The sequence below is a fragment of the Crocuta crocuta genome, unplaced genomic scaffold (genome assembly GCF_008692635.1).
Source record: "Crocuta crocuta isolate KB4526 unplaced genomic scaffold, BGI_CrCroc_1.0 scaffold99, whole genome shotgun sequence".
Lineage (NCBI taxonomy): Eukaryota > Metazoa > Chordata > Mammalia > Carnivora > Hyaenidae > Crocuta > Crocuta crocuta.
The window spans coordinates 4,712,803-4,784,891 of NW_027551560.1; the positions used below are offsets into that span (position 1 = coordinate 4,712,803).

The window sequence follows — 72,089 nt, forward strand, 5'->3', positions numbered from 1 at the left end:
CTACAAGAAATCCTAAGGGGAACTCTATGAGAGAAATGTTGCAAGGAACACAAAGTACCAGAGACACCACTACAAGCATGAATCCTACAGAGAATACAATGACTCTAAACCCATATTTTTCAATAACACTGAATGTAAATGGACTAAATGTTCCAATCAAAAGACATAGTGTATCAGAATGGAGTAAAAACAACAACAACAACAAAATCCATCTATTTGCTGTCTACAAGAGATTCATTTTAGACGGAGGACACCTTCAGATTGAAAGTAAGGGGATGGAGAAATATGCTACTGGAAGTCAAAAGAAAGCTGGAATAGCCATACTTATATCGGACAAACTGGACTTTAAAGTAAAGGCAGTAACAAGCGATGAGAAGGGCATTCTATAATAATTACAGGGTCTATCCATCAGGAAGAGCTAACAATTATAAATATCTACACACCGAATTCAAAAGCACTCAAATACATAAAACAATGAATCACAAACAGAAACAATCTTATGGATAAGAATGTGCTAATAGCAGGGGACTTTAATACTCCACTTACAGCAATGGATAGATCAATTAGACATAAAATCATTAAAGAAACAATGGACCTGAATGACACTTACACCAGATGGATTTGACAGATGTATTTATAACTCTACATCCTGAGGCTATAAAATTCTTCTCAAGTGCACATGGGTCATAAAGCAGCCCTCAATAAATATAAAAGAATTAAGATCATACCATGCACACTATCAGATAACAATGCTATGAAACTTGAAATCAATCACAAGAAAGTCTGGAAAACCTCCAAAACCATGGAGGTTAAAGAACACCCTACTAAAGAACGAATGGGCCAATCAGGGTATTAGAGAAGTGATTCTTGACTTCAGCCCAGGTCATCACTCCAGAATTGTGAGATGGAGCCCCGCACCAGATTCTGCATTGAGTGAGGAACGTGCTTGAAATTCTTTTTCTCCCTCTCCCTCCACCCTTCTCCCCGGTTCATGCTGTATCTCAAAAATAAAATAAAATAAAAAAAAGACAACTCTGCAAAGAGCTATGCCCAGTGTAGACACTGTAGGTCAATATATTCCATGTTCCAGTAAAAAAAAAAAAAAATAGCCACCTCTCACCCAGACATGTCTTGGATCACATTTTTCTTAAGTTATATAAAGCTTATAAAAACAGGAAATAAAGCATATTGAAGACATCATAGAAAAAATGTCCCAAATAGACTAAAATGCAAATGGAGCCCATGAGAAAAGACAGAAGATCTTTTTTTTTTTTTTTAAGTTCCAAAATTATGCCGGCCAAAAGGCAGGAGAGGAGGAAATGAGAGCCGAGGATGGAATGGCAATCAAAGGCAAGGAAAACACAGAACATTCAAAGCATTGTGCATAAGGATGGAGAGGGAGAAGTGAAAAAAGTCTGCATATTAACTTACAGCCGGCAACCAGTTAATGGGAATTTAATGGCATAGGCTTATGTCTTACACATGAACAGGAATTGAATCAATGTTCGAGGCGGAATGCCATGAAAGTACTGAAGCAGATTTCACTTCTTCCTTCTTAGGTTTTAAGACATAAGCCTCAGTGCAGTAAAGACAATCAGTTATTCGTTAATAAACTTTGAGATTTCTTCTAATAGCTAACAGGAACTTAGTGCTGTGTGCCATTTGCACAATATTCAATAATTCCTTCTCAAAGATATTCAGATTCTAAAATAAGAACAATTATGTACATGTGGATAATGTCTTTGTACAAGTAAAATAAGTACACTAAAATTTCTGTATATGAATCATGCCCATTATGGTGTCTGACTCACTAATGTTTGCCAACATGAGTATGTGTTTATCGGTTTCTCTTAAAATCATTCAATTTTTTGGATATTTTAAGTCTACATTGTTAAGAACTAAAGATTCATCTTGATTATGAATCAAGAATTTACAGTTCTTTGTGAACTGTAAATTTTCCCAAACTGAAACAACTCTTTTTCTCATCTAATACTTCCCCCTGAGACATTTCTTTATCAGCCATCGTATTCCTGTGCTTGGCTTTTCTTTGGTCAGAAGTTGCCTGTTCTTTTTCCTCGTAATGTTCTTGGGTTGTTGTTTTTTTGTTTAATTTTATGCACATTCATATTAAACAGTATATGGCTGCATTTTAGGGGTGGTGGTGACAGACTTTTGCTGTGGTTTAGGTTTGGTCTGGTTTCTCTGGGGCTTTTTGCTTTGTTCAGCAGGACAGGGTGCCTGGTCCTCCATGCTTAACAGTGATATCTTCCTCTACCTGTCTGCAAACAGCGACTCTTGTGGCCCCATCCTGGATCTTATCATGACCTATAGCTATACCACCCTCAACAGCTCACATTTACACACCTTACTGTCTCTGACCACTACAGCCACTCCTGGTATCAATCATCAACTGGTCCTGACCTCTGGCTAGGACCCCCAGCCACCTGAACACACTCCTTTGTCACTTCTTATCCTTTCAAATGAGACTCCAGAGACTGTCACTCTCAACTCTGTGCACACAAGTCCCCACCTTCCTTTCAGGTGTCTCGGCACCAGAGGCCCTTGGCAAATACAACCCCAGTTAAAGCCAGCTATGCTCATCCTTCACCTACACCCAAGCAGCCAAGCTCAGATGCACTTGGAGCATCACTGACATCACTTTTACTTCTAACAGTGATGTTCCCCTGTGGCCACTTGGCACCTACATTTTCTGCCGTCTGGTTTCTCTGGAAATATAACCATGTGCTCTCTCACATTCCAGGACCAAAATTCCTGGTTCCCTGGGGATGGAATCTATCCTTGTATTAAAGGAGTTATTTTTTTAGCAGCTTTTCCTACCACTTTGAGAACTAGAAAGGTAGAAGATGGATATGTTCAACTCACTGCCTTAACAAGTCTTCTATAAAGTCATATAAAGATTAACACACACACTCAGGACAAACCAAATGCTTTTTCATTTTAGTTAAAGAGGATGGAAGAAATAGTGAGCAGGGAGGGCTGAACCAGATAGTAAGGGCTGGCTGGGGGATGTGCCTCATCCCCCATGACCCTTTTGGTGACAGAAGCGAAGAGAAGTCAGTCTAGAGAAAGAATCAGCAAGGGTCCTATATGTATTCCCATGAGCCAACAGACTATAATAGCAAAATTATTTTGCCCTCAGGGAAAAGAGAAAAGTAACTATGCCTCTGAAGAAAAAATAGAGCAGAAAAACATATTACCCAGCCACATTAAGAACAATTTTTTCTTTTAAATGATCAGTCCCCAGAATAAACATTAAATTTAAAAGGTTTTATTATTTTACTTGGTTTCACTACCTTAAAATATATCTACTAAATAGATCCACTACATCCTTTATTGCAGGCTTAATGGAATTTTGGCATCGAAAGCCTGATCCATTTTTGGTCCTTACCTTATAAAACTTCATGTCTATCAGATCCCTTAATGGACAGAAAAGGTCATTAAAACTCCAGGCATTTTGTAGGCCAACCCTGGAAAGTGGCAAAGCCCATTTTTGAAATTTAGTGATAGCCAGTGTGTTATAAGCCAACCCCAAAGACCTAATTGGATTGAGAACCCCATTTCTGCTTAAGGCCTTTTTGTCTTTTTTTTTTTTTTTTTTAATAGTTTATTGTCAAATTAGTTTCCACATAACACTCAGTGCTCATCCCCACAAGTGTCCTCCTCCATGCCCATCCCCCCCTCCCCCCACATCCATCAGTCCTCAGTTTTTGTCAGCATTCAAGAGTCTCTCATGGTTTGCCTCTCTCCCTTTCCCCCACCATTTCCGCCCTTCTTCTCCCCCTTGTTCCTCCGTCAAGTTCCTCCTAATCCTCCTATACGTGCAAACATATGATATTTGTCCTTCTCTGCCTGACTTATTTCGCTCAGCATAACACCCTCAAGGTCCATCCATGTTGCTACACATGGCCAGATTTCATTGTTTCTCATTGCCATGTAGTATTCCATGGTATAGATAAACCACATCTTCTTGATCCATTCATCTGTTGATGGACACTTAGGCTCTTTCCATGTTTTAGCTATTGTGGAGAGTGCTGCTATGAACATTGGGGTACATGTGCTCCTATGCATCAGCATTTCTGTATCCCTTGGGTAAATTCCTAGCAGTGCTATTGCTGGGTCATAGGGGAGTTCTATTGTTAGTTTCCTGAGGAACCTCCACACTGTTTTCCAGATGGGCTGTACCAGTTTACATGCCCACCAGCAGTGTAGGAGGGTGCCCGTTTCTCCACATCCTCGCTGCTTAAGGCCTTTTTGAACCTGCTTTTGTAATTCATGGTTCAAGAAGGCAAGTCCCACACTCTATGGACATTTTTAGCAGCAATGGGGAAAAATGATTCACCATTTTCCAGCCAAAAGAAGGCCAGTCTTCAGAGCAGGGTGGACCTAGTTAGAAAAATGGCTCCTGTAGCTCTTACATTCATGAAATTGGACTTTGGTCAGATGGGTGTCCTCAGAGAAACAGCCTGAACATTCTGCTCCATCATGACTGTCCTTCAGGTAGCTGGGATAAAGTTGGCCTAATCAGTATGACTGCAGAAATGCCACATAACAGCAGTAAAATAAAAAGATTGTTGTGTTTGGGATGAGTTGGTGTCTTCAAGGGTGGCCTTGCAGTGTATTTCCCAGACAAAATCTGGAGGAGAGATTCAGAATCAACACAGGATAACCAGCTTTGGAGTTAGAGATACTCACACCTCAGTACTGCTGCTCATTAGCCATTGGCCTCAGGCAAGACACCTTGCCTCTCTGAGCTTCAGTACAATGGAGATAATAGCACTTACATGCAGGTTCATTAGTGAGGTTACAATGGAAATTACATACTAAATAATGTGTTCAATCCATCAGTACTCTTCAACTGACATTTGACTCATTCCAAAGTCTCCAGAGTCCAAGAACTCTAAATTTCTCACTCTTTTTCCTGCATGTCAACAAGGAGACAAGAGTCAGGAACTTGTACACAGTACATTTCAGGAAATGCTAAATAGTTTGGTTTAATTTAACTGTATCCTCAACCCTAATTAAACTCTCATTATCACTCTCAGGTACAATAGACTGTGCAGCCTCCAGAGAAAGCAGACTGATCCTAGAGCTTCCAAAGCCAATCCAGACATGGGAAGTTTGGGCAGAGGGGCTCAGGAATGGAACAATAAATCAAGAGGAGCACTGTCTGGGGCTTAGGTGGGGGTCTAATAATTAGTCCTGGGTTCATGGATGACCCACTTTAATTCAGACTTTTCAGAACCCTCTAGATGGTCAAAAATTTCTAAAATAATCCCAGAATTTAGGAGTGAAACTTGATCACCCCACTGGTGAGCCAATCACCTAAAATGACCAAAGCCTTTTTGTCATCTACTGGTGAGCTGGACACCCTAACCTGCAGGGTCTCCTTTGTGCTGAGACTTAGGAGTAAATGGACCCACTTGAGGGAGAAATTTTTTCACATCCTGACCTATAACAGCAGACACATGGTATGATCACATCCGCCCATTCTAATTTAATGTTTATAACTGTATTATTGTGAAAGCCAAAGACCATTGCTATGGGAGTCATGGTAAAATCCAACCGAAGTCAGTTATTTCTTTTTCTAGTTGTGGTCAGCTGAGTTCAGCTTACACTGAAACCTAGAGACTTGATTTCTTGCAGAGCCCTGATCACAGAAGGTTAGACAATTAGTGGAGATATTTAATGTTCCCATAAACCTTTTGCTCCATTGCGTAGGTTTGGAATCCAAGTAAAAATAAAAAGGAAAGCCATCCCACAGATTCTCATCAGTCACTTTATTGGACCCAACAGTTAGTCAGGAACATAGGCCAGGTGGACACTGCACTCGTGGGATTTCAGACAACACTCCATGTGGCTTTCAGAACTGGCTGCAGCCCAAATTTGAGGGCTTAGCATTCAAGCATTAGAATTCACACCTGTTATTCAAATGATCAGAAAGCAGATCTCACTCTCACCCACATAGAGGATGGGGAGATGGAGAAAATGGATGAAAGGGAATGGGGCATATAGGCTTCCAATTATAAAGGGAGTAAGTTGGGGGGTGCCTACCTGACTCAGCTGGTACTGTATGTGACTCTTGATCTTGGGGTTGTGAGTTCAAGCCCCACGTTAGGTGTAGAGAATGCTTAAAAAGAAAATCTTTAAAAAAATTAAAATAAAATAAATAAGTCAGGGGAATAAAAGGCACAGCATTGGAAATACAGTCAATGATATTATATATTGTATGGTAGCTACCCTTGTTATGAGCAGAGCATAACATACAGAGAAATTGAATCACTGTGTCCCATCGTATACCTGAAACTAACTTAACATTGTGTCAACTCTAGGCAAATAAAAATAATTAAGATATTAGATGACTGATGGATTAAAAAAATAAGACTCATCTATATGCTGACTACAAGAGACTCACTTCAGACCCAAAGGCACAGAGCAAGAGTGAAGGAATTAAAAAGATATTTCATGCAAATAGAAGCAAATAAGAAGGTAGGTTAGCAATACTTCTATCAGACAAAGTAGACTTTAAGACAAAGACTGTAGCAAGAGACAAAGAAGAGCACTACAGAATGATGGAGGGATCAGCTCAATGAGAGAATAAAATAATTGTAAACCAAACAAAATATAAAGCAAGCAAATTTTAAAAAACCAGACTCTTAAATACAGGGAACAAACTGGTGGCTACTAGAAGGGATGTGGGTATTGGGTGGGCAAAATAGATGAGGAAGATTAACTGATGCAAACATTTAGCTATAAAATAAAGAAGTCAGCATAGGGAAGATAGTCAACGGTATTGTAATGACACTGTATGATGACAGATGATGACTTACCATGGTGAGTACTGCATAATGTTTAGAATTATTGAATCACTACATTTTACATCTGAAATGGAAACAAAACATGACATGGTATGGCAATTCTACTTCAATATACATTTTTTAAAAAGAAAAAATAATTGTATAGCTCATTAGCGGTCAAATATCAGCTTGGGGACAGAGAGTAGTTTTTGGCAAGATTTACCCCGACCTGCCTTCAAAAAAGGGAAGATAGAAAAATATCAAGTACTGCATAGAGCTAAATTTAAGGTTATTCTAAGGATTAAAATACACATAACTGTCCTTTTGTCTATGAGAAATGCTCACATCAAATAGTGGTTATAGCTTCTTAATGTCTTTACTTTCTAAAACAAAAAATTGGCAGTCTTATGTTCTATTCCTGCACACACACACACACACACACACACACACACACACACTTCCGTTAAAAAAAAACTTGCTGGTCCTTAAAATTCAGGAATGTAGAACATCTGGAGAAAAGAAAATAGTATGGTGTCCATGTTGTAAACCAGCTGTGGGATCTCAGGCAAACCACTGAGATTCTTTGGTCCTTAATTTCTTCATCAGGAAATTGGGGGTGAATGGGACCAGTGTATCCACCAAAGGAGAACTTGCTCCTGGCTTGCTAACATGAGTAAAGTCAAGGCTTGGAATCTCCCGTGGGTCACACACATAATAAGTAATAATTTTTTAAAGACTTTTTACTGATGGAAATTAATTAAGTAAAATTTCTGATATCCATAACATTGAGTAAGTCTAGTCAAGAATTTTTCACAATATACAACTGTTGGGGTTTTTTCTTTTCTTTTTTCTCATACTGCCTGTGACAACCTCTACCCCCACCTCACTTTGCTATAGCTAGTCCTATTTTGTTTCTTAAATGCCAAATGTGCAGACACTGGCACCAAAGTTTGCATGCGGAGGCGTAGCCCTGTCTGTAACCTTCCTGGCTGTCCCACTCTCTGCCCAAATTGTACTTGGGAGATGGTGATTAATCAGCCCCCACAGCAGCACTTATAGCACTGGCCAGTTCTCCCCTGCTGCAATCAAGAGCTCATAAATCTAACAAGGTAAAGGACAGAGGGCAGCCAACAAACCCCTTTCGGAAAGAGCTCGAAGTCTCAAGGTGAGATCTCTGGGAGTATTATGGAAGCAATCCTGGCTTCAGCTTTTTGTCTAGCTAAAGATTCATAATCCAAAATTGGCATCTAAAAGTGTGCTCGGCACATGCCTCAGATTTCCAGCTCTCCAGATCCCAGAGCAGGAGTTCACTGTGAAGTTTAATAGCCTTTGAATCTCTAAGGCTACAGTATCTTGAGAAAGAGCCCAGGAAACAAGATGCAGTAGGTTCAAATCGACTTACCAGTGGGTTCTGCTGCTTACCAACCATGTGACCTTCAGCAGTTTACTTAATCCGATTCAGGACCAGTTTTCTTACCATGAAAATGGGATACAACAACGGCTTCAATGTTATGATGCCTAGAAAGCTCTTAGCACAGTATTGGGCATATAGAAGGTATTCAAAACATGTTGTTATTGTTACCTCAAGATCTGTATGTTACAGAAGTTCTCAAATTTTTGGTCTCAGTACCCCTTTATGCTTTAAAAAACTTGGAAGACCTCAAAGAACTTTTGTTTGTAAGGGTTATATCTATTGATATTTACCATATTTCATCTTAAAACTAAAAAAAAGTCTAAAACACAAAAATTCAGAGCCCACATCCCATTAGCCACCAGGGGAATGACGTCATCATGTGTCATCTAGGTTCTGGAAAACGCCACTGTGCACTGTAAGACAATGACAATGGAAAAAGCAAAAAACAGCTTAAGATGATAGCTTTGACCTCATATCACACATTGAAAACCATGGGCGTATTATATTCTTCTCTTTTCTGGCAATAATATAATTTAAAACTCCCCACCCCGTGAGCTGTCCTGCTCATTCAAATGTCATCAGGCAAAGAAGCCAAGTCTTTTAATAAGCTATTCACAATTGGTGCCAAGAGTTCTCCTTTCTATTGTAATCTGCATAATTAGGTCTATCATCTGTCTCATTTCTTCTAATTCTCTTCTTAGCAGAAGTGGAAAACATCCAATAACAGTAATAACTGCTACTGTATATGGGGCACCAATATGTCAGGCACTGTACCAGGAGCATGAAAACCAAGTTACCTGATTTTATCCTCACAGTCACTCTACAATGTACCCACTGTTATTTCAACTTTACAGTTTTTTTTCTGAGGAAACAGAAAAGTTAAGTAACTTACACAAAATTCTATTAGTAATTGGAACACTCAGAAGGAACCCAGACCTCCTGGATTCTAAACATGCTCTATAATTTATGCTGCCTCCCTGGCTCACTACACAAACACTTCACAGTTGTTTTGTCTTCTTATTTTCTAAGATAAATGTAATAGCAGTGGTGGAGTCATAATCTCTTCTTTTTAAAACAAATGTAATTCACTATCAAGTTCTCAGCTGCCATTTTTGCAGAAATTGACAAGCTGATCTAAAATTCACATAGAAATACAATGAATTCACAACTACTGAAACTATTTTGAAAAAGAAGTTGAAGGACTTCATACTTCCCAATTTCAAAATTTACTACAAAACTACAATAATCAAGACATTGTGGCATTGGCCAAATGATAGACACAAAGGTCAGTGAAATAGAATTGAGAGTCTAAAAATAAAATTAGATTTTCAATACAAATACCAAGACAATTTAATGTGGAAAAAATAGTGTTTTCAACAAATGCTGCGGGAACAACTGAATATGGACTGCAAAAGACAGAAGGTGGACCCCTACTTCATACAATATTAAAAAAAATTAACTCAAAATGGACCAAGACTCAAATGTAAGAATTAAATAAACCACTGGAAGAAAACATAGGAGTAAATACACAGGAATTTGGATTGGGCAATGGTTTCTTAGCTATGACACCAAAAGCACAAGTGACAGGGCTGCCTGGTGGCTCAGTCAGTATAGAGTCCAACTTCCACTCAGGCCATGATCTCATGGTTTGTGAGTTTGAGCCCAGCATTGGGCTCCCTGCTGTCAGCCTGTCAGCCTGATTCTGAACCTTTGTCCTCCTCTCTTTCTGTTCCTCTCCTGCTCATGTTATCTCTCTCTCTCTCTCTCAAAAAAATGCACAAATGACAAAAGAAAAAATAGATAAATCTGGGTTCATCAAAATTAAACACTTCCATGTTTTAAAGGAAACCACTAAGAAAATGAAAAGACATCCCACAGGATGGGAGAAATGTTTGCAAATCATAAATAAAGGATTGTATCCAGAATATATAAAGAACTCTTGCAATTCAACAATAAAGAGACAAATGGCTCAATTTAAAAATGTGTAAAAGATGTGAATAGACATTCCTCCTAAGAAGATACCCAAAAGCAGGGATACCTGGGTGGCTCAATTTGTTAAGCAGCTGACCCTTAATTTCTGCTCAGGTCATAGTCTCATGGTTCATGAGATTGAGCCCCACATCAGGTTCTGCACCGACTGCGTGGAGCCTGCTTGGGATTCTCTCTCTCCCTCTTTCTCTGCCCCTCATGAGCTTTCTCTCTCACCCTCTTTCTCTCTCAATAAATAAAAATTTTAAATTAAAAAAAAGAAGACAGACAAACAAGACATGAAAAGATTCTCAACACCATTAGCTATCAAGGAAATACAAGTCAAAACCACCATGAAACACCACTCCACACCAACTAGAATGGCTAATATAAAAAATAAAGCTAATAACAAGGGTTGGTGAAGATGCAGAAAAATTAGAACTCTCTTATGAACTCCTGGTAGGAATATAGAAGGATGCAGCTACTCTGGAAAACAACTAGACAGTTGCTCAAAGGCTAGAGCTTTCTCATGACTCAGCAGTTCCACCCATAAGCATATACCCAAGAGAACTGAACACATGTTCACACTAAACTTGCACATGAATGCTTGTAGCAGAGTTATTCATAAACAAAATTGTCCACAAATATTCATCAACTGATAAATTGTTGTATGACTTCATTTATAGACTATGTCCATATTAGGCAAATCCATAGGGACAAAAATAGACTAGTGGTTGACAGGGGCTGGGGGGAGAGGTGATTGAGGGGTGTCTCCTAACGTGTACCAGGTTTCTTTTTGGGGTGCTGAAATGGGGTGATGAAAATGTTCTGAAATTAAATAGTGGTGATGGTTGCACAACTTTGTAAATATACTAAAAACTACTGAATTGTACACTGTTAAAAATTTTATGGTATGTGAAATATATCTCACTAAATCTGTTATTTAAAAGATATTAAATGCTATCCTTGAATTGGCTTTTATATAATTTCATTCCTTCTGTTTTTCTTGACCTTCTAGCCCACCCCAGGCAGTGAATCTGGAAACAAGTTATTAATTTTATTTAGTTGAAGTAATCTGTATTGCTAAAGGCTGAAGAAATACAGTTTAAACCCAAGAAAACCATATCATAAATTAAAGCTAGAAAGTACATGTAAATAAAACCAGTAATGACTCAAGATTTCAGCTCGGGAGTGTAGGCGTTATCCAGAGGAAATGTGTTCCATGGGTGGGGAAGAGATGGGCCTGCTTTCCACGGGCAGGGCTGAACCATTTTAAGCAAGCATAAATAAATGCCAAGTCCCCAATTTTTTGCCTTCATGTTGTTGTTTTACACAGACCCCAGTTTCCCCCTGAATTCACCCATTTTCTGTAAGCTCCCCGAGAAGTTGTTGAAGGCAGCTGATACCCAAGAGCCAGCGCCAGAGTCCTGCCTTCTGTTAGCAGCCTGGGACCTGCTGAAGAGCCACGGACCTGCCAGTCTCTCGGATACCAGCTGTTCCCCAGGACTTCCCGCTGAGGCCAGCTCTCCAAGCCAGCAGTCTGGGAGCCAAACACTTCCTGACACTGGTCAGAATCACAAAATCTGGGAAAGTTGAGCAAGTTCATTTGGGAAGGTAGAATAACAGGAGAATGAGATAAAATGAGACATTTGGAAAAATGAAGGAGGAAAAGTCCAATTGCCCAACAGACTCAAAAGTTGACAGGTCGTAAATACTCTTGGTATGCTTTCGCCCATAAAAAATACTGCAGATTCTTTAAACCTGTAACGTTGAAGCTAATCTTTTCAAAGCAATAGCAAGATCAAGTTTAGTGTTTGTGCAGGGGAGAGGTAATAAGGATGGGAGAGGGTGGTTAGTGGTGATGTTCTTGTGTCTTACCATTATTTCTAGTACAGAGGCACCCATATTTGCTCTAAGAACTACCAACAAAAAGGCAAGCCAAGAAATTAGAGAGTAGTAAAAGGTTTCCAAGCCCCACCTCTGGCTTCTAAACAGCCCCAGCATTCCTTATGGGAAAAGCATCATGTCCCACTTTGGGAATGTTGATGTTCTGACAAAATCTGAGCCTCTCAAAGTGCAAATATTTTATTGTCCATGAAAGGGACATTCGTTAAATGAAAGCCAAAGAAAGGAAATAGGCAAAAATTCATGAAGTGCAATGAGAATTAAAGAGATGGGGAAAAAATAAATAACTCTGACCAAACACCATTTTGCTGACTTAACATACAAATAATCAGAAACATACTGTGCAGATTAAATCTCCCTTTGATTTTGAATAGGCAAAGTGTTCAGCAAAACTAAACCCAAAACAGCAAACATGTATGGGATTTTGCCAGCCCTCAAAATAGCTTAAAAAATTTAAAAAGCTTAAGATTTTGTTTCTCCCAAAATATCTAGATGCCTTCAGGATAACAATTTCCCTTGCCAACGGTGACTAACATAAGCGAAACTGGGAAGCCAAACTTCTCTCCCTATCCAAATCTGGATCCATTTACTGTGAAAGTTTTCACTAACCTTATTTAAACTATTTTAACCCATTTGTTTATAAATGTAATGTTTTTTAAAAAAGATAGAGCTTCTTTTATGAACTAATACTATGTACAAGTCAATACCAAAAAAAAGATGATATAAGTTTCCTTCTGGAGAGGAGAAAATTTGTGAAAAAAGTTGACTAGAGCCCATATGAGTCTCTTTGGTCAAGATTCCACTTGCCCGCACTCCTTGAAAATTCCCTTGATCTAAGTCACAATGGTTCATGCCTGAGCATGCACAATCCAGTCCGTTCTGCCATAATGCATATTTTTGTAATATACTATTTCATATGTGATTAAGAAATAATGGAATAATGTATGTAGGAGTTTCATGGACTCATATGTGGTTTGTCCTAGCATGTTAAATCAAACACAACTGAACACTAAGTACATTGACAGTACTGAACGCTGTAGACCACAAAGGAGTACAAGATGTACAAGATGCTCACTCACCCTACATTCTTCCTCTTTGCTCAGTTTGACCACATGCTCCTTATAACAAAGGCATATTGCTCTATTCTCCCCAAGCTTTGTGCATGTTGCCCCTGTGTTCACAACTCAGCAGGCTTTCTTTGCCTTATAGCTCCTTCAATCAAGCCACCTTCATCTTTTCTTAGAGGTAAAGTCCCATATCCTAGTAGTATTTCTATTTTTTTTAGAAACAATGTCTTTAAGATATGTTAGTATTTTTATGACAATTATTTGTCTTGTCTAGTTGCAAAGGCACAAAGGTAAAAGTAAGCTCTGTTCTTTGAAGTGCTCAATTTTGCAGAACTCAACGTTCTTTGGAATGACATGACATGTCATGACTCACATGACAGCAAAAACCTCTGCACCGGTGAAATAGAATGATCATTTGCCTATTTATCTAGGATGATATCTAATTTTGTTGTAGAGAATCCATGGCATTTGTTGGATTGTTTAACTTGACACTTTGAATTTCTAAGTTAACTAAAGAAATCAGATTAGTGCCTTTCCCAAGTTTATTTTGTAGTGCACATTTGGTCAGGTGAAAGAAGACAAAACAAACAGATGAAATTTGCTCTCTCCCCCTTTTCTGCCAAGAGAATTGGTAAAGTGCTGGGGAAGAAAGGGCAGATAAAGAGCAATCCAACAATGTGTGTTGCAAATTATCCTGGTGAATTTGGAATATTCCTAAGTACAACATCTAGAATATTGATAGTTTTGCAGCCAAACCTCTAAACTGACTCAGCTATTAAAAGGCACTGGCAAGTTTTTTCCATGAGACCTAGTTTAGTCTAGTTTAGCTAATAATTTGGAATTCTGCCTAGTTGGGGGGTAAATACTGCCTCCAGCTCTTTCATTGACAACAGTCCAGAGTGGATTGGGAGTTTGCCAACAACAGTGGATCTGAGCTGAAAGGGCATCACCAAACACCCCTTGATATCCCATCATGACTCCTGACCCCCCAATGACCTTTTGTTTCAAGGGATCACAGCTAACACAAACTTGGAAGGCAAGGAAGGCAAAGCTACATTCATATCTAAGGAAGTCAGTGATCTAAAGCTAGTGGCACAACTGTCTTCAAAACATCAGTCCTTCTGAGGAGCGGAAGTGTGGTTCTGTCCCCCTATAAATGCAAATCACGTGCCTTACCCCTCGAGGGCCTATGCCCTCAAGGGAGATGAAGCAGACACAGCTCTGACCAGCAAGAAGTTTGCAATCTCCTGTTCAGGAAGTGGCAGATATTGACACATATGCATCCACCTGGCATGAGCCTGAGAATGGGCACTTCCTTACATCTTACCCTCCAGGGGCTTTGCTTGCCTCCCCTACAGAGTGGGTACACACTACACACACAGACACACACACAGACATACACACACACAATCTCAACCTGATAAGTAATGCATAACTTGCCCAGTTTCTCTTTTTCTCCAGCCAAAACTGGTCCCAGTTATTGTTCTTCATCTCAAAAATGAGGAAATAATGTCTCAAAAACACCAGGACAGAAACCAGGGTCTAACTCCAAAGCTTGTGCTTTTCCACAGCATAGTGTAACTTTTTGTTATCTGATGGCCCAATACGTGTATTGGTGTATAATAGATGTATATAAGATTCTATGCCTATTATATTAGATACATATAAGATACTATGCCTATTACATTAGATATGTAAGATATTATGCTTATTAAAATAGATACATATAAGGCACTATGCCTATTACATAGAGGCCTTATACATTATATAGGCCTAATATATTAATATATTATATATTGACTATTTTTGTATACTATATTATATATTGACTATATTGATATGTATAAATAATTGGTATTGTGTTATATAATATATATTATATATTAATATAATTATATATTACATATTAATTTATATAAAAAATGGCCTAATATATGTGTGTATGTCTATGTATACACATACAACTTATGTATGTATAATATATGTATATGTATATATGTATGTAATGTGTGTATATAGTTTGTATATAATATATGTACATAACATGTGTATATATATGTGTGCGTGTGTGTGTGTGTGTGTGTGTGTGTGTATTAGGGCCATTCTTCCAGGTAGCTGTCCTCCATGTGATGACTCAGTGTCATTACCCTGGACTGGTAGATGTTTCCATACTTGCTAAAGCAGGGAAAGAGGTTGGGGAGGTGAGCACCACCAATGAAAGGTCTTTTCTGGGAACTGACATATGTCACTCCCATTCATGTTTGTTGGTCAAGGCAAGTCACATGGCAGGTCTAACTTCAAGCAGGCAGAAATGACAGTCATCCTAGATGCCCATAAGCAGAGGGACACCAGACACTGATGAAGAATAGGAACATGTACCACACCACTCACCAGTGATAAGTGGAAGGATAGTGCAGTGACTCAGAAAGGGAAGTGGTAACTTGCCAACTCTACTCCTTTTCCTTTGTGTTAATAAATGAAAGCATCTGCCCTCCCCCCCAAATATTACAATTTGTCTCTAGGCTTAACCCACCATTTATTCAGGCAATAATGGCAAGCCATATACTGACAACACAATAAAAACCACAACTAATATTTAGAGAGTGTCTTACAATTTACATAACATTTTTATACATATTAGCTCTATCAGGCAACATGAGAAGTCTCCCAAAAAGCTTTGAAATGTTCCTTTCCTTCGGATTCTCACAATTTGCTATGAAATAAACACCAAGGGTTAGACTGAGTGCTAAATCTAAATACAAAGGGATTTGAGGAGAAAGTGGTTGGTGTGAGCCCAAAAGCACACAGAGGTTCACAAGAGGGCAACTTGAGACCACAGTACAAGCTGAGCCCCTGGTCTTCTACATTCTGAAGTTTGCCAATGGTATCTTATAAACCAGAAGTTGAACAGTGATGGTCTCGGAGATGATTCTGGCCCCAGGATATATTTAGTTTGTCCCACAATTTTAATAAATGAATTGCCATTGAATTTTCTTTTAGAATTATTGTGCTTTGTGCTTTATTTCTTGAAATGCATTTCCATTTTACAGAGACTTTGAAAGACGTTCACCCCTCTTACCAATTCTCTCACCTCCCTCCATAGTTCTCAATCTTTAAAAAAAATTGTGTAATACTAGGCTTTCATTGCAAGCTAGTGCAACTATTTTTTAAATTAAATCCTTGTATAATTTTATTTAAGTAAATAATTAAATAAAGATTCTTTATGGTTCCAGGAAGAAAATAAGCAGAGTTGACTGTCAGAAGAAAGCCTAAAATTTTTCAAAGGATCAGGGAAAGAAGTTGTGACCTAAGACCAACCATACTTTAAATCCTGATTGCATTAAGTAAACATGAGGCATTCTTAATTATTCCAACTTTCAGGAAACTTCACATGTATGAGACAGTCAGAAGTAAGCAAATAAGTAAATAAATAAATAACTAAAGTAAAACTATTTGAACATAAAATTCAGTCAGTCAAAAGATAAATGTAGGAGCGCCTGGACTTAGTTGGTTAAGCATCCAACTTCAGCTCAGGTCATGATCTCATGGTTCGTGAGTTCGAGCCCGCATCAGGTTATGTGCTGACAGCTCAGAGCCTGGAGACTCCTTCAGATTCTGTGTCTCCTTCTCTCTCTGTCCCTCCCCCACATATGCTCTTTCTCTGTCTCTCAAAAATAAATAAACATTAACAAAAATTTTTGGAAAAAGATAAATGTAAAAAAGAAAAGGCAAGGATTACGTTTAGAGTACAGAATGTGAATGTTACAAGATTTGACAGCAATTGACATTTTAAAATTGGAAAATTCCACAATTCCACATAAGAACTCAGGCTATCCAGCTTCTATCCTCTATAGCACTGGCCACCCAGCCCCATTGGTATACATTCCACAGAGCATGTGCCACTAGAGTGCACAGACTGTCCCGGTGGGTGAGACCCTCTCTGCGAGGACATGGCTTCAAGTCGCCTTCCCCAGGTCGACCTCACTGATGTGAATGGCCTCTGTAAGGCTTTTGCTCACAGTCCCTCAAACAGACCAGCAGCGGAACTGTGTCAAAAAACAAATTTGCAGTTTCATTTCCATTAACAATTTACTAAGTGTTCACCTCTGGCCCTCTACAATCATAGTCAACCTAAACCACTCTTCCACTCTTCCACCAGATGCCTGCAGGGCTCATGACTACCTCCTGCAACTCTGTCCAAATATCTCCATTTGATGGGCCTACCACCAAGCCCCTTGACCCTTGGTTCCTGCGTTCTTTACAGTAATTCATTGTCCCACTTCCCAATCACTCTGTAAGTTCTTTATTGTCACAATTACTGCTTATTCTCTGCCCCCTCCAGACCCCACTGATGTGCAATAGAACTTCCACAAAACCATAGATCTTTATTTACTTTATTTAACCAGTGAATCTCAAGTTCTTGGGATAGTCCTATCACATAGTACATGCTCAGTCAATATCTGTAGAATGAATGAATGCCCCAAATTTACTTCACATAAGATCTCTATTGTTAACATTTTACTGTTATGTTACTTTAATGTACATTCTGCTACAGAGACAGATATTGCCATTATTACTATAAAAAATCTTAATACATTTACCATCACTTAAAAAAGGATGCTTCGTACATTTGATTATTAAGCATTTTTGCATATATCATCTCTCCTGAGTGCCAAAACAAGTCCCTGAGGCTGACTAGAGTGGTAGGCTGAATAGTAGCCCCGAAAGATATCAGGTCTCAATCTCTGGAGCCTGTAAATATTCCCTTATACGGCAAAAACTTTGCAGATGTAAGTTAAAGGTCTTAAAGTAAGGAGAGTACCATGGGTTATTAGGTGGGCCCTAAATGTAATCACTGGGGTCCTTATTAAAGGGAGGCAGAGGAAACTTGACACATATGGAAAAGAAGAAGGCAATGTGACCACAGAGGCAGAAACCAGAGTGAAGGGTGACAGCCTTGGGAACTACTGTACATGACAGCAGAACTTCTTCCAGGAGACCCTGGGAAGCAACCCACCATGATTTACAACAGGAAAAACAAACCGAAATCCTTGCAACTCATGGGTAAAAGCAGTGTGGTGGGGTGGGAATGACTTGAAGGAGAAGCTTCTGGAAGAAACATGCCAGGCTGCTCCTGTCACTCATAGAGTGCTCTTGGGAAGACCTGGGCCTCATCCCTGGGCCTCAGTTTCCTCATGATTCACAGGAAAAAGTTGGGTCACATCCCTGGGTCTCAAAGACTCCCAACTTGGGGGTTTCATGAGGGCTGAGGGAGCCCCCCAGGAGGTGTCAGCCCTAGTGCCCCTTTGATGGCTTCAATCTGAAATGCCTCTTCCTCAGATTTCTGTCCTGCACTTCTGTCCCACCTTTCTTTTCAACAGTTGCCTCCACAGCTCAAGTTGAGTTTGAAAACCGCTGCACCCATCATCACTAAGGCTGCACCTTCCAGTCTCAAATCTCTGTGGTTCTAGGACTCCACATGGAACAGCAGCAACCAGTCCACTGTTGCTGTTTGTCCAAAGACAGGGTCCCAGTTAGCAAGACAGAAAGAATCTTTCCAGGAGTCAGAAAGCACTTAAGGGGCGTTAACTGGCAAGTCATTTCACCTCTGTGGTCTGTGTCCACGGCACGTGGGAGGACTCTGTTCACAGACCCTGGGTCACAGCTGTTTTATCATAAAAGTGACCTTAGCCAGCCCTCATCAGTGGCCACTTAAGGATGAGGCACTGCTCTGGGGGTGCACAGAACCATCAGAGTCCTCCTTAATGCTTGGGCAGGGCCTGGGGCTCCTCAGCTCACACAGGCCCATAACCACTCTAGCGAACACACAACCAAATCCAGACAGCAAGCGGCCCAGACCAGGAAAGCATACCTCCTCTTCTCATGACCAGGCCTCTCACATCAAAGAGAATCTGTTGGCTTCCCTTTAAGTGATGGACCCCGACACTTCCGTGGCCATTCTCTCCGGTCTACTCAGACACTGAGGAGAAAGTATATGATTAAAACCAATCAATGCATTATGAAAATGAATTGAGCAAACCATAATTTTATTGGTTGTGAGGCCAAGTAATAAAAAGGTAAATGTGAACAGGTGTGCCGGTTAATATCCCTGGATAATTGAGTAAGTATGGTAACCCCCGAGAATCTGCCACTGTTCAACTCATACAATTTAAACTGCAGAAAGTAGAAAGTGCAAAATATGCACACTTTTAAAACTCTTAAAAAAAAAAGCTTATTATATGGTCCCCACCTGGGCCATGATTAAGCACTCATTATTGCAGTAACAATGGCTCCATTGTTTCCTTTTTTATCCTAATAACCATATTTAAATTACAGAAATTTTTGAGAGCTATAACCGTAATGAAACTGGGGCCCAAAAAGGTTGATTGGTTTTCCCAAGGTCACAGAGGGGCAGAGCCAGAGCAGCCTAAAACACAGCTCCAAAGTCTCAAACCAGTAATTGCTCAAATACACAAAACAAGGGGTCATTCACTACTGTCCCTACTCTTGAGCTTATTCAACTCAGTGGCACAAAGAATATATGCAGCAAACCTTATTATCTATAATAGTCTGGGTTCTCTAGGGAAACAGAACCAACAGGCTAATAAATACACACACACACACACACACACACACGTGTGCATACAGAATCAGAAAGAGAAAGAGAGATTAAGAGATTTTAAGGAACTGGTTCACACGTTTGTAGAGGCTTGGCAAGTCCAAATTCTGCTGAGGTAGGCCACCAGGCTGGAGACTAGAGGAAGAGTCATAGCTCCAATCCAAAGGCCATCTGCTGGCAGAATTCCTTCTTGACCTGGAGAGGTCATTCTTTGTTCTATTAAGGCCTTCAACTAATTAAATAAGGACCAGCCACATTATGGGGGATAATCTTCACCCATGGCCACCAATTTCAATGTCAACATCATCCAATGAATGCTAGCACAGAAACATCCAGAATAATGTTTGACCAAATATCCCATGGCCTAGTCAAGTTAATACATAAAATTAACCATCATATTATCTTACCAAATGCCTAAGTCTCCACTCCCTCGCTTGTTTGGAATTAGGAATATCCCAAGACATTATAGGAGGAGTGGGCAGCAGACAGGGGGTGTCTATATGGGGTAACCAAGAAGAATTCATGCAAAATCATGGCATCACTGATGGTAGGTGACCTATAGATGAGATGCTGGATACTGGTGAAGTAAAGTTGCCACCAGGATTCATGCAGCTGGGATCAAGTATAGGGGGTGAGGTCCTCAGGAAAGGAAGTTTCAGTTTCTCTAGAGCTCCTGGGCATGCAAACAGTGCAGTTGTTTTGGTTATCAATTATTGCAAAACAAGCTATTGAAATTTAGTGGCTGTCTCATACCAATAATCATTGTATTATTCCTCAGGATTCTCTGATCAGGAGTTCAGCTGGGGTATGGGGGATAGTTTGCCTTTGTCTCATATGATGTCTCCTGGGGCTTCTTCACTCAAACTTCTAGTGCCTCCACTAGAATGGCCCAAACACGTAGAAGCAGGCTGAACCATCTGACAGGCATCATAGGTCAATGGCCTTGATTCTCATTGTTGGGTTCTTTGGTTTCCTCCATGTAATTTCAGGGATTCTTCCTCTCCACATGCCTCTCCACATGGCCTCCCCATGTGATCTGTCCAGTAGGATACCTACATTTATTATATGGCAGCTCATAACACCCAAGAATGCACTGCAGTAGCTGCCAGCCCTTCTTAAAACTGAGGTCCACAGTACCTCTGTATCATTCTATTGGTTAAACCAACTCACAGTCTGACCAGCTCAGATCATATTCAAGAGGCAGAGACAACACAAGTGTGTGAATGCCTTGAGGCATGGTTCATCGAGAGTCACAAAAGTGATGAGACTTCATCATCCATGACAGTCTTTTGCTAAATCCATATACCCACACAAGTCTTCCCAGGGTGAGAATCCTCTTCCTTGGGCAATATCTCTCAGCTCTGCTCCAGTCTCCTGGATACCCCTCTGTAATTCCTCTTCTTCTCCCCCATCCTCTGACCTCATTTTTGCCTTAGAGATCTTGCCCTACTTCCAAAGGCATTTGCATCTCAAGCTCACGGTTCATCTAGCTCTTTCATACTCGATTGGATGGCCCATTATACCCTGAAATCTCCCTCAAGGCAGAACTAGTTTCCTTCTCCTCAAGAGTCTACAAGATTTACTACACAAATTTTCCAGAAGGTTTGGGGCAGGAAAGGTACTGTTTTCCATTTTTCTAATGCAAAAACAAACAATGGGGGGAAAAACAACAAGTGGATCGATCACCTTTTTTCAGAGACAGGCAAGTAGGGTGGCTAAGACTGCTCACATCAGGGTTAGATTATCACGGACCAGCCAGCTCTGTGTCCCCACCAATAAATGGGAACGGTCCATCCCAGGGGGCTTCAGGGAGGATTACATGAGTGAGAGAAGGAAAAGTGCTTAGAACTCAAAGCACAGTAAGTGTTTGCTCCGCTCACATCAGACAGTTGTGTCTCATTCACACACATCAAGCATTTTCCTCAAATTCCCGGTGTGATGAGCAGGTAATTCAAAGAGATAGAATTTCTAAGATATTACTCTTAATTCTTTTTCTGGGAAAAGGAAGCTCCAACAAGATGCAAAAACTGCTTGGATCCTTCTCTTAGAGAAGGAATATGACTCAGTATCAGGCTGTCCCCAAAACGTCTAGGTATTGGGTTTCAGAGAAAACATACTTTGGGGTATTTTCAACAACAACAATAAATGTATATAGAGATATGTACACATACAACATTAATGATAGGTTTTCAGACTTGCTCCAGAAATGTGTGGAAGGCCTCATGCACCCAGGATGCAAGCGGACAAAATAAGTGTAGTTCTGACCTCCACATGCGGGTTCTCCCAGCCACTCTTCCCAGCTACCTACCCAGTCATGGGCCCCCTGGCTCTGAGTCACAACCAGTGGCCGTCCAGGAGGTGGAGGTGGGAGCTAAAGAAGGTGAAGCGAGAAATTAGGGTCCGTAAGATCCCCCTGGGGAGAGGGTAAACTTGAATGAAGCTCCACCACCCAAGTCACTTCCCTGCCTGGCCTCATTCTCCTCATCCTCAGACTAAAGGTTAAGCTGTTAAGACACAGTTTCTTAACTTTCTCTTAAAATGTCACTCTCTAGACAGACTTTTTAAAAATTTTTTTAAGTTTACTTGTTTTGAGAGACAGAGACAGTGCAAGTGGGGAAGGGGCAGAGAGAAAGAGATAGAGAATCCCAAGCAAGCTCCACGCTGTAAGTGCCAAGCCCAGTGCTGGGCTCAAACCCACGAAACCATGAGATCATGACCTGAGCCGAACCATGAGTCTGAAGCTTAACTGACTGAGCCACCCAGGGGTCCCATAGACAGACTTAAAACAACAACAACAACAACAAAGTCAGGGGCACCTGAATGACTCAGTCAGTTAAGCATCTGATTCTTGATTTCAGCTCGGGTCACAGATCTCATGGTTTGTGAGTTTGAGCACTGCGTGGGATTCTGTGCTGACAGTGAGGAGCCTGCTTAGGATTCTCTCTCTCCTCTCTGCCCCTCCCCCAGCCACAGTCAGTCTTTCTCTCTCTCTCTCAAAAACAAATAAATAAACTTAAAAAAAAAAACATAGTGAGGTGTGTCCTTTCATTTTTTCTTGTCTCCATGGTTCCAGAGCAACCATATTCTTTAATAGGTCTGACCTCCCATGGGACATGGGATTTGTCAAGTAGACAAATCCACAAGCAGTGGCCCAGGGGCCTATCAGAAGCCATTTCGTAGATATCCTTAGTTCATGCTTATGTCTTCCAATCCCCATCCTGTGCTTGTGGCTGCATAGACCCTGCCCTGGGGGGCTTCTCCCAGCCCCCATTTCCTTTGGAAGTTACTGATGTATGTGTGTTCTCTACTTGTGATCTTCTGCATCCTGTGGCTCAACCCCCACCTTTCCCTGACCAACTGGGCTCTATCCCCCACCCGCTTCTCAGGCCCCCATTGGCCTGTAACCCCTCTCTGGCCACTCCAGCCCTTCATGAGGTGAAAAGAAGGATGAAAACAGGTCACATTCTGGGCACCAGCCAACCAGATGGCCATGCAGTTGACCAAAGTTCCAACACTCTTTCTTCTTCTGAACTGAAGTGAGGCCTATGAGAAGATCCAAGAAGGCTTCTACACAAGCAACGGATTCCTAAAACAGCATCTTCAATCTTCAATGGCAGATGTCATTTTTACAGTACCTCGAAGTTAAGATTACATTTAATTATGTGAATTGACTAATTTCTGTTTTATAAATGAATCACAAACATTGGTTTTATTTCTAAGTAATAGCTAATGAGTTTCATAGCAATCTTTTCACAGAACCAAGAAGAAGCGATGACTCACAAGGATAATAAAACAGGGTTCTTTCACTTGCCTTGGCAAAGCAGATAGTCTCCATAAGTCAATTTTTCTGAATTACCATGTGTTTTGTTTTGTTTAGCCAAGAAAATAATCTGAAAATGAACACAGCTATGGGTCTTGAGCCTCTCTAAGGCCCACAAGCAAATCTCTCAGTGTCCATATTATGTATTTTTCTCTGAAGAGTCTCTAAGACTTTTTCCCTCTCTTTGGGGTTATAAATGATTCATTTACTTTTTTCATCTTTGACATTTTTGTGTTGAACATAGTTTGTCCAAAGTCATTTTAAGTCAGGGAAAACTGGCTTTTTTTTCTTAGCTTTTTGGATTTCTCTGGGAGACCCCTTTAATCAACAGGAAAATTGGGGTTCACATATCAAAGGCAAGATAATACAGTAAAGCTAGGGTATATGAAACAGCTGCAAAAATGGGAATAAAAGAGGGGAGGAGAAACTTTTAAAGACAATCCAGGAAGATAAGTCATATTTGGAGATGGTGGTAAAAATACAGAGAAAATGAAACCAGTAACAAAGTTCAGTTTTGTACAATGCAGCATGTTTTTCACAGATACTCTTTCTGATGCCTGGGTTCACTGCATCTAACTGAAACTTCCTGCTACTATTCCCAACATCATTATCTTAAGGGCTTTTTGACAGAATTCCACATATGAAGGCATATTTAAAACAAGTTCATCTTCATTTCTTCTCTTGTGTCTATGCTGTATTCATGCAACTCTTCAGAGTACTGACTTGTGTACTTTGACTTTTCTCTCTGTGTCTAAAGTGAAAACACTTCTAATTCTGATCACTGAAACAAGTGAACAATTTTATGTCACGATCTCACCTTGACACCATCTTGTGCTTTGTTTGTTCCTCATTCATTCAGCTAAGGCTAGAGGACTCTGCTATTGATAGGCAGTACGTCAAGTATGAGTCTGTGGCTTCTGGAGCCAGACTGCCTGTTTCGTACCAGCTCTGTGACCCTGGGCAGTTCATTTGCCTCTTTCTGCCTCTGTTTCCTAGCTACAGAATAGGAATGATGATGTTCCCAATGTTGGATATTCCCAACATTACAAGATCATGATGAGGTTAAATGAATCAGTACTTACCACAGACTTTGCACATTGCAAGCCATCAATAAACATTAACTATTACTGTCTACAACTAACTTTCATGTGGTTCTGGATACTGCTGAAGGGAGTGCAAAGAGAAAAAACAATATTCTTTACCTTCCCTGGGAAGATGTGTCACCACCCATATCACCGAGTTTGTGCTTTAAATCAGTGCAGCTAAATGTTTGTATTGCCTGTTATCATACCTGACTTTATAAAATTATAGTGCATTCAGAAATCTGGAAACTTTGTGCAAAAGTAATTTTGCCTTTATTCCTTAATGTTAATGTTGGAGCCTGAATACAAGCACCAGGTCCCATCTCTATCTTTATTAAGGAAATGGCTCCGCTTTGTGGAATTATTGAGCAATTACACATACTCCCCCTCAAGTTTAAGAGTAGAAGTCCTGCTTGCGATGGTCAAGGACATCAATAGCTAAAGCCATTTAATAGCATTATATTGGGTTTAAGTTTATTTTCCCAAAGATTTATTTCACCAACCCAAACCCATTACAACCTTGTACAATTGAGATGTTCTATCAGAAAAAAGAATCAGTGTTAAGCTGTACCAACAAAAGGCAAAGATGTATTTTAACTTAAATTAAAATGACATCCATTCACCTAAAGGTGTTTGCAGGCATCAAAGTGGATTACACATTTAATTCGAAGTATACTTTAAATGTCAATCTGGGCCCTTCAAGAAGCATCTGAGCTCTGGTCAAATGAGTCTACTGACTGTTAGAAAATCAGAGGCAGCAATGAAAGAATCAGCTATTATACTTTTCCATATGCCAAAACAGGTGTGGAGATTATTGCGACTTTCCATATTTGAATTGGCATTTCATAAAGTTTTTGCAGGGTCTTCCAATTATTGACTATGTGAGATATGTAATCAAAACATGCTCTCCAGATTTCCTTGTCTTCTTTTGTGATATTTGGAGACTGGTCTAGATGCCTTTACATTTCTGGAAGTAAATAGAAACGTGTGTGTTTTCTCGATGTGTATTAGTCGATGTGGAATTCAGTCTTGCAACAGTGATGATGGTGTTGGTAGTGGTGGTGGTGATGGTAGCTAACACTTACACAGTACTTACTATGGGTCAATCATTGTGCTACATACATCACATGGATCATATCATACTACCCTCACCATAACTCTTTACAGTAGATGCTCTTATTCTCACTTTACAGATAGGAAACAGCCCCTACTTTCATGACAATTTGCCAGAGGGCTAGTAACTCATGATATAAAAAAAATCTCAACCCCATAGCTTCGATTATAATAACCACTGCTTTAAGCAATAAAACTGGGCTTGGCTCCGTTTCACTTCTGAGTTCCTGAAGTCACAGAAGGAATCTCCCTATCCTCAGACCTAATTTTATTGATGACAAAAAAAAAAATAAAAAATCACACCACTATCCACCCTCTACCAAATTTTGCCCACCATTAATCCTAATATACTTTTTTTTTTTTTTAATTTCTAGGAGAGAGAGAGAGAGAGACAACGTGAGCAGGGGAGGGTCAGAGAGAGAGGGAGTCACAGACTGAAACAGGCTCCAGGCTCTGAGCTGGCAGTCAGCACAGAGCCCGACACGGGGCTCAAACCCACGAACCACGAGATCATGACCTAAGCGAAAGTCGGACGCTTAACCGAATAAGCCACCCAGGCGCCCCAATCCTAATATACTTCTAACAATAGCTATCATGTCAGTATTAATTGGAGGATGAGGAGGGCTCAACGAAACACAACTGTGAAAAGTTGTGTATCCTAGCATACACTTCAATCGTCCATATAGGTTGAATAACAAATATCATACTATATTATCTTACAATAACAAATCTAAACTTAGCTATTTATGTCACTATAACACTCGCCACCTTTATAATATTCATACACAGCTCTGTTACAACATTATCCCCTAACATGAAATAAATGCCCCTAATCACCTCACTCATTCTGATACTAAATACCATTTCTAGGGAGCCTTCCACCACTCTCAAGATTCATCCCAAAATGAATAATCATCCAAGAGTTAACAAAAAATGGCAAGTAAGGCACTGAGCTGCAGCTGGAACCCTGCTCCTGTCTCTAACTACCAAACAATTCTGCATTCTCCCTAACAATTAGAAACAAAAATTTTAAATTGTATGTGAACATCCATTTGTAGAGTTGAAATTAATAACACTTATTAATAAGCCTATGATGGAACACCTGGGTGGCTCAGTCAGTTGAGCATCAGACTTCAGCTCAGGTCATGATCTCATGGTTAATGGGTTCGAGCCCCTTGTTGGGCTCTGTGCAGAGAGCTCAGAGCCAGGAACTTGTTTGTTTCAGATTCTATCTACCTCTCTCTCTGCCCCTCCCCAACTCATGCTCTGTCTCTGTCTCTCTCTCTCAAAATTAAATAAACATTAAAAAAAACAAGCATATGATTAATGAAAATGAAATCTTATATAAGAAAACGTTCCAAAAAAGATAGATAACAAATAAGCCCATTAAAGCATGTTCAACATCATTAATCATGAGGGAAATACATATTAAAACCATAATGAAATACCACTATGTATCTATTAGACTAGCTAAAACTCTTCCTTAAACTTGACTATAATGTGTGCTGAAAAAAAGTAGAGCAACTGGCAAAACTACACATTGCTGGTGAAAATGCAAACTAGCACAGCCTTGGGGTTCCTGGCTGGTTGCCTCAGTCGATGGAGAGTGAGACTCTTCATCTCGGGGTTGTGAGTTCAAGCCCCATGTTGTGTATGGAAATTACTCAGAAAAAGAAAATAAAATATTTTTAAAACTAGTACAACCTTTTTCAAAAAGCAGTTTGACTATTACAAAGTTAAATTTTCACTTATCATATGACCCAGCTATCCCACTGCTGGGCATTTTACCCAAGATATTGAAAATACTGGTCCATACAAATATCTGGAGGCAAAGATTTATAGTGGTTTTCTTCATAGTCACCAAAACCTGGAAATAATCCAAATATCCATCAACTGGCAAATGGATTAACAAACTGATTCACAATCACACAATGGACTGACTACTCCTCAGTCGTAAACAGAAACAAGCCACCAGTACGTGCAACAACCTGGGAAAATCTTATGTGCATCATTATGCTCAGCAAGCGAAGTCTGTTCAAAAGACTACATACTCTTAACTTTGACTTTATTCATGTGACACCCTCCACAAAGCAAAACCACAGGGAGAACTGATGGGTGGTTGCCAGAGGTTGGGGGTGGAAAAGATGCAGTGAACTTCTTAGGGTGATGAAAATGTCTGCATCTTGATTATGGTACCATTAATCATTTGTTCATTATAATGTAACGTAATATACTACAACCATATGTTAATTATACCTCAACAAATCTGACATGAAAAAGAAAAAGGAAGGAAGGGAAGGAGGGAAGGAAGAAGCAGTAACAAGAGAATCAATGTGTGGGGCACCCGGATGGCTCAGTCCGTTGAGCGCCTGACTATTGATTTTGGTTCAGGTCATGATCCCAGGGTAATGGGATCAAGCCCTGCATCAACATGAAGCCTGCTTAAGATTCTCTCTTTATTTGCAAATGACATACCAGATAAAGGGTTAGTGTCCAAAATCTATAAAGAACTTATCAAACTCAACACCCAAAAACCAAATAATCCAGTGAAAAAATGGACAAAAGACATGAATAGACATTTCTCCAAAGAAGACATCCAGATGGCCAACAGATACATGAAAAGATGCTCAACGTCACTCATCATCAGGGAAATACAAATCAAAACCACAATGAGATACCACCTCACACCAGTCAGAATGGCTAACATGAACAACTCAGGCAACAACAGATGTTGGCAAGGATGTGGAGAAAGGGGAACCGTGTTGCACTGCTAATGAGAATGCAAACTGGTGCAGCCACTCTGGAAACCAGTATGGAGGTTCCTCAAAAATTAAAAATGAACTACCCTACGACCCAGCAATTGCACCACTATGTATTTATCTAAAGGTTACAGGTATGCTGTTTCAAAGGGGCACATGTACCCCAATGTTTGTAGCAGCACTATCAACAATAGCCAAAGTATGGAAAAAGCCCAAATGTCCATCAACAGATGAATGGATAAAGAAGATGTGGTGTGTGTATATGTGTGTGTGTGTGTGTGTGTGTGTACAACTCAGCAATCAAATATATATATAGTATTACTCAGCAATCAAAAGGAATGAAACCTTGCCATTTGCAACAACGTGGATGCAATTGGATGCTGCTACACTAAGTGAAATTAATCGGTCAGAGAAAGACAAATAACATGACTTCACTCATATGAGGAATTTAAGATACAAAACAGATGAACATAAGGGAAGGAAGCAAAAATAATATGAAAACGGGTGGGGGGACAAAACATAAGGGACCCTAGGGGCGCCTGGGTGGCTTAGTCGGTTAAGCGTCCGACTTTCGCTTAGGTCATGATCTCGCGGTTCGTGGGTTCGGGCCCCGCATCGGGCTCTGTGCTGACTGCCAGCTCAGAGCCTGGAGCCTGTTTCAGTCTGTGACTCCCTCTCTCTCTGACCCTCCCCTGCTCACGCTGTCTCTCTCTCTCTCTCCTAGAAATAAATAAAACATTAAAAAAAAAAACACAAAAAAACATAAGGGACCCTTAAATGTAGAGAACAACCTGAGGGTTGCTGGAGAGTTTTGGGGTGGGAGGGATGAGCTAAATGGGCAAAAGGCATTAAGGAAGAGACTTGTTGGGATGATCACTGGGCATTATACATAGGGGATGAATCACTGGATTGTACTCCTGAAATCATTGTTGTACTATGTGGTAACTTCAATATAAATTAAAATATAAATAAATAAGAAAAGAAAGAAAAGCATGTGTTACTGCTTTAAGCAAAAAATAATAATAAGATTCTCTCTCTCTCTCTCTCTGCTCCCTCCCCTGCTCATGCAGGCATGATATCTCTTGGTCTCTCTTTCAAGAGAGAGAGAGAATCAGTGCAGCAAAGTGCACTGCTTAAAAGGATGGGCACAGGTGTAGACTTCCTGAGTCCAAATAGGGCTCAACCTCTGTGGGACTTGAGTTACAATACTGAGCCTCTCTGTGCCTCAATTTCCTCAACTATAAAATGGGTTAATAATGCATCTTACAGTGTCTTTATGAGGATTAGCTTAGTTGATATTTTTAAAGCACTTAGAGCAGTACCAGGTATGCAGTAGGATCTCAGTGAATAGCGCACCATGAATGATCAAGCTATAGACTATAATACAACCCACTCACTGGGCCAATTATGCCAACTGTCAAGTGGGCAGAATCAGGCCTTATTAAGCCATCTGCCCTGACACTGTTCACTAATCTAAGCCAGTAATGGCCATCCAAGTCACATCCATTTCAACCTCCAGAATATACAGGTAAAATCCTACCTGATTTTCACTGCAACAAGCCAATCCCTAAACCAGGATCTCTGCAAGCACCAACTCTCATTGTTGGAACCCCAGATATAAAGCCTAGGGAAGTAATGCCGACACTCCTATGTGCAGCATTTACAGTGTCACTTAAGTCCCCAGACCTCAGTTGATTGTGAGTAGTCTCTCCAGCAGCTGTCTATGCTCCTCCCACCCTCTTATAAGAATACTTCAAAGCAGTCCCATGAGGCAGAGAGAGATCAGCCCATGCAGACGCTGGTCTTACACACACATATCCGCCCCTAGTGCCACCCCGCCTCCCCTTCCCCGCCCCGGCCCCTACCAAGGATAAGCAGTCTCTTCAAAGTAATCAAAGTGAAGCAGGAAAGAGGGGGCATCAGCAGGGGATGCTACTGGCTGCTGGGTCTAATGAGATCACCCTTCTAAAGGCCAAACTACAAGGCAGTTAATCCTAAGGGAGAAAGTAGAAGGTTCTTCCACTGGTCTCTGTGTCCCAGCACCAAAGGCTTGCCTTATGGGCATCGACTCCCCCACACATGTACACTGAGCAAGTCTCTGATGTGCCCACTTCTCAGTCCTGGACTAGAAGCCAGAGGCAGGGATCAGAGACAGGAGGGAAGCTTGTGCAAAATCACTGGAGCTCTTGCTGAGCTGGTCACCATGTCAATCACCAGAAATAACAGGTGAGACCAACAGGTTCTAAGCTGTACATACATAAAAAGTATCTGAGTTTCCCCAGCCCAGTACTTTCACTCCCTGGCATATGTTGGTAGAGAGAAATCATACAGGGACACAAGTGCTAAAATTTTATTGTATTATTATTAAGTTACAGTGAAGAAAAAGTTGAAGGAGAAACAGGAGGAGGCAGTGGAGACTATCTGAACTCCTAACCAACCATTAGTATGAGAATGGATTATCAGTGTGTGGTATAACCAGAAAATGAAATACACAACAGTGAAAGTGAATGAATTAGTACTGCAGGTATCAACATGCACAATCTTAGAAGAATTAGAATCACTAAAGGATTAGCAAGGTGACTGGATATAAGAGTAAAATGTAAAAATGAATTGCATTTCTCTATAGCAGCACCAAATGGTTAAAAATGCAATTTTCCTGGGGCACGTGGATGGTCAGTCGACTGAGCATCCAACTTCAGTTCAGATCATGATCTCACAGTTCATGGTTTCAAGCCCCGCATTGGGCTTGCTGCTGTCAGCGCAAAGCCCACTTCAGATACTCTCTCCTCCTCTCTCTCTGTCCCTCCCCTGACTCTCTATCTTAAAAATAAGTAAAACATTATGTAATTTTCCCAGCAGATATACTTATAATGGTAACAAAATTATAAAATGGAAGTAATTCCCATATTTGCTTACCTTTTATAATGCTGGCTGTCAACGAATATGGTCTAAAGATATCCAATCCAGAAATAAACATGTATATTTTTATTTCACATGAAAATAAACACTAGAATTAAAATATATGTAATTAAGAAAAATAGATACCAAGAGAGGAGAAGAGGGTGTAGTGTATGTCAATAACAAAGAATGTTATTCTTCATGACAGAGGTCAGAATGCAGTCCCAGACAAAAGCAACAGCATCACCTGGTAAACTGCTAGAAATGCAAATCCTTAGCCTCGTTCCCAGACCTGCTGAATTAGACACTCTGGGCTTATTTTAAAAACCTTCAAGAGGTTTCTAATACACACTAAAATTTGGGAACAACTGCTTTCCAATGAGGACACAATAAACACTGTTTAAATTTACCAATCAAGAAAGAGGTATACATACACAAAAATAAACTCAAAATGGATAAAGGACCTGAATGTGAGACAGGAAACCATCAAAACCCTAGAGGATAGAGCAGGAAACAACCTCCTTGACCTCAACTGCAGCAATTTCTTACTTGACACATCCCCAAAGGCAAGAGAATCAAGCGCAAACATTAACTCTTGGGACCTCATTAAGATAAAAAGCTTCTGCACGGGAAAGGAAATAATCAATAAAACTAATAGGCAACTGACAGAATGGGAGCAGATAGTTGCAAATGACATATCAGATAAAGGGCTAGTATCCAAAATCTATAAGGAACTCCCCAAACTCCACACCCGAAAGAAATAATCCCATGAAGAAATGGGCAGAAGACATGAACAGACACTTCTCCAAAGAGGACATCCAGATGGCCTACAGACACATGAAATGATGCTCAGCATCCGTCTTCATCAGGGAAATACAAATCAAAACCAAACTGAGATACCACCCCACGCCAGTCAGAGTGGCTAAAATGAACAAATCAGGAGACTCTAGATGCTGGCGAGGATGTGGAGAAACAGACACCCTCCTACACTGCTGGTGGGAATGTAAACTGGTGCAGCCCCTCTGGAAAACAGTGTGGAGTTTCCTCAAAAAATTAACAATAGAACTCCCCTATGACCCAGCAATAGCACTGCTAGGAATTTATCTAAGGGATACAGGAGTGTTGATGCATAGGGGCACATGTACCCCAATGTTCATAGCAGCACTCTCAACAGTAGCCAAAACATGGAAAGAGCCTAAGTGTCTACCAACTGATGAATGGATCAAGAAGATGTGGTTTATCTATACAAAGGAATACTACATGGCAATGAGAAAGAATGAAATCTGGCCATGTGTAGCAACATGGATGGACCTTGAGGGTGTTATGCTGAGTGAAATAAGTCAGGCAGAGAAGGACAGCTACCAAATGTTTGCACATATAGGTGGATTAGTAGGAACTTAATGGAGGACCATGGGGGAGAAGAGGAAAAATAGTTGGGGAGAGGGAGGGAGGCAAACCATGAGAGACTCTTGAATGCTGAGAACAAACTGAGGGCTGATAGGGGTGGCGAGAGGGGGAGGGGGGTGACGGGTATGGAGGAGGGCACTTGTTGGGATAAGCCATGGGTGTTCTATGGAAACCAACATGACAATAAACTATTTAAAAAATAGAAAGAGGGGGCGCCTGGGTGGCTTAGTCGGTTGGGCGTCTGACTTTCGCTTGGGTCATGATCTCGCGGTTCATGGGTTCGAGCCCCGCGTCAGGCTCTGTGCTGACTGCCAGCTCAGAGCCTGGAGCCAGTGACTCCCTCTCTCTCTGACCCTCCCCTGCTCATGCTGTCTCTCTCTCTCTCTCTCCTAGAAATAAATAAAACATTTAAAAAAATAATAACAAAAAAATAAAAAATAGAAAGAGGTATGAATATATTCAATTTATTTCTGCTGGCAACCACCAATAGATCTGACACCAGAAACTATTGACTGTCTATAGAAAGTGGTGTTGGGTTTTTGAAGGAGGTGGGGCTTAAGCAGAGAGATTTTTTTTTAATTTTATGTCATTCTGTACTGTTTGAATTTTTTTTTAGTTTTTAATGTTTATTTTTGAGAAAGGGAGAGGCAGACCTCAAGTGGGGAAAGGGCAGAGAAAGCGGGAGACACAGAATCTGAAGTGGCCTCCAGGCTTTGAGCTGTCAGCACAGAGACCAACACATGATACAGGGCTCGAACTCGTGAACTGTGTAATTACGACCTGAGCAGAAGTCTGATGCTTAACCCTCTGAGCCATCCAGGTGCCCCTGAACTGCTTGAATTCTTATAGCACATTAATCTTTAAAAACGAAGAAGAAGAGGAGGGAGAAGAAAAGACACACACTGAAACGAAATGAGTGTGTTTTAGGGACAGCTGTACTCCTCACAGACCAGACCCTGGTCACGATCAGCCAGAGAATCTGCAACAATTTACAGGAATGATATTTAGAAGAAAGGAGGGGTGCCTGGGTGGCTCAGTAGATTAAGCGTCTGACTTCAGCCCAGGTCATGATCTCGTGGTTTGTGGGTTTGAGTCCCACATCGGGGCTCTGTGCTGACAACCAGCTCAGACTCTGGAGCCTGCTTCACATTCTGTATCTCCCTCTCTCTCTGACCCTTCCCTGCTCACGCTGCCCCCCCCCTCTCTCTCTCAGAAATAAATAAAACATTAAAAAAATTTTTTAAAAAAAGAAAGGAACCCCATTGTGACTCTTTATATTGCACACCAATGTTAAATTCAACTTTGCTTCACGGTTCAATACCTATTTTCCAACTTTTTTCCAAGAATTACTGCCCAACAGAAGGAAACATCATATTTTTTTACATGGCATTCTCAGTAGATACTAAAATATCTATTGCTTGAATGGGAAGTATTAACACATGACTTTGGAGTGCAGAATGAATCAGGAGGAAAAATGATCAGAAGGCTCTAGAAATGTGAGGCCTATCTCCTTCACAAGAGAAAAGAAGCACCCTATTCCATCTGACTCTTTATTGCAAGAGGCAATCATTACTCCCAGCCCTGCTTGTTTCCAAAGGTGGCCTGTATCCCCTCCGGTTTCCCCTCACAGTGTGTGCAAGCCACTTACCCACAGCCAGGCAGGCTTTATTTCTCTCTCTTTCAATCTGGGCCGTCCCCTTGCTCTGCTGGCTCAAATATGCCAGAAGAGAATTTGGAACCCAGACCTTCAACTAGCAACATGTACCTCCTTCCTTGTTGAACACTCCTTCTTGGAACTCAGGCACTGAGTTTTGAGGACATCTGTACAACTACATGTGAGGCCCATACAGAAGAGAATTGAGGTCCTTGGTCAACAGACTAACTGAGCTCCTAGCCAGCATCCAGCACCAACTGCCGGATATGTGAGTGAGCCACCCCGAAGTTTTCATTCCTACACAGCCCTCAGAGGACCGCAGTCCCAGCTACCACCTCTCTTTGCAGTCTCAGCTACCATGCCAAGTCCATTCAGCTTACAGGACTCCTAGAGGTAGTTATCTGGATGCTGTTTTAAGGCATTAAGTTTTAAGGCTTATTTTGTTTAGGGTTTATTCTGCAGCAATGAAAACTAAAACAAAACCTGGAGTATTGTAACAGAAACCAAAAATATGCAGCTTTAGCTTTGGGATTCAGTGGCAGGCAAGGGCCAGGCAGGCCTCCAAGAAACCACAGGTGGAGCCAGAAAAGAGTGAGTGAGGAAGTTACCACTGGAGGCTGAGGAAAAGACAATCCACATCAAGGTTTGGCAACACACTAAGACTTGGGATTCCTTGTCTGCAGCAATGGCTAGAACAGGTGACTAACAAACAGCACCTGGCTCTAGAGATTTCTAGGCAGAACGTTCAAAGGAACAGCTAGTTTCTTCCAGTGGCCTCTGAGGAAAGGAAGAAATGAGCCCCCAAGAAATGACCATTCTATTTGGGAACAGAATTTAGAAAACACACAGAGAGTCCCTTAGAGACAAGAAAAAGTTGTCAAAGGAAGATTGGCTTAAGGCAAAGATTAAGCCCAAGTTTCTGCAAGTAAAATATGGTCTCGGAGTAAAGTTCAAATAAAGAATGCAGCTGTAAGACCTTCTTAAGACCACAGAAAGATGTAAGATGGTGTCTGAAGACCTTCTTATCCAGGCAGTAGGACTTCTGAGAATGAAGAGGGAGTTTTTCCACAGCATCCTTACTGTGGAAGGATGCATTCCAAGGTTTAGGAGGTGCCTGTCTCCAAGCACCAATGGGCTAGGAAGTTCACCTAATGGACCTAATGGCGTGAATTTGATAATTTGATACACAGGAAATCTATAAAGTTTTTAGAAGAATTATACTTCTTGTTTGTACCAAATTATACTGCTAATTTGTACCAAAAGGAATAGAAACACTCAAAATGAGAAGAGATTTCTGGGCCCCTACCCTCTTATGGTAAGGAAAAAGGTTGAGAAAGCTGTTCAGATGCAAGCACAGGTCATTTCCAATGGAAAAGAAAGGACGATTCAGTGGGTTGAGTCAAGAGTCATAGGAGAACATCTTTTTTTAAGGACTTTTTTTTATTTAAACATTTTTTAAAAGTTTATTTTGAGAGAGAGAAAGAGAGAGAGGACTTGAGTGAGCAGAGAAGGACAGAGAGAGAGGGAGAGAGAGAATCCCAAGCAGGCTCCACACTGTCAGCACAGAGCCCGACTTGGGGCTTGATCCCAGGAACTGTGAGATTATGCCAGAGCTATAACCAAGAGTCAGACACTTAACCAACTGAGCCACCCAGGCACCCGTTTTTCTAATTTTTGAAAAATAAAAAAACCTGTCAACAAATGCATGGTGGGATTTCAGAATTACTATGGACGAGTGAAAGCTATTTTTAATGTTGTACTTCCTGCAGTTATATTGTCCCTTTCTCACACTGCAAGGTGGGTGTGTGGGGGGCAGATAGTGTCTTTGATTTATAAGACTCTACACCTGTGAAACCACGGCAAAGATACTGTACCTGAGGACCCCCATCCACACCCAAACCTGATTTTGTTAGTGATCCCGGACTTTGAGCTAATTCCCTAATGCCAAGTGGAGGGTAAAAAGGAAGAAATGAGGGGTGCCTGGATGGCTTAGTCGTTTAAGCATCTGGCTTCAGCTCAGGTCATGATCTCATGGTTTGTGGGTTCAAGCCCCGCATCAGGCTCTGTGCTAACAGCTACCTCTGTTCCTTCCAGAGCCTGGAGCTTGTCTTCAGATTCTGTATCTCCCTCTCTCTCTGACCCTCCCCTGCTCACGCTGTCTCTATCTCTCTCTCAAAAATAAATAAAAGATATTTTAAGCATTTTAGAAAAGGAGGAAATAAGCATGTTTTGCATGTGGGATGGATGTAAATTGTGGTGGTCAGAGGGCACACCTGGGAGATAGTGTCCAAAGATGGAGACTTCGTACACATTCATGTCATTTTCACATTAACAGTAGAGTTTATGTCCCCTCCTTTTAAATCTGGGATGGCCCACTGAATACTTTGACAAACAGAATGTGGTAAAAGTGAATCCAGCAACTTCTGTTCCCATACTCTTGAACATTCTCCTTGAGACCGAGTGGCCATGCTATTAGGAAGTCCAAGCTGTGTTTAAGAAGAGGGCCACATGAACAAGAACTAAAGCCCAAGTCAACAGCCACCACCAATGGCCAGATCTATGAAATAGCCGTTTTAGACATTTCACTGCAACAAAGCACCCAAATGATTGCAGCCCCAGCCAAAATCATGTGGACTAGAAGCTTCTTTAAGTGAGCTCTCAGTCAACTTGTAGAATTAGGAAACATAACAAAATTTTGTCTATCTTACAATTCAGGTATTTCTTTTCTTTTCCTTTTCAAAATTGAAGTGTAGGGGTGCCTGGGTGGCTAAGTCAATTGAGCATCTGACTTCAACTCAGGTCTTGATTTTGCAATACGTGAGTTCAAGCTCCACATTGGGCTCTGTGCTGACAGCTCAGAGCCTGAGGCCTGCCTCAGATTCTGTGTCTCCTTCTCTCTCTCTGCTCCTCCCCTGCTCTCTCTCTCTCAAAAATAAACATAAAAAATAAAAATAAAAATGAAGTATAATTAACATACAATGTTGTATTAGCTTCAAGTGTACAGCATATTGATTCAACAATTCTATACATTACTCAGTTTCTCTAAGTGTAAGTGACTTATTTATTTTATAACTGGAAGCGATTACCTCTTAATCTGCTTTACCTATTTCACCCCCCACCTACCTCTTCTCTGGCAACATTAGTTTGTTCTCTGTATTTAAGAGTTTCTGCTTTCCTTCCTTCCTTCCTTCCTTCCTTCCTTCCTTCCTTCCTTCCTTCCCCCCTCCCCCCCTCCCTCCCTCTCTCCCTACCTCCCCCCCTTTCTTTCTTTTATTCTTTCTTTCTTTCTGCTACTTTCTTATTTGTCTTGTTTTTTTAGATTCCACGTATAAACAAATCATCTGATATTTGTCTTTCTCTGTCTGATGTATTTCACTTAGCATTATACCTTCTAGATTTATCCAGGTTGTTGCAATGCAAGACCTCATTTTTTATGGCCGAATAATATTCCACTGAATATTATTATTATTATTATTATTATATTATTTATACATTATATTATACCACATCTTCTTTCTCCATTGATTCATCAGTGGATACTTGGGCTGCTTCCATATCTTGACTATTATAAATCATGTTGCAATAAACATAGGGGCACATATATCCTTTTGAAATCGTTGTTTTAAATCACTTAGTTTTAAGGTGGCTTGTCACAAAATACAAGATAACCAAAACACAAACTTTGGGCAGGTCTCCAACCATTTGAGCAGTTGTGTGCATTTGATCCCAAAAATCATAATTTTAAGCTCATTTGTATCTCATAATTATTTAATTCCTCCTCAGATATAATTACAAATTGTCTAAATCATGCTTGCAGGAGAATCAGGAAGAAAAAAAATCTTAATTTCATCAAACATCTATTTACTCATATCAGTCTGATTCACATGCCAGTCTTTCCTTTAATGCTTCTTCAGATAAGAGACAAAAAACAAAGCCCAAGGTCAGAACAGTCAGATAGGAACCAGTAAGTATTTTCTGAATTGCTACTTCCTACATTGAGAGACAATTTGCTTGGAGCTGAATACAGAATCCTTATCCTCAGAGTACTTACAATAGAGAGAGTGGGCCAGGCTTCAGGGTCAGGGGGCACAGCCAAGCCAACACATTCACTGACTCTCACACTGAACTCTCACTCTGAGTGCTCACCAGCTGTGACTGCTGACTATTTCCAGGAACATTTACTGGAGGTCGCAATGCTGAATGCACTGGGGGCCTGAGAGCCCAGGGCCCCTTCTAGGCCCCTTTCCTGCTAGGATTCTGAGAAGGTGGGTTCAGAGGTGCAGCTTTACAGATATCTCTATAGTTCCTCTGCTCCAGGGTCCTCCTGGCTTACCAGCCTGTTGCCTCATAACTGCTGTCAATTTCCTGGTCTGGGATTTTGGCCCACATTGCTTGCAATCACCTCCAGACCCCGAACCTTCATGCCCCATAGCCCTGTGCATACCCCTGCCTTTATTCTCCTGGGAACTAGCCTCTGTCAATCTTCTGTCCAGCTTTTAGAGAAAGGTCTCATAGCCCCATTATTTAGTGGCTAGTAACACTGTCTTTTCCTTCATGGCCTGTCCTCCATTAGAGTTCCAGCAATCTAAGGATGAGTCTGTAGGCTTGGAGGGGACAATGCAAGAGACTACCTTGACCTTCAAAAGGAGACCCAGTCTTCCCTCCTTCACCCGGGGGCTTCTTCCTCTGGTGCACCTGCCGCTCTTCAGAGCCCACATCGTGATCTGAAATTGCCTTGTGTGCTTAGTTGCATCTTTATTGTCTGTTCCCTCTCATGCTGCACTGGAATGAGGGAGACAGTGGGCTGTTTCTTATCATGTACCTCCAATGCACTGTCCGACACATAATAGGTGTTGAACAAATAAGTGTTTAATGAATCAATACTTCTTCCTCCTTGGTGATTTTTCTTTCAGGAATTTGGTTGTTTTATCCTACAGACCACCAGAGGGCTCTCCATGTCTGAAATCTAACGGTATGAAAAGCCTCTGCTCTTTCCCACATTGTAAATCAAGGAAAAGTGTCCAGGAATTTTAGTGTCCTGTAACATCCTGGCATTCCTAGAGCATTCCATGAACAGGCAGAAGGCTGCTGTGTCCGGGACATGCAGAGGACTCGGGGGACAGTGAGGACCATCAGCTCTGAGGACCATCAATCTGATGGTTGATCTAGCAGACCCTGCCCAGACACTTCATTACATACAAAGAGGTAACGGGGCAAGCCATGGCTGATAAAGACGGAACAGAATGGAGCAGAAGGAGATAGAGTTTAAACTTCAGCCCGGATTCTTAACCAGGAATGGTCTCAGAACTACGAAGACCCAATTGCAGAGCAAGTGAATTGGATTCTCTGACTCTGAGGCTAGAACATGCCTGTAAAATGCTTGCCAGGCAATTCAGATGCTCACCACAGGTGAAAAACCACTGGCTTCAAGAAATGCAAAGGAGGGAGAGGTTGATCTGCTAAGGCAAGTTTCACAAAAGAGAAGGGATTTGAATTGGACCTGGAAGGACGAATTAAATCTCAGTAGCAGAGAAAATAAATAGATGTTCAGAGTAGGGTAGCCGCAAGGGACAAAGCATGCCAGGGTGACCCAGAAAACAGTCTGTGTGCCTACAAGCAATCTGCCAGAGGGTAATGGTAACTGCATCTGCAGGGGTAGACGGGGACCTGAAAGTTTCTGGTTCAATTTGCATCCCCTGGGGAACCTTGAAGGATTTTGAAAGGAATACATAATAAAGATGCTTTTGTTTAAAAAGAGTTAATACTCCTTCCTTGTTCAGACTGGATTGTCAAGAAAACTGGCTTTGCAGACTCCCCTCTTTGCCATGGGAACTTAGGTCCGCATTAAAATGCACCAGCTTCTACTCTTGCATTTCGGCTTCCTAAGGAGGCTGTCCATGCCAAATCAAATATTAATTGATCTGAGTGTGGTCAAGTCAGGGGAAAAGCATTAAGAGGAAGTAATACTGAGGGGCGCCTAGGTGGCTCAGTCGGTTAAGTGTCCGACTTCAGCTCAGGTCATGATCTCACGGTTCATGGGTTCAAGCCAGCATCGGGCTCTGTGCTGACAGCCAGCCCAGAGCCTGGAGCCGGTTTCAGATTCTGTCTCCCTCTCTCTCTGACCCTCCCCTGCTCATGCTGTCTCTCTCTCTCTCTCTCTCTCAGAAATAAATTTTAAAAACATTAAAAAAAAAAAAAGAGTAAGTAATACTGAGAGCACCTAGGCGACTCAGTTGGTTAAGCATCTGACTCTTGGTTTCTGCTGAGGGGATGATCTCACGGTTCATGGATTTGAGCCCCACATCAGGCTCTGTACTGACAGTGCCCAAGCAGAGCCTGCTTGGGATTCTCTCTCTCTCCCACACGTGCTGTCTCTGTCTCTCTCAAAATAAATAAACTTAAAAAAAAAAAAAAAAGGAAGTAGGAAGTAATACTGATGCCCTGTACTGTACCTTCCAAGTTTCCTTCTAAACTGAGAAGTTTGCATTTGTAGAATGAATAATAACATTAATGGCATGAAGACAATGTTTTATTGAAAGACATCGATGTGCTTTTCAATTTGCATTTCCCAATATATGCTGTCTCCCAATTCTGCCAGAAGCATCCATTTGCCTCTGAGAAGGATCAGAATAATTACATCAAAAATGCACAAAAAGAAAGAGTGAAATATCTGGTTTGACTACAAAAATTGTATTTTTGAGTCCCTAGAAATCTGATAGTTTTGACAATTCTGTGAGTGTCTAAGCCAGGCTTGGCAAAATTGCTTCTCCAAGTGGGCTGTGGGTCAAAGGATAGAAAATATCCTATAGGCCATAAGATAACAGAATATCCCTTAGGCCATAAGATATCAGATGTGATGGAGGGGCACCTGGGTGGCTCAGTCAGTTAAGCATCTGACTCTTGACTCTTGGTTTCACTCAGGTCCTGATCTCACTGTTCATGAGTTCAAGTCCCACATTGGGCTCTGCAAAGGCTGCTTAGGATTCTCTCTCTCTGCATCTTTCCTGCTCACACTCTCTCCCTCCCAAAAATAAATAAACTTAAAAAAAAGTTGTGATGGAAGGGAAATCTATAATATACAGAAGAGAGAAGAACGTTCTCCCCTTGAAGGAGACTGGAAAGAAAGAGATTAGAAACAGAGTAAAGGGGTTGATTGCCAGCATTCTCAATGTCTCCTCTCCACTCCCACATCCAGGTCCATAGAGATGGGGAACCTGATAATCCCCAAGCATGTCTTTAAGGAGCACCCCCAACACAGTAGGACTACCAATAGCAATGGTGGATAAAATGTCTACATAGTTAGCCTGAGAACATGTTACTGGTACCCCAGTGCCTATGAATGGTCTGCACAAGACTGAGAAGATTCCTTAGTAGAGAGATCCAGAAGTCATAAGAGAGCCTCTGTCAGCCAAAGGTCACTGTGAAGGAGCCGTGGGGTCTGTGGAGCACAATGATTTGTGAGGCATTTCCAGCATGATACCCAGAAAGTCAGAAAGGTCAATTACCTCCTCAGGTGCCCAGAGAATGGTCCAAAGCATCTACAACTAGAAGATATTGGGCCAATGCCCAGGGGCCCAAGTTCTCCTTCTTCACTTCCCCAAGGTCACATCAGTCTCTCATATAGCCAGATATCATCTAGAGGGCAGCAGCTAGTAAACAGGGGCTCCTCTGTCTTTCCCACCACCCCACCCCATCTCCAACACATGGGGACTGGTAAGGAGATGCAGGTGCCTTATATGAACTACAAAACCTGGATTTTCTTTATATGGTTCATAGCAGTGCATAGATTTACATACACATCACAATTCATTTTGCCTACTATAGGGTATTTTATGGACTGTTTTCCTAGTGGAAACTGAGTATTGGTCATCACACTTATATCTTATAACCAGGAAGTCTAAAGTCACGTTGACACATTGACACATTAACCAAATGGGTAACACATTTTCCAAAGGAATCCATCCTTGACCTCCAAATTATAAATACAGCTGTCTGCCACAAGGCGGCCCTCGAAGCAACAAAATGCAGACTTCAGACAGGCCCTGGCACTAAAAGGAGTGGATTTGAGTTGTTTTGTTTTCCCATTTATGAGCAATTAATTGAAGAGGAAAAAAAGAATTAAGCATTGTGCCAACAAACAGACCCTTGTCTTCGGTGTTCTTGTCCGTCAAATAGAGCAGAAACTGCAAATCACGTGGGTGGCAACACAGCACACCTTAGCTGTTTCAGACCCCAAGGCACCTTGCGTGACTTCAGAGGATTTTTGCCAAGCTTTTAAACATGAAAAACAGTAGGGACAGTAAAGGAAAAGGCCCCAGAATTAGCAATTGTGCAAATAGAGGTAAAAAAAAAAAAAAAAAGGAACAAACAAAAAAACCCCAAGCTTCAGCCAACTCAAAATTCCAGATTGCCAGATTTCTTGATTGTGGCTTTTAATCAAAACACAGCCAGCTGCCTGTATTTAACGTTAATTGTTAAGTTCCAAGTCTCAGCCAATCATCTTACTTCTCTGCTGGCAATGTAGCAAGAACAACAAAAATATGAAACTCTCTCCCTGACCCAGTTTAGTGAGGGGGGGAGGGGTGAAGAGGAAGAAGAATCAATTCTGGGATTTGGTCAGCTCTCCTATGAAGATCCTGTCTCTGGCTTTTTCAAAACAAAACAACATCTGTGACTTGAAACTGGGCCGGCACCTTCCAGATAAGCAGATAGTGTGTTTATTACCCTGGAACGCCCCTCCCTTGCCTCTTCCTCCCCAACAAAAAGCAGTGTTAGTGCTTCAAAGAGATGAGTATTTTGTTTGTGGTCAGCCAGAGGGGTGCCCTCCCCCCTCCCCCACACCCAGCCACCAAGGAACCTTCTGAGTTTGTCCTCTGCTACCTTGTTTGCTGAGAACTCACTTGGTGCTGGTGGTTTCTCTCCCCTGGTTCCTTTGTGCGACTTGGACAGAGTTTCTTTCTCCTCCTCGATTGCTCACAGCTCCAAACAGCCTTTTTTTCCCTCAGGGGATGGATACCTTAGCTGCTTTCCCCATCTGGAATGCAAAGAATGTCGCTTCATTTGAGTGAATGGAGAGTTCTTGGTAAAAAGAAACAACCCCCCTCTCTCCCCGTCTCTCTCCTTCCATCTTTTCTCTCAGAAACCATAAATAACAGGCAAGATGGAGGTCTTCCTGACAGTATCTACAAACACAGCTGGTCTTTAATCACCCAGGCACAGACCTGGTAGCTGGAGTGTCTCCCTCCGGAGAGCACAGACAAACTCCCACAACCACTTTGATTTTGAGCCTGACCTTGAGATCTGGCACAAGGTTAGCCAGCAAGAATGCCATCAGGAATTGGTCACCTCTTATAGCAACAAGTTTCCCTCTCTCTGGTCATTTACATATAGACGACAGCTAATATTCAAATCGGTGCAAGCAAGCCCATGGTTGATTAAATTAAATCTCTTCTCGAGCTTGATTTGCATAACTTGCAATAATCAGAATGGGAAGCGAGAACATAATTGAAAGGAGAAAATACATACTGCAGCTATTTGGGATTCGGCAGAGTCGAACTAAGCTGATAAGTTCTGATATTTGTGAGGGCAGAACTGGCCTAGGCTAACTTTAATTTTAAAATATTGAGGTGAGTGGGAGAGCACCTTTAACAACAACAAGAAAAAAAATTATATTTAAACCCAAGCTAGTTAACATACAGTGTAATAATGATTTCTGGAATAGAATTTAGTGAGTCATCACTTACACATAACATCTGGCGCTCATCCCAACAAGTGCTGTCCTTAATGCCCATCACCCATTTAACCCATCCCCCACCCACCGCCCCTCCAGCAGCCCTCAGTTAACAAGAAACTTTTTAAGAGAGACAATGTGGAGCTGGTGGTCCAAAAGGTTTGCTCACATTTTATGGGCCTGTGGGAAGTGGTCTCTGCACACCCGGTTCTGCCCTACCCCTGGGAAGTAAAGTAATTCGGTCAGTATTTATTTTAAGGCAAAGATTTACTCCAAGATCCTTCCATTGGGTCTACCCAAACTCCTGTTTTATTCCTTTATGTCTTATGTATGACACCCCCACTCCCGCCCCCTGCCCACATTACCTTTATGTAAGAACAAAACCTGAAAGAAAAAGCCCACCATGCCTTGCGAGGATGAACGCCCCACTGGCAAGCAATGCATTTGATGGATCCGGCACACTCCCTCCTCAATTTGCTTAATTCCACCTTTCCTTGCTGTTCCTGTCACCTAGGGTCTGAGAGAAGAAAGGAAAAAAGCAAATGGGCACAGCAACAATGACTTGCATCCACTGCATATACCCCCCACCCTCATTTTCTCCCATCCACTTCTCAAGCTCATGGGCAGCAGCAGACCTGGCCAGGAACCCCAAATGAAGTAAAAGCAGGGGACTTTGCAGATGGGGACAGCCTGAAAGACGGAGTCCCCTCACAGAAGCGCTTTATACCGGCTTTCGACAACATTACAAAATGTTTGCCCTTGACAAATGTGCGTGGTTGATGCATAGGGAGTCCCCTTCACAAGTTGTCATGGGGCTTCATTCTCCAACCAACTTGTGCTGGTCACCTTCTCATTGACCAGACATATTCTTTTGTCACAGAATTTCCATAAGAATCCATACAGTACATTTTTTAGGATAAATGCTCAGAATTGTTGTTGAAATCGATGTTCACAGACATCAACCAAAAATCAAAGTACAGATGTTTGAACGTGAGCACAGACTAGGATTTTATAACAGAGTGGATTAGAGCTTGCTTTCACTGCTTCCCAATAAGCCAGCTACTGTGATCACTGATTCAGTAGTCAGCCCATTTAAAGAGACATGTGTGAATGTTTTCCCCACTCCACAGATGAAAACACTGAGGTTGAGTAAGGCAAAGCAACTTGCCCAAGACAGGCTACTAAAGAGAGGGAAGCCAATTTCGATGCAAGCCTATGCAGTGTAGTTACAAAATACCCCCCTCTTAATGGCCATATCATGCTGCCTTTTTGAAGAGCATGATTAATTATTCCGGGTATTTAGAATTCAATTTTACTTCAATAGCCAAGGTGGAGAAAATAGTTCAGAAATAATTGTTTATTCCTCAACACTTGCTGTACCTTCCAAGCCTCGCTGTTTCATCTCCATTCAACTTCCAGAGCTGTAGTCAGTATAAGATGATCTTACTTCAAGGAAACTTCTAGAAAGTTCTGTTCTTCCCTCAGCTGAAAATTTCAAGAGATGTGAAGGGGAAACTCTGAGCATCCTGGAATAAACCAAGCAGCTGAAACAGAGAACCAGGAGACCCCTCTAATTAGCAAGTGTGAAGTGGGTATAGCCGGCCCCAGGGCTACTGGAGGAGAAGGCTGAGTCCTATTTGTCAGCTCTTTGAGCAGGGACTCCTTAGGGTTAGTGCAGATGGCAGCATTGCAGGACACCTGTGAAACAGCCACTTCCCCCTCAAGAGCTGATAGGGACTTGGGAGCAGCCATATTCATGTAGGGGAAGAAACCCAGACAATTCCTGGAGACCAGCTGTCACAGACCGTTTTTCCTGAGAACTTCACAGGCATTTCCCAGACTCTCTTGCAGCTCAGTTGAGCATCTTATAACCAAGTTCTACCCAATTGTGGGCCTGTCCCTTAGGGACATCCTTTCAGCTATTTCCTCCCGCGTCTCAGCATTTTTGGGACCACATGCCCCAGATGATGTAGCTAAAAAAGGAGAAAGCTGCCTTACCCAAAGGAGAATGTGTGTGAACAACAAGTAGTGACATATTATGCTAAGCCACTGGAATTTCAGGATCCATTTGTTACAGGACCACCATCTAATCTACCCTGACGATATACTATATTCACTCCTGACCAGACCAGTGGAAGGCTAAGTGATTACCTGGAAGGCTATTGAAAATAGATTCCTAGGATCAACTCCCTGAGATTCTGGCAGATTCCATAGGGCATGGGGATGAAGGAATGGAGAGAGGGACTGTGTATAGGGCAGGCAACCCAGGGCACAGTTTGGCTAGGTAAGAGGGAATAAAAAATGTCAAGAAAAATAAAGAAGCTGCAGGATTTTTGTGACAGTTTGGATGAGGCATTGCTTTAAAAAAGAGAGAGAGAAAGAAAAGTCAAATCAAGGCTTCTATCTTGAGAGACTGAAAAACTAACGGGAGATGAGATTCTAAAAGGGTTCATTTTGGAGAAAAAGGAGATTGATTTCAAGAGGCTGGAATTCCAAGAGAGGTCTGTCTGTATGGTTGGAATCGCAGACCAGGCATAGAGATGCAGGTGGGGGGCTGGGATGGGACTCCTCCAGATGTTTCTGATCATACACCCACCCCTGCCCTCCCACACTGAGGAGTGAGCACATAGAAAAGGGGTAGAAGGCAAAGGCCTGGGCACAAGGGATGTTCACAGGACTCTGAGAAGGTGGAAAGAAGAGCAGACATGATATTTGGAAAGTAACCAGGCCTCATTTGGAAAGTAACCAGGCCACCCAGAAAGTGGGGGTGAGGGGTGGGGGTTGCAGAGGACATAGCTGGCCCCCTGCAGTCCACTTTGGGCACAGTTGAGGCCCTCCAGGCACCTCACCACCACCACCTATGGTCTTCAGCTACTTTTTCCCTCCCCCTTACCCATGTCTTGGTCCAGTTCCCTGCCTTTTCTTTTCTGCTGACCTTATCAGTGCCTTTCTTACCACTGTCCTTGCCTGTACACAGTCTCCTGATCACAGTGTCTTCTCCCTGCCCCCCTCCACTTCAAAAAAACCCAGAACAAGTCTGCCTGCCTTCCTTGTATTCTTGGTGGCACTCAATGGAGTAGGTTTCCTCCTTTGTCCCTTCTTGCTTCCACACCCCATTGCTGGTCCATTGGCTCCCAGGAAGCCTTCCCTGTCACCATCACCTTCATCCACTGAAGGTCTTAGTGCAACTGGGGACTGACCTTGTCTTGGCCCCCAAGGTGACTGTGGAGCATAATGGAGACCTCATCCAGTGCTCCCCTAGAAGCCGGTGGTCTAGGGTGTGGACCTGTGGACAACTGCCAGGGAAGTAAGTCTCCTGGTCAGTTTCTCAAGCTGTGTTAGGTAACATGAGAGGCATGGATCCCACCGGAATTTTTCTTCGAGCCACATTCAGATGGGGGAGACTCGATGCCTGAGCTGGTTTCAACTTGTGCAGATATGCCAGTTCCCCTCTCATGAACATGAGACACTGGCAGATGCTTCTGGTGGGCTCTGGTTGCTGCTGATACTCATCATGCTCCTCATTGCTCTCCATTCTAGATTGCCCTCATGCTCAGATAACACGCCTGCCCATTTTGGTGGATTACCTGGAGGGGTGTCCTGTCTGAGCCTCGGCTCACCAACCCCTCTCAGGCCTGGGTTGTTGCTATTGTCCATTTGCTGTCAAATTTGAGCTAAGGAGTATCACTTGGGACCCGGGACTGGCTGGCCTCCACCGTGTCACTCTGTGACAGCAGCCCTGCCTCCTGACGGTGATGGCTGGTCCCCTCTGCCAAGATGCTAAGTNNNNCCCCCCCCCCGCACCCACTGGTCTTGAACACAGGACCTCACAGTGCTCAGGCAGCAGCTGAAGCTTGCAGTTCGATGACAATCTTCTTGCTGTGTCCCCTGTCAGAAGTCTTCCCTGTGGGACAATCACATCTCTAACCCAGTAGCAGGATGGGAAATACTTTCCCAGTTAGTCACTAGGCATGATGGAAATCAGGAGCGTGCTGCTTCTCCTCTCTGGGTTTGTGGACTCTTGTATGCTTATGGAGACACAGAATTGTATAAGGTTTTTGGTTCAAAGTGTGGACGGCAGCCAGAGACGACACTCTGTCCTCACAAAGTATTGCCTGGAAGCAGGCTCCTCCAAACCTTGACCATACCAGCTGATGAGGTTTTTTTTCTGGTGACAATGGGGTTCATGGGGTCCAGAGTTGACAATCAAGAAAGAATTCTTGAAGACGTCTTTGGTGCAAAAAGGTGATTTTATTAAAGCACATGGACAGGACCCTTGGGCAAGAAAGAGCTGCCCTGGGACCGTGAAGAGAAACTGATTATATACTATGGGGGTGGGAGAGGTAAAGTCCAGGGGAAGTTTCCAGTGAGATTTTCATATGCTAAAGAAGACTTCCAGGATACTAGAGGACTAGCTATTGTCAACCTAAGGTGATTTTCCCTCTAGCAAATTATTAGCGTTAAGACAGCAGGGAGTTCTGGAGAAACTTTTTAGTCTGCCTCCCCTAAGTATTTGTCAATGGGCTGCAGGTTATAAGGAAATTGAGTTCTTTCTGCCATTTCCTCTGCCTTTGTTTCCCACCTCACTACAGAGGGCTGATGGAGACTTAAGTTCTGCAGGACTATGATTTCCATCAGTTAACCATTTGTTTACCCCTTTCCTTTGTTCTTGGGCAGCCAGGATTGCCTGAGGAATATCACATAAATCCTATCTGGGGGTAGGGAGGTGGAGTGTTTACAGCCTGTCAGTTTGCCTTATGCTTCCTCATGACAGCAACTCTGGAGTGGCAGATCTGTGATATCCCCACCAGACCCCATGCTCACCAGGCTGCTCCTGCATCTCTTTTGATGTTAAGGTGCATCCCCGGTATGAAATATTGTTATATATGACCCTGTGCTGGTGGATAATCCCCTAGAACAGTGGCCCTGGCTCTTCCATGAGAGATAAGTCACTGAATGCAGGCTCTGAGCACTTGAGGGAATCTACACATTCAAGATTATCAGGAGCATAAACCCAGTCATCCCATCCATGTGTCAGGGTCCCATTCTCTCCCAGCCGGGGCCTTGACCTTGGTAGAGCCAAACTGTTTTGTTGGAGTGTAGCTTCTTTGGAGCTCAGGATTCTGATGATTAAATCCTGGGCCAGAGGGGCATCTGGCTAGCTCAGTTGGAAGAGCATGCCACTCTTGAGATTGGAGTTGTGAGTTTGAGCCCCACATTGAGGGAAGAGTTTACTTAAAAATTAAAATCTCTGTCTTTATTTAAAAAAAAAAAAAATCCTGGGCCAGAGACTTAGTTCCCCCTACCCTCCAGCTACAGGAGATGAGAACTCTTTATAAAATACCAAGAATGGCTTCTGACTGTCACGCTTGTCCTTTCTTTTCTCATAGTTTTCTAGAGCTTCTGTAGAACCTGGCAATCGCCAGCCAATCCTGTTGCTATTATTATTTCTTCTTTCCATTCAAGCTCCTGATACATCACACCTGTACCTTACTTTCCCGTCTACCCCAGCTCACCATGGGTGGAAGGTTTCATAACTGGATGGCCACCTTTTGCCCCAAGCCTATCTGTGTTCTAGCTGCAACCGGTGATGAAATGCTCATGCTCAATTGGAAGGCTGTGATCTAATGCCAATACGCCATCATATTGTCTGCTTTCTTGGACCATGCTAGAACCAGCTGTCACAATTCAGGCTCTCTCAGAGGCTGACTCAGAGTCAGAGTTTGGTGCTTGGGACACTTAGGACAGAGAGTACTCACAGATCAGTACCTGTGAAGGGATTGGAAAGAGGAACTGTGACAGGCCCAGTGGCCTCAGCCACCCCCGTGAAGATCCTGGAGTGGCCCATGACAGTGGTCTAGCATTGGACTGTGCTTATAAAGAATTTGGTCAGCCCTTGTACCTTGTCCCCGGGAGTGAGCCTCTAAACCTTGGAATTTCTCCTGGGGTTAGAATGTCTTTGCTATTCTCACAGGCCCCCTAAACCACACCTGATTTGTGCTAATGAGATGATTAAGGATGAGGGTTGGTCACACCAACAATGTGATTGGAGAGTTAGGGCTTTGTGCCCCATGAATCAGCCTGACCTTTGGGAGAGTAGAGGAGGCCTGGAGATCAGGTCACAAGGTCAATGATTCAATCAACACTGTCTACATAATGAAGCCTTGATAAAAATGATGGACATCAAAGCAGGGACGAGCTTCCCTAGTTACCTCTGTGTCTTGTCACAAATTGATGTGCAGAAGAAGATGTCCTGAGGACAAGGAAGCTTCACACTTAGGACCCTTCTAGACTTTGTCCTATTTGTCTCTCCATGTGGCTGGCCCTGATTTGCATCCTTTTCGCTGCTTTAATAAAGCTGTCATCATAAGCATAGAGCTTTCCTAAGTTCTTGTGAGTTGTTCCAACACATTATCAAACCTGAAGGGTTAGTGCAGTCAATGTGGCCTGGGGGTCCCCAGGCTTGTGACTGGTGTCTGAAGTGAGAGCAGCCTTGTGGGAAAACATGCCCTTTACCTGGGAGGTCTTGTTCAACTCTAGTTAGTTGGTGTGAGAGTCGTTGCAGGCTGGAATGGCCTTTACCTGTAACCTGCATCTGTGTAACCTGCATTATGGCCCATCTCTTGTGCAAGGTAACTGCCTGCTGCTGAGGCAGACCCACAAGGAGCTGGAGCTGAGCACTGTCTGCTGATACAGGCCTTCCCTTGAATGGGGATGTGGGTGGCACATCTCCAGGCCCCCAGAAACCTCCCCATCTCTTACCCAGGCCCTCTGAATTCCAGGATTCACTTCACAACAAATGTTAAAAAACAAAACAAAACAAAAATTTAAGTATGTAAATGTGAAGATCTAATTGGCTTTATTAATTGAATCATGAATCTGGCAGCATCCAATCTAGCAAGTAAGAGGGAAATCAGAATTGTCCAAAATGGAAGGTTTTTACAAGAGAGAAGGTGGAGCAAGAAGACAAAGAGAAGAAAAGATTGTTTCAGCCAAGGTCACCTTCCTTATTAGGTGGATAATCTTTCTTTGGGGAGATAGAAAGGCCCAGGTGACAGCTTACCTCATTGGTGCTTACCAGAAAATTCATGATTGGAGGAGTAAGACTGACATTTCTGGGGGAGGTTGAAACTCCTTAGGTTTTAAGCATTTTACTTCGGTTTGGTGACTTGACCTGACTGATAGCATCAGGAGCCAACGGTTTACTTTTTAACACAAGAAAAGCTGATATTTTGTCCTGGGTTCCTAGAAAGTCACCAGCTTTGACTCCATCCCTGATTGTGTGACCAGTAACTGTCCATTTCTGGCAAGCACAATGCACTCTGTCCCAGGAGTGACTTTTGTCTTTAGTCAAGGTCTAGCTGGGCTTCTCTGGAATCTTCTGGCTTCATTTCCCATAAGTACTGGGTGAACATAATGAGATCACCCAGGTTTGTCAACAAGACCCAGGTCTGGGACAGATAATGGAGGAATATTTCATTCTTCCAAGCCCAAGGCCTGGGAGGGCTGAGTTGACCCTGAATTGCACAGATGGAATTTTAAGTACGCAAAACACTGAAGCGCTTATTCCAGAAAGCTAGCTTTAGCTGCAGTCTTGGGCTGACCCAGCAATGACAATGGGAATGAATGAGTGGCTGTCTCTGCAAGACGGATGTCTGTCTATTCTTGTACCTGGGGAGACACAGCTCTTTAAAAGGCACCTATGGAGACTCCATCATGCTGAAGCAGATGGCACAGAATGGGAACAAGACCACTTGAACTTTGAAGTTGGTTCCTCTCAACCTATCCAAACCCAAGAAAGGGGCTCTTATTCCTCCACCATAACCTGCTCTACATACTAGGATCCCCTCTCCATCTGGAGAAAATGAAAACAGATTTTACATGTAGGTTAATGAAGGCTTTAATGAAGGCTAAAGAAAAAACTCAGATTCAAATATGGGACACTCCTACTACTAGATTGATGTCAAAATGAATTATGAACACTAAGTGAGATCCCCACCGGAAGCTGGAGAGAAATGTGATTATTTTGTGCTATTGTTCTCAGATACTTCTTAGTTCCCATATGGGCCCTGATGCTGGTAACTGACTGTGTTGGATCCAGGGAAGGCTGATAATCTTTCTGTATTGATGGCACTACTCTGCTTCAGGTCCTCTGGAGACCCCATGCTCTCATTTAGAATATTACAAACCTCTCTTCCTCCACCTTTTCCTCTCTGTCTTTCCCTACATTCCTTTGGTCCAGGAATTTTTTTTAGTGGAAAGAAAGAAAGGAAAGCTTTATTCTCATCTGATTTGCATTGCCCCAAATGTATTTCTTTTTTGCCTGAGATGCACAAGAGAGCTTTCATGTTAATTTTTAGGTCACCCTAAGAGCCTACTCTGTTGAAACTTAAAAGTCAAGAAGAAAGAAGATTCTACTTTTCCCACTGCTGCTGCCTCATCTATTCCTGTCATGATAAGTAGAAGTGCCCTCAAGACCTGACCACCACATCAGAAAGGAGTGGCTCCAGTGGAGCAACCCAAAGAAACCTGGGCCCAATCACAGACCCTGCCGTGAGGCCACAAGTCTACTGTCTTCTTTCCTCAGCTGCTCCTCAGCTGGACACCATTGAATCTCTTCTCTTCAGCATTACAACTCAATCATAAGACATGAAACCAAAACCATTCTTTAGTGGAAGGTACACAGCCTGAGCCTAAGCTAACTTCAAATCCCAAATCTGCCCTCAGCTTAACTTTGGTTCATTTGCTTTAACCTCTCGAAATCTGTATCTTCTGCAAAATGGGGACACTAATACCTGCTACACGGAGCCAGTTCAAACAATAAATGCAGTGCTGGCTCTGGTTCCCTGTACACCCAGGACAGGACACATGGGTTGTTCTGTCAGACCAATGATTCCCTCTTAAATTAACCACTCACCAACCGCTGCCCCATTTTACAATTGAACAATACCATCCACCCACACCACCAGCCCTCTGAGGGCAAACTCAAATAAGAGCAAAGCTCACAAACCAAAAAATAGCTCCTGATCCTTTTCCAAAGTTAAAAAAATTACAGGCTGCCTCCCCGCTCCCACTTGGCCCCAGGCTGCACATAAAGCGCTTCTGTGCAGGGCGCTGCCTCCCACTCTCCCTGCCACCAGCACAGTGCCAGCCTCTTCCCAGGTCCTTGTTTGACGTGTTCTCATTTCCTTTAAATTGTAGCGCGTGTACATTGGGAGCAAAGAATGTGCTCCTTTGTTCTGTGCTAAGTGCCTGGACGTTATGGAGAACTTCTTACATTACAAAACCCAGAGAGATCCAAAAAGAACTATCGGATCCTGGTTGCATGGGAAGATTTATTTACTTGTTTTTCTTCAAGACTCTTATCCTGGTGCATTTTCAGAAGACAATATCTCAGGGACTCTAGGGGCTACAAAGGCAAGTGTATACCGGTATTTAGGGGCAGAGGAAGGGCAACTCTCAATATCCACCACCAAATGTTTCCTCCAAGTTTCCTGCTAAGTAATTCGGGAACCCTTCCCACTTATTGTCATCATATTATGTCAAGGTACTTGGACAGTTTACCTCTATAAGGGTGGGTGTGCTTGTCCATTCATGTTAGCCTCCCTTTCCCACTATGCAGAGTCTGGCAAACAAAACTCAGTGGGTGGATTGAATGAGCCATAATACAACTTGTCACAGCACACCACACTTAGAAGGTTCATATATAGATAGACAGTGGCTGAGCTCTATTTGTAAGAAAACTGCTATTGCTCCCTAGATAGGAGCAACTTTAAGTGGCCCAACTTGAGAAGTGATTTAGTGTTTTGGCATTTGAAAGTAGAGGGAAGGTCTCCAAGAAGAAAGGGAAAAAAGAAAAGGGAATAACATATCCTGTTAAATATGGGAGAACCACATATTATTTACGTAGTTGGAAGATCAACTTGAATACCCCTGCCTGAGACTTCTTTGAAGGATCAAAATTGCTCCATCTCAGAAGAATGAAGCCTGAATATTTTAGGTGTTGGGCCAGTTCAATGGTTTTGACTTCCTAGGATGGATTCTTAGTGTTTGGTCAGCATATTCATTTCCTAGGGCCGCCATAACAGAGTACCACAAACTGGATGGCTTAAACAACAAAAATTTGTCATCTCACAGTCCTGGAGGTTAAAAGTCCAAGGTGTTGTCAGGTAATTTCTTCTGAGACTTGTCTCCTTGGTTTGTATATAGGTAACTATCTTTTCCTTATACTCACATGATCTTCCCCCTGTGAATGCCTGAGTCTAAATTTCCTCTTTTTAGAAGGACTACATACAGTTATATGAATTACTGCCCATCATAATGACCTCATTTTTTAAATCTTAATTACCTCCCTAAAGGCCCAATGTCCAAATACAGTCACATTCTAGGGTACTGAGGATTATAACTCCAACAAATGAATGAGTGCAGGGGGAGGGGGCACAATTCAGCTGATAACAGCCACTATTATCATGACCACTATATGGACCACTATATATGTTCTTACAAAGACCTAGGGATCAACCTGTGTCAAAAGTGAGCCCTCGGCTGTTACCAGGAATCTTTATTTTAATAAACTGATGGGAACTAGTGAGAACATCACCATTTCATAAACAAGAATCCATTTACTTAAGAACAGAGGGACTATCCAGATATACTCTATGAATGTGCTCACCGTTAAAGATCATATTTCTGCCACCTAGGAAATGAATATACTTACTTACAAAAAAGCTATACATTGCACATGATTAAAGTTAAGATCTGCTCAACATCTGCTTAAACCAACTACACACATCTGGATAACTCATCTCTTTCACAAGACAATATCCAATTGGTCAATACACATATAAAAAGATGACTAGCCTCATTAATCATCAGAGAAATACAGATTAAAAATCCAATAACATACCACTGCATATTCACCAAATTGTTTAAAATTAAAAAGAATAACAAAACCAAGGGATAGGACACAGAACAACTGGAATTCTCATGTATAGTTGTTGGGAGTATATACTGGTACAACCACTGTAGGAAACTGGTGATGTCTCCTATACTGCACATACCCATATACTGTGACCTAGGAATCCACTCCTACATATATACCTGGCAGAATCACACTGGGTGTTCACCAAAACAGATGTATTATGATATTCACAGGAGCACTACTCACAGTTTCCAAAAACTAGAAATAATCCAAGTATCCAGCAATAATACAGTAAGTAAATAACTTGACCATACTTGTACAATAGAATACTATATAGCAATGAAAATGTAAGAACTACTACTACATTCGACAACACAGATAAATCTGACATGTAGACTATAGACTGAAAGATGCAGCACATAAGTGATTACATACTGTATTATTCTATTTATGTAAAGTATAAATTTAGGCAAACCTAACTAATAGTTTACCTTTGGGTTTAAGAACTAGGAAGGGGCTAAAGTCATTTTCTATTTCTTGAATCGAGTGGTGTTTAGACAGATGTGTTCACTTTATGAAAGAACACCAAACCAATAGTAAGATTTGTACACTCTTTCACTCATATAATTGAATAAAAATGTTATCACCACCATCCTCAAAAAAAGGAAGGGTCAAAATACTTTGAAATAAGGCTTCATAATGGGTGTTAAGTCTATATAATGAGAAAACAATTAAACAAAACAATGATCCCAATGGAAGATAGATTAAAAAGACAATGAAAATCTAGCTTTAATGAGTAAACAATAAAAAACTGTACTTGTTTTTCTTTGGTTTAGAATCTGTACATGCAATAACTGATTAGAGGAAGAGGGTGTGTGTGTGTGTGTGTGTGTGTGTGTGTGTGTTGTTTAGTTATTAATTTAATGAACTCAAAACCATTGATCAAAAGGAATCCTGCTCCATTCTCAGCTAGGATCAATCTTTTAAAAGGGCTGGCGTCGACCCTGTTTGTCAGATTTGCTTTGATACCATTGAAGAGCAGCATTTGAGGATGGGATCTCTCCTAAGACTCCTCCCCTAATGTTTAGTAAACAACTATAACCAAAATCACTTTCCAGAAGAGGATCAAGTTGTTTTTATGAAACTAAAAAGAGTCACTGATGAAATTTTTCTTCCTGCCATTTGATCCGAGCTGGCTTTGTCATGGAGACACATATGGGCCCAGGCACAGTTGCTCTGGTCTATAACTTCTGCTGACACATGCAAACAGCTATTGGAGGAACATGTCTCCTTTCACTTTGTTAGACTGAGCCCTTGGTTTACCCCAACTATTGAATCCAGGTGATACTCCCTAATGGGTAAATGCGATGGTTAATTTTATGTGTCAACTTGAATAGGACACAGAGTACCTAGATATTTGCTTAAGCATTTCTGGTGTGTCTGTGAGGGTGTTTCTGGGTGAGAGTAACATGTAAATCAGTAGACTGAGTAAAATAGATTGTCCTACCTAAGGTGAGTGGGCCTCATCCAATCAGTTGAATGACTGAATAGAATAAACAGTAATAATTCTTCTCCTTCCTTCCTTCCTTCCTTCCTTCCTTCCTTCTCTCTCTCTCTCTCCCTCCCCTTACCTGAATATCCTCAAGTTGAGACACCAGTCTTCCTCTGTCTTTAGACTCAGACTCAGGCAGGAACTAACACTATTGGCTCTCCTGATTCTTCTGGACCCATTGGCTCTCCCCCTAAGTCTTATCTTACCAATTGGAGATCTTGGGCTTTTCAGCATGAGCCAATTCCTTATAAATATATATGTATATATAGCCATATCCTGTTTCTCTGGAGAACCCAGACTAATGCAGATTTTGGTACTAAGAATGGTACCACAGAATTGGTAAAACAGAATTTTAAGGATGACTTTCTAAATTGGTCCTGAGGTTTCTGGAAATATCTTCCTAAACTGATTAGATTTTTAAAATGCTATTGACTCTATTTCCAGTAGTGAAGAGAGCACTATTAAGTCATACATAAAATGTCTCCACTGTATACTTTTCATCAACCACTTATAAGATATAAGGATTTAGCTGATAGTATATGTTACTTTTGAACCCTTTTGGAAACCTAACAAAGATATGAGGTTGGCTGGTTGTTCCTAATGTTTCTGGAAAGCGTAGTAAAAGAAAACAATGAGCTCAGGAATTCTAATTCTAAGCTTAAGCACCACATAAATGACCATAAAGTGTCCATGTGTGTCCTAAAGGAGCCCCTTGTCTCCCATAGCTGCAGCACTAAGATTGCTGAAATGGAATGCAGAGTCTCATTTCATGACTGGCTAAATCACAACTCAAGTTGAACCTCCAGCCTTACCAAGTGTCTACCATCTATAAAGTAAAGAAGATAGCTGGATAGGAAGCTACCAAACCCTCAGATAATACATAAATAACCATGAACAGAATGTTGATAGAAATGTCAGATGGAAATGAGGAACATGTGGACACTGAAGGAAAGATGGTCCTTGCCTTGAAGTGACAAAAAAAATTGGCTGAATTATGTTCAGGTTCTAGTGTTTTATGGACGAAAAAAGAACTTGTCACTGATAAATTGGATATTTAGCTGAAGATATTTCTAAGCAAAGTATTGAAGGAGCAACTTGGTTCCTCCTGACTGCTTATGGTAAAATACAGAAAGGGAGAGATGAGAAGGAATTTTTAAGTGACAAGAAGCCACAATTTAAAGATTTCAAAATTCCTCAGCCTGTTGACATTGCAAAACAGAGCAGGAGTATTTGGAAGAGAACACCAAGGATGTGGCAGGACCAAGACTCGAAATAGATTATGTGACTTTATCAGCAAAGACACTGCCAGTTTGAGCTGAAGGGGGTAGAGATAGACAAAGTGAAGAAAGGCTCTTGGACTCCTTACATCTTATGGGATGGGGCCAAAGACCTAGTCAGCCAGACACATGCACTGTTCTTCAAGACAAGGGAAGACTCTGAGGGCAATCCAGACATCATTAAGCCTTCTTCCTTGGTTTCAAGTGGTTGGGAGTGGGGCATTGCTTTGGTTTCAGATAGCAGTCACCCAGACTCTTGGGGGAGGAACTTGGGGATGGAACCACCTGGAGATCCGGGGGCAAGGCTTGCACCAGAAGTTGTGGAGATGAGATTGCTGCCCCAGGGGGGTCTGGAAGGCAGCATCAAACTAAAGAGGGTTATTCTTGAGCATTAAGATCTAATGAAATTCTCCTGGATACATTTTGGACTTGCTTGGGGACCGTCACTCCTTCCTTCTTTCCTATTTTTCCCTTTTGGAATGGGAATATCTGCCCCATTATTGTATTTTGGAAGCACACAACTTGTGTGGTTTCACAGGTTTACAGCTGAAAGGAATTTTATCTCAGGATGAATTATATCTTGTCTTGAGTCTCGCTCATAGCTGATTTAGATGACATTTAGTTGTGACTTTGGACTTTCACACTTTAGAGTTGAGGCTGGAATAATTTAAGGCTTTTTAACCTATTGGGATAAAATGACTGTATTTTGCATATGAGAAGGACATAAATCTAGAGGGATCAGGGAGGAATGTTACAGACTGAATGTTTGTTTCTCTCTGAAATTCACATCTTGAAAGTCTTAACTCCTAATATGATGGTATTTGAAGGTAGCGTCTAAGGAGAATTTTAATGAAGGGAATTTTATTTTTTTTTTAAATGTTTTATTTATTTCTAGGAGAGAGAGAGAGAGAGAGACAGCGTGAGCAGGGGAGGGTCAGAGAGAGAGGGAGTCACGGACTGAAACAGGCTCCAGGCTCTGAGCTGGCAGTCAGCACAGAGCCCGACGCGGGGCTCGAACCCACGAACCGCGAGATCATGACCTAAGCGAAAGTCGGACGCTTAACCGACTAAGCCACCCAGGTGCCCCTAATGAAGGGAATTTTAAATGAAGTCACGAGAGTGGGGATAGTATGATGGGGATAGTATCTTTACAAGAAGACGAAGATAGACCAAAGTCTCTGTCTCTGCTGTGTGAGAAGACTGTTCTGCTGCTCAACCTGCCTTGTTTATGGTATTTTGCAATGGTAGCTCCAGTTGACTAATACAGTATATACACAATAAGATCAGGGAATCTGCACCAACAATCACCATGTTCAGAAATCATTAAAACAATTTTCTTTCCATCTTATTGGTCTCTTTATGTAACACGTGGCTTGCATGTCCTTGAGGGGTGATGTGGTAGCTGGCCTCCAGGCCATATGCACTATAACTCATGCATTGATTGTGTGATTCAAACAAACTCATATTTAACAGGTGAAGCCGTTTAGATTCTTAGCATAGATTTTTTTTAGTTTGGTTAAACCTCAGGGGTACTTTTTATTTCGTGAAATTAAAAATCTGTTTTTCTAAGAAAGCCAAATTTAATAGAGAGCCTAATAGGGAGCTCTGGGGCATCTGTTACTGTTGAAAATCTATTTCAATAAATTTTTAGTATTGGCTTAATTATTTAAATAATGAAGATGTGCTAAAAGGAAAATCTGTTTGGGGTGAGACTTTTTTTAATGTTGGAAATGAAATAAGTCGACCAAATGCCATATCAATCTTTGCTCAAATAACAAAACCTTTAGAGAGTTAAGTGCAACTTAATAATTTCTTCAAGGCAAAAATCAGTGATTGATGAAACTGTGTTCCCTACACTGTATTACCAGAAAAAGAGATAAACACCCATTCTTTTCCATGTAGTTTGTGAAAAGAAAATCTAAAATATTTGCAGCAATGAGTGTCCTTTCTCTTGGTTTCAGCTTCCATTATTATAAGCATTTTAATCAGCTCTAGGTCTTCACAGAAAAGGCCTCCAGTGCTAACTATACAAGACATCTATCAGTTTGTGTTTCAAGTTTCAAGATCCTTATTTAACAATACCTGAAGGCTGTCAGCTTCCCAGAAGAGCATATCAATATGATGAACAAACCAGGCATGGCAAGAAAGACTTTGTTGGGGTGGGGGTTGAGTAGAGGACTTTGTGGAGGAAGGGGAGACAAAGTAAAGTGGTCTGTCTCTCAGAGTCAAGTTATCAAAGTGTAGGAGACAATGATGGAACTACCTAGGTCAGTTTTACAATCACTAAAATCTTTTAATTTATTTAACAATAAATAATTGAGACTTATCAAGTATCACCCACTATTATGGGCTCTGAAGATACCATGGGAAGACAGAAGGATCTGGCAAAAGGCAAACACAGTGGTAATTTCCATTCACATGAGCCAAGTTATTTTTTAGTTTCAATGTGAATTGCAACATTAAAAAGAATCTAGACCCAAAACTCAATTTGCAATGATCATATTCATATTCATTCATTCAAAATATATTTTGAGTGCCAACTCTATTTAGGACTTTGGAGTGTTTTAAAAACATTCATTGCTTGAAATCCAGAGGCTCTAAAATTAAGTGTTTCTGAAATTTACTATGACCTTTTTTTAAAATGTATTCCTTAAGAAAAAAAAAGCGCCTTCATTTTTATCATTGTTTATATCAGTGATCATATTACCATGACTGTTTGGCCAATGGCATTTCAGATTTATTTGTTCCTTGATAATTTTCAAAAGATTTAACCAATTTTGATGACATTTGTTGTACTACCAGATCATTCAAGATTTGTATTATCATCCCTTCCCACAGAAATAAATTATAATTTGGCAGATGGCAACAATTTTGGAATGCACATCTTGTACACAGAGACAATACTTTCATCCATATGCTTTACAAGTGTATTTATTTTCTAACTTGACTATTTTTCAATGGATTCCAATATTTGATTGTCTTTAATTACTTGTAATGGTTATTAGATATTTTAATATTTTTATGGTTTCAGTGATTAAAGTCTCTAGTTATAGAAACATGTGTTCCTTACTTAAACCCAGACTGAGTTCCTATATCATAGGCTTTTGTTTCAAGCAATTAGTTGAGATATCATTGACATATTAAAATGGACATGTTTATAGTGTAAAATTACATAAGTCTGAAATATGTGTACATCTGTGAAATGATCACCACTTCAAGATAATGAACATATTCATCCAAAAAGTTTCCTTGAATTCTTTTGTAGTTTCTCCCTCCGGCCCCTCTCTGACCCCACTCCTATTTTCAGGTGTCCACCAATCTGCTTTCTGTCACTATAAATTAGATTGCATTTTCTAAAAAGTTATATAAGTTGAATCTCACAGTGTAATCCCTCTTTTTTCTAGCTTTTTTCATGCAACATAATAATCATAAGATTCACCCACACTGTTACGTGTATCAATAGCTTATTCCTTCTTATTAGCATGACTAGGATTCTGCTGCATGGATGTACCACAGTGTGCTTGTCCATTCATCTGGTAATGGGTATTTTGATGGTTTCTGGTTTGGGATCATTACAAATAAAGTTACTATGGCCATTTGTGTACAAGTGTTTGTGTGAGTGTACAATTTTATTTATCTTGGGTAAATACCTAAGTGTTCATATGTTTAACTTTTGAAAAGATTGCCAAACCATTCCTTTTTTAATTTTTTAAGTTTATTTATTTATTTTTGAGAGAGAGAAAGAGAGTGACCAGGGGAGAGGCAGAGAGGGAGAGAGAGATTCCTAAGCAGGCTCCACACTGTCAGTGCAGAGCCCGATACAAGGCTCGAACTCACAGACTCTAAGATCATGACCTGAGTTGAAATCAAGAGTGATGCTGAACTGACTGAGCCACCCAGGCACCCTGCCAAATCATTCTTTAAAATGACTCTGCCATTTTACACTCCCATCATAAGTGTATGACAGTTCCAGTTATTTCACATCCTTATCAATACTTAGGATGGTCAGTTTTGAAAATTGAAACCATTTTCACAGATGTATGTGGTACTTTGTTGTGTTCCTTGGCATCTCTCTAATGACTAATGACGTTGAGCAACATTTCATGTTCTTATTTGCCATCCATGTATCTTCTTTTGTGAGTTATTTGTTCACATCTTTTGCCCATTTTGTAAAAAGTATTTTTTAATGTTTTATTTATTGCCGAGAGACAGACAGCATGAGCAGGGGAGGGTCAGAGAGAGAGGGAGATACAGAATCTGAAACAGGCTCCAGTCTCTGAGCTACCTGCCAGCACAGAGCCCCAAGCAGGGCTCGAACCCACAAACCGTGAGATCATGACCTGAGCCGAAGTCGGATGCTTACCCGACACAGCCACCTAGGTGCCCCTGTTGCCCCCCCTTTATTTTTTTACTGAGTTTTAATTTTCTTATTGAATTCTGAGAGTTCTTTATTTATGATGGAGATGAGTGCCTTTTTTTCTTTTTGAGAGAGAGAGAGTACGTGTGTGCAAGCAGGGGAGAGGGGCAGAGAGAAAGAGATAGAAAAAGCAAATCTTTTTTTTTTTTTTACAAATAGTTTATTGTCAAATTGGTTTCCACATAACACCCAGTGCTCATCCCCACAAGTGCCCTCCTCCATGTCCATCCCCCCTCGCCCCCCACATCCATCAGTCCTCAGTTTTTGTCAGCATTCAAGAGTCTCTCATGGTTTGCCTCTCTCCCTTTCCCCCACCATTTCCCCCCTTCTTCTTCCCCTTGTTCCTCAGTTAAGTTCCTCCTTCTCTGCCTGACTTATTTCGCTCAGCATAACACCCTCAAGGTCCATCCATGTTGCTACACATGGCCAGATTTCATTGTTTCTCATTGCCATGTAGTAGTCCATGGTATAGATAAACCACATCTTCTTGATCCATTCGTCCGTTGATAGACACTTAGGCTCTTTCCATGTTTTAGCTATTGTGGAGAGTGCTGCTATGAACATTGGGGTAAGAAAAAGCGAATCTTAAGTAGGCTCCACACTCAGCACTCGATCTCATGACTCTGGGATCATAACTTGAGACAAAATCAAAAGTCATATGCTCAACTGACTGAGCCACCCAGGTGTCCCTGGATACAAGTGCTTTATCAGATATATGATATGCACATATTTTCTCTCAGTCCATAGCATGTCTTTTCATTCTCCTAACACTGTTTTCCTAAGAATGAAAGGTTTAAATTTTGATGAAGTCTAATTTAGAACTTTTTTCTCTTATAGATCATTCTATTGATGTTGTTTATAAGAAACTTTGCCTTACCCAAGATAACACAGATATTCTTCTATGTTTTCTTCTAGAAATTTTGTAGTTTTAGGCTTTACATTTAAGTCTACAATCCACTTTGACTTAACTTTTTTTAATGTGCTATGAGCTGTGGATAAAAATTCATTTCTTTGCATACAAATGTTCACTTATTCCATCTTTATTTGTTGAAATCGCCATCATTTCTCCACTGAATTGTCCTTTACATTTTTGCCAGAAATCAATTGACCAAAAATGTGTGAATTTCTTCCTGGACTTTCTGTTCTATTCCACTGATTTACTTGTCCATCTTGACAACAATACCGCAGTGTCTTCATAAGAAGACTTGAAGTCAGATAGTACAAGTTCTCCAACTTTATTCTTTTTTTAAAGTTATTTTAGCTATTCTAAATTCTCTGCATTTCTATAGGAATTTTAGAAATCGCCTGTCAATTTCTAAGGAAAAAAAATCTGACAAGATTTGTTTAGAATTGCATTGAATCTATAAATCAATTTGGGGGGAACTGACATCTTAACAATTTTGAATCTTCTAATTCATGAATATAATATAGCTTCCTATTTATTTAAGTCATCTTTAATTACTCTCAGTATGTTTTGTAGTTTCCAAGCCTTGCAAATTTTTTGTAAGATTTATCCTTATATTTTGCAATATTATATATGATAGTAAATTGTTCTATTTTTAAAATTTCAGTTTTTAATTTTTGTTGCTAATCCACAGAAATATAATTGACATTTGTATATTGATTTTATTTAGTGTAACATGGTTAAACTCATGCAAATCCTGGCAGCTTTTTGTAGACTTAATAGGATTTTCTGTGTAGACAATTATTTTGTTAGCTAATAATAACTATTGTAATTCTTCATTTATAATTTATATACCATTTGTTTCTCTTTTTTGTCTTACTAACTGACTAGACTCTTCAGGATAATGTTTAATAGAAGTGGTGAAAGCAGACATTCTTGACTTGTTCCTGGTAGAGGGAAATTATTAGTCTTTAACCATTAAGTATGTTAAATAGAGGTTTTTCACAAATGCCTTTTATCAGGTTGATGAAGTTCCTTTCTATTCTCAGTTTGCTGACAGTTTTTGTCAGGAGTAGATTTTAGAGGTAATTGAATACCTTTTTTACACTTATTAAAATGATCCTACAGTTTTCCTTTTTTAGCCTATAAACATGGTAGAGATTACATTGATTGGTTTTTAATATTAAGCCAGACCTGCATTCCTGAAATAAACCTCCCTTGTTCACATGTATAATCCTTTTAATGCATTTGTTGAAATGGATCTGCTAAAATTTTAAGGATTATTGTATCTATGTTCCCAAGAAATATTGGTCTTCAGTTTTTCTGTCTTACATTTTTTTTTTTGTCTGGGCTTTGGTATCAGATTAATGCTGTTTCTTTTAGAATTAGTGTGGAAGTATTACTTCTTTTTCAATCTTCTGCAAGAGCTTATATAGAACTGATAATATTTATTCCTGAAATGTTTAGATTTCACTAGTAAAGTGAAACCCTTCTTTGAGGAAGGTTTTAAACTATTCTATTTCTTTAACAAAGAAAATGTTTATTTTTTTCTTGAGTAAGCTATTTAGTAATTGTCTTTCAAGAAATTTGTCCATTTTATTTAAGTTGTCAAGTATTTTTGATATAAGATCATTTATAATATTTCTTTTTATTAGGCTTTAAATATATATAAAGTTTGTAAAATTTGTAAAACCCCTGATCACTCTGGCCAGGGGTTTACCAAGAACTAGCTTTGGGTTTTATTGATTCTCTCTATGTCTTTATTTTTAAGTTTTTTATTTAAATAGTTTCTGCTCTGATCTTTATTATTTCCTTTTTCTGCTTCATTTGGATTTAATTTGTTGTTTTTTTTCTACATTCTTAAGATAGAAGCTGAGGTCATTGATTTAAGACCTTTTTTATAGTGAAGGTATTTAGTGCTGTAGATTTCCCTCTAAGTACTGCCTTAGCTACATTCCATAAATTTTAATGTTTTATTTCCATTTTAATTCAGGTCAAAATACTTTCTAATTTCCCTTTGATATCGCCTTTGACCAAAGGATTATTTAAGCATTTTTTATGTTTATTTATTTTTTGAGAGAGAGAGACACAGAGTGCGAGTTGGGGAGACAGCATAGAGAGCAGGAGACACAGAATTCGGAGACTGCAGGCTCCTAACTGTTGGCACACAGCCTGATATAGGGCTGGAACTCATTAACAGTGAGAGGAACCCTGAGCTGACCTAGGACACTTAACTGACTGAACCACCCAGGTGTTCCTGACCAAAAGATTATTTAGAAATATACTGTTTAGGGGCGCCTGGGTGGCTTAGTCGGTTAAGCGTCCGACTTTCGCTTAGGTCATGATCTCGCGGTTCGTGGGTTCGAGCCCTGCGTCGGACTCTGTGCTGACTGCCAGCTCAGAGCCTGGAGCCTGTTTCAGTCTGTGCCTCCCTCTCTCTCTGGCCCTCCCTTGCTCGCGCTGTCTCTCTCTCTCTCTCCTAGAAAAAAAAAAAAAAGAAATATACTGTTTAGTTTACAAGTATTTTGTAAATTAAATAATACTGATATCTTTCTGGTTTTGATTTCTTTATTTTAAGTTTGTTTACTTTGAGAGAGAGAACACAAGCAGGTGAGGGGCACAGAGAAGGAGAGAGAGGATCCCAAGCCAGATCCACACCATCAACACAGAACCTGATGAGGGGCTCAAACTCACAAACTATGAGATCATAGTTGAGATCAAGAGTTGAGATCAAGAGTTGGTAGCTTAGCTGACTGAGCCACACAGGCACCCCTGGTTTTGGTTTCTAATTTAATTTCATTTCAGTGAGAGAACATCATTTGGATGACATGAATCCTTTTAAATTTTTTGAAACTTATTTTATGGGGCTCAGAGTATGATCTATCTTGGTGAGCATTCTCTTTATATTTAAAAAGGATGTTTACTTCTGTCTTTGAGTAAAGTGTCCTATAAGAGTAAGATAAAGTTGGCTTATAGTGGTGTTCGAGTATTCTATAACCTTAACTGATTTTCTGTCTACTTCTACCATTTAATGAGGAAGGGATTGTGGACTCTTTTTTTCCTTCTTCTTGCAATTCGATCAGATTTACCTTCAAGTATTTCTGAAGCTTTGGTGTGTGTGTGTGTGTGTGTGTGTGTGAGTGTGTGCGTGTGTGTGTGTGTGCCTAAATGTTTAGAACTGGATATACCTTTTTGATGAGTTGACACTTGTATCATTATGAATTTACCCTCTTTATCTACAGTAATGGATTTTTTCTGCAATATCTACTTTGACATTAATTTAGCTACTACAGGGTTTGTTTTTTCTTCGTTTTGAGGGGGATTGGACTAGTATTAGCATGGTATATCTTTTGACATTCTTTTAACCTATTTGTGTGTTTACTTTCAAATTTTATTATAGACAGGATAAAGTTAGGTCTTTTTTTTAAAGTCTAGTCTGACAATCTTTTATTTTTAAATGGGATATTGTGACCTTTAGCAATTATATAGTTAATTACAGGTATGGTTTCTATTTCCTCATAGTCTTACAGGTTCTTTATTCCTTTTTCCTTTTTTCACTTTCTTTGGATGAACTGAGCATTTTCATGATTTCATTTTATTTTTTCTTGTTGGCTGATAATGTGTAGATAATTTTTTTTGAGATTTTAGTGGTATGGCTTATAACATACATCTTGAATTTATCACAGTCTACCTTCAAGTAATATTATACTTTTATACATAGTGCAAGAAACTTGCAAAAATATGCTTCCTTTTCTCTCCTCCAAGCTTTTCTGCTGTCATTATCATATATTTTTATATGTATGTTTTAAACATCAAAATATGTTTTGTGGGTTTTTTTTGTTTTATTTATTTTAATTTTTTAAATGTTTGTTTAGTTTTGAGAGAGACAGAGAGAGAGAGCAAGCAGGAGCAGGGGAGGGACAGAGAAAGTGGGGGACACAGAATCCCAAGCAGGCTCCAGGCTCTAGGGTGTCAGCAGAGAGCCTGACAGGAGGCTTAAACTCTGGAATAGAGAGAACACAACCTAAGCCTTGGTGGCTTAACTGACTGAGCCACCCAGGCACCTCTGTTGTTTTTGTTTAAAATAGTCCATTATTTTCTTAAGAGATTTAAATAAAAAGAGAAAAATATTTTTATTTACTCCTTCAACTATTATTTCCAGCACTCTTCACTCCATTGCATAGACCCAGGATCCCATCTGGCATAATTCTCCTTCTGTTTAAAGGACTTGCTTTAATATTTCTTGAGTACAGGTTTGGTGACAATAAATGCGTTCAGCTTTTGTGTAACTTAAAAAGTGCTTATTGTGCTTTCTTATTTTAAAGATATTTTTATTGGTAATGAATTTTAGGTTGACAAGATTTTTTTTTTGTTAATTTCAGTGCACTAAGTTTTAGCTTGTACCAAGAAAACTACTGCTCTTTAATTTTACCCTCTGTGTATAATGTATCTTTTTTCTCTGACATCTTTTTTTTTTCTCTGACATCTTTTAAGATTTTCTGTTTCACTGGTTGTAAACAATATGCTTATCATGTGCCAGAATGCCTCCCTCTTCATCTTTACTTATGCTTGAGGTTTGGTGAATCTCTTAGATCTTGGCTTATAGTTTTTATGAAATTTAGAGAAATTTTGGTCATTCAAATATTTTGCATCCCTCTCTTTTTTGAGGACTCTGATGACATGTATATAGTTTACACTTGAACAATACAGGTTTAAACTGCACAGGCTCATTTACACATGGGCTTTTTGTTTTAATTAACACTGTACAATACTGTAAATATGTTTTCCCTTCCTTATGATTTTAATAACATTTTCTTCTCTTTAGCTTCCTGTGTTGTGAGAACACTGTATATAATACATATAGCATACAAATTATGTGTTAATCAAGTGTTTATGCTATCGGTAGGCTTTCAGTCAATAGTAGGTTATTAGTAGCTAGATTTTGGGGGAGTCAAAGTGATACAAAAATTTTCAACTTTATGGGAGGTTGTTACCCCAATCTTCAAGTTGTTCAAGTGTCACTTGTATTTGGTTGCTTAAATTTGTCCCAAGGTTCACTGATGTTCTTCTATTCACTTCTTTTCTCTCTAATTTTATTTTGTATGGTTTCAATTGCTATGTTCAAGTTCACTAATTCTTCAGCAATGTCAAAACCAATATTAATCCTATCCAGTGTATTCTTTATTTCAGACGTTGTGTTTTCAACTTTTGAAGTTCAATCTGAGTCTTTTATTCTCTTCCATATTTCTATATAATGTGTACAAATTTTTTTCTAGCTTTTTGCATATATGAAATAAGTATTGTTGTAATAGCTGTTTTAATATCTTTTCTTACTAATTCTATCACTGTGTTAAGTATGAGTCCGTTTCTATTGATCAACTTTTCTTCTCATTGAGGATTGTATTTACCTGTCCCTTTACATGTCTGGTGATTTTTGTTTGAATGCCATACATTTTGGAAATTTCACCTGTTGGGTGCTGGATATTTTTATATTCCTATACATTTTCTTGAGATCTTGTTCAGTGATGCAGTAACAATAAATTGCTTGGAAACAGTCTAAGTCTTTTAAGTTTTACATTTATGATTTGTTAAGAAGGACCAGAGTAGCATTTAATCTGGGTTTAATTTTTCTCCAGTCTTAGACAAGATGTGTTTCAGACAACTGTCCATCTGAGTGTTGGGAACATTATTTTGACTCTGTGTGAACACTGGGCATGATTTCCTCAAGTCCTTTTAGGCAGTTCTTGCCCCAGTCTTAGTTTCCTGAAACAGATTCACTGATCAGTACTTAACTGAATACTACAGATCTCAAGAAGTCCCCCTGTATATATCTCTCTCTCCTCTCAGGTGTTCTGCCTTGTGAAATCTAGCAACCATGGGTTCCCCAGCCTTACAGTTCTGTATTCTCTCAAGACCACTAGATTCTGCCTGAGTTCCCCCTCCCTGCAGTAACAGACTACAAATTTTTCTATACAACAACTTGGGGCAATCACGGGACTCCCTTCCTTTGTTCCCCATTTCTCTGGGATCATCACCTGATGCTCTAGGTGTCAAATGCCATTTTTTGTGTGTGCTTTTTGTATGATTTTATGGTTATTTCAAGCTGTGGGATAAATTCAGTCCCTGTTACTCTACTTTGACCAAAAATCAAAGTCTCTCAGTCTTAGATTGATTCAAAAAAATCTTTTCTAGAATACATTGCTTCAGAGCTCATTTTTGAAATTCCAAATGAATACAATACATGATTAACAAATATAAAGTTTAAGGTATATTACTATACTTTCTGAATCCATAAACATGCTTTCTAAAATTCTCTTTCCTTTAGTCTTACCAGGTATGTGTTTCAAATCTGCAGCTTTATTTTGTTCATATTGCTGACTGATTACTCTCTTCGTAAAAGAGTCAACTATGTTGGACTGAAAAAGTGGGGGGGTTATTTTTCACCTTTTTTGGTTGTTACCAGATGCTATGATTGAAAAGTTAAATTCAGCTTAAGTTTAAACACAAATAAATTAGTAACACTACTTCCCTGAATTAGAAGTAGTTTCATTTCTTTTGTCTTGATGCTTAAAATTTCTGTGAGTTTAATACTATTGAGAAAGAAATGCTTCTCACCCTTTCAAGAGCAGGTAAGGAGCTGGCTTAGAGGAGGATTGGAAATCTGATCTTTATCTTTTGGGTTTGCAGCTTTTAGGAATGGCACCATCCCTGCCTCTAACTGGCTCTGCTGCTCTGTCTCCTGCACCTATTACTGGTGCTCAACTAACACGGACTAAAAACAAGCTTCCTTTTTGTTGCCCATCTACAAATTTGATAAGAGTGAAATTTGAGCTAGCTTACGATTTTAATCAGTGCTGTCTAAGGCTTTATTGTCAGGCCATCAGGCATTGGGCCAAAGATGAAAGCTGCCCAGAACCTCACATCAATTTAATTGTTTTTTAAAGACACAGAATAACAACTGGGAGAATACAATGTTCGCTGCATTTGGGGTTTGTTGAGATTCTGTTGGTTTATTTTAGGGTGAAGTTTTAGGTTAAAACAACATCGAGGACATTCCTGAAGGAGGAATTCATAACCAAACAACTCACAGCTCAGGAAGAGAAAGGGTATATATATGGATGGGGAAAAGAGCTGACCTCCATATGTCTCTATCGAGGTAGGGGCAGGATGGGGACAGAGTCTGATCTAGCACACGCTAGGCCTTTGGTTGTTTGAAACTCGCTAAACAACCAGGCTATATATAGAAAGATGTGAAGGAACAGATGAAGTCTAACTCAGCCTAGATCTTGGCATAAGCAACTGGCATCAAGTCATCCATGAACAAGCTAAGGGCAAGTGAGACAGATCATCTCAAGAACAAAGTCAGGGACAGGAGCTAGGCTGGCAAAGCCTCTGAGCCATCCATTTTTCCAACCACTCCAGAGCCCCTGCTCTGGGCCAGGCACTGTGCTCTTCATGGAGAACAGATGCACTAGAGTCAGGCCCTGCCTTCAGGTGAAGTTAAGGAAGTTCCAGGAAAGAAATGTTCCCTCTGTGATGCAGTCACCTTTTCTTGGTACGAAAAAAGGCAGCATAAAGCAGCAAACATCAACAGAAAAACCTGGTATGGGCTTTGAGGGTGAATCAGAATTTCTCCTCTTCTGAAATGACTCTCCAATTCTCCAAGCTCCTTGCTTTCTTCCTTTACCCTGACTCTCTCTTTCTCTTCCACAATCATACACATGTGTGCATGTGCATGCACACACACATGTGTGTGCACGTGCATAGTAGCAAAAATGAGTCAAACAATTACCTATAATGTAATTGGAGATCTCTAAAACTGATACAAGGAAAGTTTATGGGAAACAGGTGAGGGAGAAATCAACTGTTAGAGAAAGGAAGAGACAGAAATTTCTAGTAAAGAAGCATTTGAGCTACATTTTTTTAAAAAAGGAACCCACTAAGTGGTTAGAGGAAGAAAGTAGAACACTGAAGGGAGACAAACAATGTGGTCAAAAGCTCAAGGTCATGGAAAGGACTAGAGTGGTCTGTGGGACTGAAACATTTGGGGTGAAGAAGCTGGGGGGTAGAATCAGCTATGAGGGACCCCCAGACTCCAAACTCTCTGACATGTGCAATCTCCATGTTTTGGAAAGCTGGTATGGACACTTAAATGGAGAACAAAGTGTCACATGGGGAGTGACAGAAAGTAAGGAAATCAATACAAAAATTGCTGTAATAGTCTAGGCAAAAGATATTGATGGTTTTTCACATTCCAGAATATTCTTGGCCTGAGAATTTTATGAGCAAATCAAATTAGAACTAACATATTTATGTTCATAAAACAACATAATTGGGGGAAGTGAGCTCACAGATTTCTTTTTGTTTCCTCTTAATTCCCTTTCCGATACACACAAAAAAAGATTTTTCCTTTCATGGCTTTAAAGTTTTCAGAAATTCTACATCTCTACTTTTCACATCTAGCAGGAATTTGGGCATAGAGAAGGTGGTTAATAGATAACGTTGCCCTTAGAGAAAAGTAACACAGAATAAAATATAACTCTGGGTGACCTGCTGTTGTTCCACAGAAGTGCAAACAGCACACTCCCTATAAGTGCCATTAATGCAACCAGGGAGCATGAACAAGGGCCATTATTGCTGCTGGTCGATCATCTACACCAAGTGCATTCTTCATAGGCAGATCAAGCCTTGCATTTTGCCTCCTCCCTTTGTCCCTCATAACTGGAAAATGCAAAGAGATAAAACAAAATGTGCATAGGGAGACTGC

At 40.7% G+C, this 72,089-nt stretch overlaps 1 long non-coding RNA gene across 1 annotated transcript; it reads right to left on the reverse strand.

The window, feature by feature from the left end:
* Nucleotides 1-5,840: 5,840 nt before the first annotated feature.
* LOC144219549 (uncharacterized) lies at nt 5,841-43,496 on the reverse strand. The gene is made up of 5 exons (XR_013331447.1): nt 43,422-43,496; nt 19,042-19,149; nt 6,849-6,900; nt 6,073-6,162; nt 5,841-5,939 (listed from the first exon to the last, which is right to left on the reverse strand). It is a non-coding gene; the product is annotated as an uncharacterized LOC144219549 (long non-coding RNA).
* Nucleotides 43,497-72,089: the final 28,593 nt, after the last annotated feature.